Consider the following 72,089-nt stretch of genomic DNA (forward strand, 5'->3'; position numbering starts at 1 on the left):
AATCAGGTCCGAGGACTGATTTGTCACGACAGACCTCTCCAGTTACCCATCCTTCCCTTTCACAGGGAGTTCCTGAGGTTCGCTTTTGGGGGCAAAGCGTATCGGGTTCCTCCTCTCGGCCTTACACTCTCACCCCGCACTTTCACTAAGTGTGTGGATGCGGCACTAGTCCCGTTGCGACTGCAGAGCATCTGCATACTCAATTGCATCGACGATTGGTCGATCCTCGCTCAATCAGAGCGGGTGGCGATTCGGCATCGAGGTGTCGTTTTCGCCCACGTGAAAGATTTGGGGGTTAAGACTAAACGCCGAGGAAAATGTGCTTTCTCCAGCTAGAGAACCACTTACCCAGGCGTAGTGAGGGATTCGACCACGATGCAGGCTCGTTTGACCCCTGCTCGGATCGAGTCGATCCTCACGGCAGTCAAGAGAGTGCGAGAAGGCCAGCCATTCACTGTCAAGCAGTTTCAGAGACTGCTTGGGCTCATGGCAGCTGCGTCCAGCGTGACTACTTCTGGCCTGCTGTACATGACGCCCCTACAGTGGTGGCTCAAGACCAAGGGGTCTCCCCGAGGGGAGACTTGCTCCGCGCTGTCTAAGTGTCACGCCGCTGTCCGTGCCTTAGACATGTGGAGGAATCCTTGAGTCTTGTCTCAGGGCCCGGTGATGGGAGCTCCTTGTTGCCGCGTTTCGCTAGCAACGGACGCTTCCCTCACCGGCTGGGGTGCGGTCATGAGTGGCCACCCTGCCCGCGGTCTGTGGAGTGGTCGCCACCTACGTGGCATATCAACCAGCTAGAGATCCTAGCCGTGTTCTGTGTGCGCAGGCACTTCCTCCCAGACCCAAGAGATCACCACGTGCTGGTGCGAATATGGGAGCAGACGTCCTGTCGAGACAGGGGCTGAGGCCCGGGGAATGGATGCTTCACCCCGAGGGGTGAAGCAGATTTGGAAGGCTGTGGCCAGGCACAGGTGGACCTCTTCGCCGCTTGAGAGTTAGCGCAATGTCCCCTCTGGTTCTCTCTAGCCCCTCCAGCTCCTCCGGGACTGGACGCTATGGTACAGACGTGGAGACCGAGGCTCCGTCCGTACGCCTTCCCCCCCGATCGCTCTGCTCCCGGGAGTTCTGGAGAGAGTGCGCCGGGACGAGGTCAGTCTACTGCTGGTAGCACCGTTCTGGCCGGGCCGAGTATGGTTCTCGGACCTGATTTCTCTTCTCGACGGCACCCCGTGGCCGGTGCCGATCAGGAGAGATCTCCTCTCACAGGCCGGGGGCACCATGGTGCACCCCCGCCTGGAGCTATGGAAGCTGTGGGTATGGCCTCTGAGGGGGCACAACTCATAGTTTCCGGTCTGTCAACCGGGGTTGTCGAGACCCTCCTCCAATCCAGAGCTCCCTCCACGAGGAAACTGTACGCCTGGAAGTGGAAGCTTTCACTTCTTGGTGCGGAGACCACCAGCTCGACCCAGTCAACTGCCCGATTCGCGCAGTTCTGGAGTTCCTGCAGGCCCGCTTCTCCGCAGGGTTAACCCACTCCACTGTTAAGGTCTACGTGGCAGTTATCTCTTTGTACCACGCCCTTAGCGGTGGCCAGTCAGTGGGCAGACACCCCCTAGCTACACGTTTCCTCCGGTGCGCTGAGGCTGAGGCCTCCGGTACGATCATGCGTCCCGACTCGGGACCTGGCTGTGGTTCTGAGGTTCGGTGCGAGCACCTTGAGCCTATCGAGGAGATAACAGATGGACTCCTCACCATCAAGATCGTCTTCTTGCTGGCCATCACTTCTCTGAGGAGGGTGTGTGGCCTTCAGGCCCTGTCTGCGGCCCCTTCGATGTTGACTGTGCGCCCGGTTTGGCGAAAGTCTTTCTCTACCCCTGTGCGGGGTACGTTCCGAAGGTTCCAACGGTCATACCACAGCCGGTCGTACTCCAGGCCTCTGTCCTCCTCCCTTCGGGGAGCCCGGCCAGGAGAGGCACAACTATATGTGTCCAGTGTGAGCACTGGGCACGTACATCCACAGAGCTGCCCTGTGGAGGAAGTCGGACCAACTGCTCGAGGGCCTTGGTCCGCCTAAGAGGGTAGGGCTTGGTAGCCCACTCTTAGTAAGTGATGTTGGATGCTGTCAATTTTGCTTACGAGGCCTCTGGGCTTGCCCATCCGTGGGAGTCAGAGTGCACTCAACCAGAGGTATGGCGGCCTTCAAGGCCTTTTCGGACAGATGTACCGATCAGGGCATCTACGACGCTGCTGGTTGGTCCACGCCCCTGACATTCGCCAGGTTCTATGACCTCGACATTCGAGCCACTCCAGGCTCCTCTGTTCTCTCGTCCTGACATCAGGCAGGGACTTGTCAGTCTGGCGGCGTGGGCATAGCGTTCCCATAGCGTCTCCGACGCAGCTCGACGTTCCTGGAAGGGAACGAACCAGGTTACGTATGTAACCCAGGTTCCCTGAAGGGAACGAGAGCTGCGTCTCGAAGCCATACTTCCGGCATCCCTGCCAGCGCTTGCTTCATGACATGAAGCTAACGCGGGCGCCGCCGCACGTGCTTATATACTTCCTGGTCGTGACGTCACCCCGCCCGTGACGCGTCGCCCTTCTATTGGACTGATGACATAGGATGTTCAGAGCGGAATGACGCTGAGAGCGTTCCCATAGCGTCTCCGACGCAGCTCTCGTTCCCTTCAGGGAACCTGGGTTACATACGTAACCTGGTTCGTTTTTTCTCAACAAATGTTAATTGAAGGAGGTTTCTTCAGCCAATGTTGAACATTAACCTGTACATTTTGTTTTTAGAAACATTTAGTAAGCTTACAACTTCTATCAGAGACTAAAAGCCAATAAACATACAATAAATATTAAATAAATATAAAAAATTAACTGAACAAATGTATAAATTAAATAACTACATCCAGAATGTTTAAGTGGGTTGTTAATATTGCATTAATTAAGGTTCTGAGGTTAACGCTACGCTATATAATAGGTATCAAACCATTCTGATAGGTATGATGAGAAAAATACATGGAATTTGTCTTTAATGCTTTCAGAAAGTCATGTGACGCGCAAGGATGCTTGTTTTTTCTTATATTTTGAAAGTCACTGTGAATATATCATGCAAGAATTATTTGTTATTTAAGCCTCTATCTAGCCTATATCTAGCTTTATTCTGGCCACGAACATTTATTTTTAGAGACACAACAATGAAGTGTTGCTACAACTGTTAATGCTCAAGTATAAACATTGCCTTGTCTCTTTCAGATCCATCAGCCTTGAGGGCGGTACCTAACAACTCAAGTCAGTTACTCTCCCATGCAGCCCATCCATATGCAAACACACTGTTGTCAAAGTTGTCAGCACACAGTGAGCCCCGCTCCCCGTTACAGGATGTGGATTGGCTCATCAGGTGGGCGCATGCAATAAGTCAGTGCAAAGCGTGAAGCGAAATCGACGCATCTGCTGCTATTGATGGAATTCAACGGTGGAAAAGAGTTTGGTGCGCAACTCTGGTTGTGGGCGTCGTGAAACGATTGATTGACAGGGGCAGAAGAGGTCATGAGGTGTAGGCGTCCAGTTGATAAAAGCTTAAAGCGTCTCACCCTAACATTTAATAACTTTTAGTCTTTGCAGCAACACATAGTACTAAATAGCGACGCCCGATTTGCGAATGAATCCTTTTAACGTAAGTAATCCTGTTCACAAAACCGGTCTGAGCAATTCTTTCACGAATATCGGCCCAAGCGATTTTCATTCGGACATGATAAACATAACTTTTATTAACTGCCTATACGTCAATAAAAACATACGGCAATATGTTTATTTGAACTTATGTAATGTGCCGCTCCAGGATACCAATTACGCAATTGTGCCGATACCTTAAAATAATTGCTGAATGTTTTTTGTAACCCTATTGAAACGAACTGTTTGAAAGAAACGATTTGCAAAAATGAATCGGATTTTATCTCTACTGAAACTCTAGCACTAAAGCACTGCATTTTAAATCAGAATGCAAAAGTGGTTTCCCATTCTCTTATATTTTATGATTGTTAATGCTTGAATAACAATTATTGGAGTGCTCCGTTTCCCCTGAATAAATTGTCTGTTAGTTGTAACATAAGTATTTATACACGACCTAGCAAGTTTAGAAACTTGGCTTTTGATTGAGTGTTGTGGATAAGAGATGGGCTAAATTGCAAACACTAGAAGGCGCACTTGCTCTTCACACTATTTGACTTGTTTGGCTTAACTTTAATTGACTTGCACGCTCCATACATACTTATGTATGATGTATATGGCTACAATAATTATGATCACGGTATTTCCAATATATTATGGACCATTTTCTGTTTGTAAAAGTAGCATTTTAACAGACAATCTCTCTTTCTCCTTCTTTCTCGCGCGTTCTTTCACACGCGCACTCTGCATTATCTCACACACACACAAGTGAGCGTGGGTTTTTTATGATACACAAAAGACTGAAAGAAGAAAGACTTTTTTATACTTATTCAATTTCTTAATTTACCATATACCTGAAAACTGGGCTGGCTATTTACCCGAATGGACAGACTGTTGACTTTTGGTGCCTCGCTGTGACAGGCGCGTCAGGCAGTAAAGATCCGCCCCTCGGCGGTGTTCAGCTGCGCTCTGTGCATCACTCTCAAACGCTAATTCCACCGAGACAGACGCAACTTCGGTCCGTGCGCGGAGCGGAGGAGACGCACACGAAATGACACCAATGGCTGCGCTTGTGTTCACAGCGACTTTTGCGCTAATAATCTGGATACCGTCTTTCTCATTAACCACACGGGTCTACCCTCCTAATGAAGGTAAGGATTTATCAAACCAAGGGAAAATTTCTCCAAGAGTTATTTTTTTGTTGTTATTTGGGTTACGACATGGGACGGTATAGAGTGGCACAGAGTATGACTGCCATCTGTTTTTTTTTTTTTTTGGAGACTTTATCCCGCCAGCGAAAAGGAATTACAATATTTTTCTCCGAAAGTCCCTTTGGGGATCTCCAAGTGTCTGTGGTTCCCAAATCCGCAGATCTAATGGAAGACTGAGGCGGTTTTTTTTTTTTTTTTTTTAATCAAACGAAGTTTAATCTCGGACTCTATTGGGAGTAAACACTCTGGTTCAACCAATTTCTAATTTTATTGGAACCTATTTTTTCCCGCACATATTTATTTATTAATTCATATTTCATTAAATGTGCATGGGTGAAAATATAAGGAAAGGAAAAATATAAGTAGTTCACGACTTATTATTTCCTTGGAGTGTTTTCACGAGCGAAATTTATGTAATTTAGAGACGCGCACGAGACAAAAAGGCTACAGTATAATATAGATTTATAGTCTCAATCAAATTATCGTAAATGTCGCATTACACTGCATACTTTTGATTTGAATTATACTAGGGCTTTGTTGTGGTATTAAATATACCACAAACGCAAATTTGAAAGTGTGTGTATATATATTTCAAATGTATACTTTCAAATTTGCGTTTGCAAAGAATGTTTGCACATGCAAATAATGCATAAAAGGCTTGTTCACATTTTTTAAGGGTTTCAGAATTTAAAATGAGCAAAAATAAATGCAAATTTGACTATATATATATATATTAGTCAAATTTGATCATGCTCATGCTCAATCATAATCATGCTCCAATCAAAAATTATAAAATACATATTTTGGCCAAATATTCATTTGTATTATTTAACCAAATCCAATAAATAGATTTATGAGCATAAATCGGTGTACATCGAGGAAATGGAGAGTATTATAACTTTGCACAGTTGAGAACAAAAGTGTTTCAACAGAAACAAGTTGTGACTTAAGAGGTAGTTTGATCTAGTAATAAGGAGGTTGATGATCCATCTTAAGAGACTCACGGCATTTTGTCTTTCTGCAGTGACGCTGCTGGACTCGAGAACAGTGCAAGGAGAATTGAAATGGGTTGCGAGTCCGACGGAAGGAGGGGTGAGTCTACAGAGAACAGACAATGTTGCTTTTACTTTTATATTTGTGTGGATAACTCTCTGTTGGCAACTTTTGAAGGTGTTTATTGTCTTGGAAATCATATTTGCACATGACAAAGCAGACTTGAGAAATGAAATAACCTTTTTTTTGAGCACAGCAGTTTTGCTGTTCCACACTGCATAGAAGAAGGTACAGGATCTAACTAAGGCCTCATGTTGTACTAAAAGCCCACTAAAAAATGATGTAAAATGGCTTAAGAGGCATCACACTGTATGCAATCAGTATTTTCTGCATTAGTGCATAGATGAAGCACAGAAGACTAATGAAACCTATACAAACATCCATAATTATAAATCCTGACAGATGAAATGGCTTTGTTCTTATAATTTGATGTTTCATACAGACTGAGAAACGACTTGAGTTTAAGTGCTTGTGCTCAGGAAATAAATTTTATGCTTCGTAATTATAATGTTCCTTTCTGTACATCATTTATGGGTTGGAGTCTTAAAATTCCAGAATTTTCTAGTGCTTGGTGTACTGTACTTTGCATATACGAGAATGAAGCTTGTCACAGATAAGCTGTGTACAGTATTAAGGCTATGTGCTGATGTTTAAAATTTAAGTGTTAAGATATTTTTTTTTTCTTTTAAATATATAAAGACATTGTTCTTTTCCTTTGGAAAGGACAGTGCTATTTACCTCAAGTTAATTACACACACATTATGCAATTTGTATAAAAAAAGGTTTTGTTTAGCTTTTTGGCCACACTTGACACTAATATTCATACTTGATTATAATTATTATGCAGTTATAGCAATTAAATGTGTAATTAGCTTAAGCACCTTGTATTTTGTCAGTATTATTGTTGGTGTCATTGTGATTAATTATATTATGTAGTATGCGTACAGTGGATGTTCTAACCAACATTTTTTAAAAATATTTGTCAAAAATAGCAAGTAATAATAAGTAATAAAAAATAGCAATGTCAATATGTCACGTTAACAAAAATGTTATGTAGTTATTTTTTCAAATGTTTATTTTAAAATATCTAAATCAATCTGCTTGAGCATGCGTTGTTTATCATTAGTTATTTATCATTATCATTTATCATGATTGATTACGCCACAATTAGTCTTCCTTGTTGTCTCCGTACCACTTTGGTTGGTTTCAGGTTTAATGGTGAACTTGGTATTTGAGGAAACGTGGTCCCCCACCCTCTGCTGCTTTATCTCATCGACCCATTTGATTGACAGGGTCCCGACAGAGCCCCCTTCCTCATGCAAACGGGCCGAATGTACAGCTTTATCGGTGTGACAGCTGGGATTTCTACACTTACGACTTACAAAGAGTAAAAAAGCGAGAAGAAAAGACAGCGTCATAGATCGTGACAGGCCTTTTCAAAACTCTCCTTCATTGCGAACGTCTCATTTGAAACTCTCACCAGCAGGAAGCATCAAACTCTAGGCACCGTAGTTTTACAATGGCCTAATATGGGATTAATGGTGACCAGGAAGTCAGGTTGTTCTTGTAAATGTTGCTGGGAACTGCATTTGTTTGGTTTATGTGCTAGGGTGTTTGTGGTGGTGTATTATTATTGAAAACCATCTTTTGGCCTTAGTTTCAAGGTTTTTCTTAGTTTCAATCTTTCCCACACTCACAGGGATCAATCATTTTACACAACTACACAAAAACGACTGATTTTGAAACATTTAGAAATCGATCTTAATAGTGTTTTGAAGAAACGTATTATGCTGATAACAATGATAAATTAATGGCTAAGGAGTTTGTTTGCAAAATCTTGTCCAAAAGGGATTGTTCACCCAAATTTTTAATTCTGTCATAATTTACTCACCCTCATGTCCTTTCTAAACCTGTATGACTTTTCTTCTTCTGTGAAAAACAAAAAAAATCAATGCAACTGAAATATTCTTCGAAATATCTTGTTTTGTGTTCTGCAGAAGAAAGTCAGTCATAAGGGTTTGGTAAAGCATTAAGTAGAGTAAATGATGACAGACTTTTCATTTTTGGGTGAACTGTCTCTTTAACTTTTGGAGCAGCACATGCACAAAAGTGCACATAATCTGGCAGATGTGTGATTAAATTCTCATTATCATTTCGTAATCAATGAAATCATTGCATCATTGCAGCTGTTAGCCTGTGGAACATCTTCAGCACTGGGACTGGAATTGTGTGCACCTGCTGTGACAAAAGTCTCCCCAGTAGAATTTGTATAGGCCTACTTACCTCTCTGTCTTTCCCTCCGTCTCTCTCACAGTGGGAAGAAGTGAGCATCATGGATGAGAAGAATACGCCAATCAGGACGTACCAGGTATGCAATGTAATGGAACCCAACCAGAACAACTGGCTCCGAACAGACTGGATCCCCCGTGGCGGAGCTCAGCGCGTCTACATCGAGATCAAATTCACTCTGCGTGACTGCAACAGCTTGCCAGGAGTCATGGGAACCTGCAAGGAGACCTTTAACCTCTATTACTATGAGTCCAACAATGATAAAGAGCGGTACATTCGAGAGAACCAGTTCACCAAAATCGACACCATCGCAGCCGACGAGAGCTTCACGCAGGTGGACATAGGAGACCGCATCATGAAGCTGAACACGGAAGTGCGGGATGTGGGAATTTTGACACGGAAGGGCTTCTACCTGGCGTTCCAGGATGTGGGAGCCTGCATCGCTCTGGTATCCGTTCGGATCTTCTACAAGAAATGCCCCCTCACCGTACGCAACCTGGCCCAGTTTCCAGACACCACCACCGGGGCGGACACCTCATCGCTAGTGGAGGTACGCGGATCCTGTGTGGACAATTCGGAGGAACGCGAGGTCCCTAAAATGTACTGCGGAGCAGATGGAGAATGGCTGGTGCCTATTGGAAACTGTTTGTGTAACCCTGGCTATGAGGAACACGGAGGAACATGCCAAGGTAAGAGCTCAGATAACTCCCTCACTCTATTTTTTCCAACAGAGTGTTTCACCAGTCGAGATTTACGCACCTCACACATGGAAGGTAAAAAAATACTCTGATCGCCCATCAGTGATAGATTCTATAATTTAAGATGAGCTGATTATAATAGAAGCTGACTCATTATAAATGAACTTCTTCCCCCTCAGGGATGTGAGGGTTTACTCAGATGTAGACAGCTGGGTAGTTGGCGGATCACTGTGGATTAAGCTAGTGTTGCTATTCGAGAGGTCTGGTTATGATTATGAATCGCCCTGTTTGATATCAAAACACCTCCCTGTGGATTTGTGCATGAGAAACGCTGGCCCTAATTATTTTGTTGGAGTAACAGCCGTGTGGTTTATGAGCAGAATCCGCTTAATTAGATCATGGGCCAAGGCTCTCGTACCCTTTTCGCTCTCGTTCTTCTTTGCTATCTCTCAAGAGCATGTGCGATGGTTTTCAGTTCACATTAAAGGGAATAGACATGATTGGCAAAACACTGAAAAAGCAGAAGAGATAAAAAGAAGAAAAGGAGAGGATCAGATAGATTGCTTCTGTCACCAGAGGGCCGTTTCTCTTTCTCCATGCCTGCTTTGATTCCTAGTGTCCGTAGTCAGGCCATACGGCATGGAAAAAGCAGTGATATACTGTTTGGGGTAATGCTGAGGTCAGTGCAGGCAAAAAGGAAGAGCCAGAGGACATGTAGACAGTTTGAGCACGCCCTTTCTTTCTTTTCTGTCTGGTCCAGAAGAGGGTCATCGCTTGAGCAGGGTTATAAATGGCCGACTGGTCAGTCTAACGGCCTTTATTTATGAGCGCTATCTCAGCGGGCTAATTGCATGACAAATACGGGCTGTAATTTAGGACTCCTGTGGGCTCAAGAGGGGCAGTCGGCATTCACCGCAGGCGATCTCTCTCAGTGGATGGGCTTGTGTGGGTGGTTGGAGGGGGTACACTGGGAAAGGCCATTCTCAGAGATCTGGCCGTTTTTCATGGCCACTCTTTTATTAGCGGAGCTTGCTGGCAGCGGCCGGGTTCCCCACTCTCTCCTTAGCTTTCCTTCTCTCTCCCTCTGCTCTCTTTTGCCGTTCAGATATGTTGAAATGAAGGAAAGAGGCTGTAATTTATTGAGAGCAGAACAGCATTTCCACACAGACATTTGGTGGAACGTTTTACTTAAATCACTTCAGGGCTTGCAATGATGATTTCATTACTCTGAGATATTTGGAAAAGGGCGTTTTTTTAATATTTCTGTTGTTTGGCATATGCAAAAGTTCTTAGGTTTCATTTCTCATCTCACACATCAATTAAAAATAACCATTCAAGTCCCAAAAACTGGTATGTAGAGGATAATGTGTTTAATTTCTGGGTACTTGTCTGCACAGGACTGAAATATAAGGATAGCCTGCTGGCCAAGAGTTTCAGATTAGCTGAACGAATCCATCACTCATTGCTCTTTCAGGCCAATTTTACATTTATTGATCTTGCATGTCTGTTTTAATACCTTGTATATACTATTTAGAATTTAATGGAAAAATATATAGAAAATACAAAAAATGATTTGCTAAAAATACTGACTTGCAGAAAAAAAAAAACTTATTGTTGAGCTTTGGTATCAATTTGAAATCGCAATTCATAAAGTATTTCGTAGCCAAATTCCAGTTTGGCTCCTTTTTTATATATCCTTAGACTATTTTCTTTATATCTGTCTTATTGAAGCTTGAGCCTGTCATCAATAGCTGATTAAGCCATCACATGCTGTCTTCAGCAAGGCAACAGGCAGTTGTTTCCTCATTGAAGGGGGTTCAAAAGGTGGCTTTTTCTCCCAGCATGCAGATGCGAGTCACTGTCAGTTTAATAAGTCCGTGTGTGCAGCCCAGGCCAGGGGAGGGACGCAGAGGTTCACCTTCAATGTGAGGGTGTAGGAGAGGGCGAGAACTTTCTCAATGGGGCATCACGAGGACCTTGTGAAAAAAGCCCGTTGAAGATAAGGGATACAAGCCCCCATACCCCAGAAAGCCTCAATGGGAGGCTCTCCCCAATTGTTGGGATATCGTGATCGGGGATGGGGGCGAGAGGGGAGGAACACTAGACAGGGTCAGGGGTGACCCCTGGCTTTATCCTCCTCTCCTCCCCAAGAGACGGGGGTCATGGCCGAGACTTATTAAGACGTCAAAATTTTGACAGCTGTAGCCTAGACGGACAGATCCAAGAACAGAAGAGTGAGAGAAGGCCACAAAACAGTCGCCGTTTAGTTGGTGAATGGAGCAGAGACTTGGCCAGAGGATTTGGTGTCTTTTCTTCTTTATAAGAGTTTGTTGTTTTATCACTGCTCATCTGCTGTGTTGAGTAGGAGGTGAGGACTGAGAGGAAATCTCCGCTTGTTAGTGGGCGTCCGGCGAGCTGGAGACGTGTAAAAGCCCGCTGAGGTGCTAGGCTGCAATGGAGAATGACAGCCCACTCTCAGTGTTTCACTACACTGTAGACGTAGTTTAGTGAAACAGCACGACAACATGGAGAAAAATCCAACCAACTCGAGTGAGTTTTTAGCTCTTTTGACTAATACACCCTAACAAAAAAGTGCTATGGTATTACTGCAAAAATATGTCCTCATGATAGTATCTTGTAAGCATAGTAGTACCTTGGTACTACATGTCAAAATGTCCAAAAAACATGATAGCACCATATTAATGTTTGGTACTTTTGTAATATGTACATGGTATTTTACACATGTACCATAGCAGTATCATGGAAGTAACATAATAAATGAATTTATGCACCATGATATATGTCAAAGCCACCACACCACAGTAGTACCACCGCAGTAGGAAGTGGTAAAAGTGGTAAATGTCCAAAAAACATGGTAATACCATGTCTAATAAATTATGGCACTACCATGATACTTTTTGGTAAGTGATACTATGGTGTTTTTGATGTACCATGCAATACAAGTGCGATAATGTATATCAAATTACCATCTAATACATCATTCAACCACGGTGCTGCCACATTATTTTTTAATGGGTGCTAATGTAAAACAGCTCACGCATATTTAAGTAATTAGAAAGGATAAAGGGTTTGAAAACTAGAGCAAGATGGGAAGGTGTGATAATATGAAACACTGCTCTTTGAATCACAACAGACAGCGGCTTGTGTAACTGGAAGGAAAACGATGCTTGACATTATTTATGTATGTACACTGAGATAGACTCTCGAGAATCGCGTTTGTATCGACTTTACCAAGCAAAGGTACATTTTTGCTTTAATCACACATTAAGCAAATTGGTGTACTTGAGGAGATTATTGATCTGGTGCTCATGTGTTATTGTAAAGCAGGGATCCTCAAATCTGGACCATTCCTGCAGAGTTTAGCTCTTACCATAATCAAACACACCTGAGCATGCTAATCAGAGTCTTCAAGATCATTAGAAAATCACAGGTAGATGAGTTTAATCAGGGTTGGAGCTAAACTCTGAAGCAGGTTGGACCTCCAGGGTAAGATTTGAGGAACCCTGTTGTAGAGGTACAGCTTTTTTTTCCCGGTGTAAACTTTGCACCTTAGCACCTGTATGTGGTTGTTTGTGTGCCTAATTAGAAAAAGCTTGCATGTGTGTCTCATTGCTGTCATAATTATGAGCAGGTGTATGAGACTCATCATCCTCAGCTGTGAGTCGTTTTTGCTCTTTTCTTTGTTAAACAATAGTCACCGCCTGCCAAAATGCTCCTACCTATGAATATTCATCACTTCCTTTTTGCTTTTGATGGCAAGCACATATGTTGATTCCTGTCACGATCCTCCTCAGTTCTCCCCTATGAGCCCCTCCATCGTTCCCTGAATGGACTGTCAGCTGTCCCAGGAAAGAGAGCTAGAGAGAGAGATGGAGAGAGGTGCCCTTTGATATCAAACAAATGCGTTATTTGCATATTTCGTCCGTGAAATGCAAAGCCAGCAAACTTGTCTCTCAAAGACAATGGGCGGCTCCTCTTTTCAGCAAGAGCGAGCGAAGGTTGGGTCCATCCTCTTCGCTCTGTGATCATGGCAGCGTGCTGTATACGTTTGAAATCAGTTGGTTAATATGATTTGCGTGATTTAATCCAAATCTTTTGAATCAGCCGAGTCTGACGTTCGCGTTTCGCATGCAGAGTTCAGACGCTCCGGTCCATCTGCGTCACTCTCTTGCTGTCTGTATGTCTGCAATTGCTTGCTCATGTGTGTGTTGTTCTCCTTGACCTCTTCCTGTCTATCATCATCCGGTGCTCCCATACGGAAGCTCCCCTGACAGCTCACAGACCTTCAGTTGTCATGTTGTGATGGATGCACCGGGGGCGTAAAACGGCCTGAAGGACAGAACTGGTGGGAAGGGTGAGAGATAGAGGTGGCTGTCCCCCTCTAACAGACTGTTAGCATTCATGCTAATAAAGTTTAGGTCATGTATGACGTGACAAATGCCCTTTTTAATGTTCGTTCAAATGTTATTTGATATCACAGCATTCAAAGTACCATGGTATTACCTTCTGATGCAATAACTGTACCTTTGTAACATCAAAAAAAAATTCTGAATTCTTATATTTTAATCTTAATTTTGGTATTTTAACGTAACGGATAAATTCACAGCATTTCTCAGCAGAGACTGTTGAAACAGTTGTTACTGTTTTGCTAATGCAAATTAGCCAAAATGTTTGCACCCATGCTAATGCCATTTTAGGACTGAGATGAAGTGACAAATGTACAGATTATGAGGAAAAATGTGGTATTACCATGGTACCTTTTAAATTAGGGTGAACTAATGCTGTTTTCTTGGAACCTGTCCTCAGAAATATCCGCTTCTTACTATGCGTTCAAGTGGTGTTTTTAATCATTCAGAACAATAGTATACATCAAAATACCATATTATTCTGATACCATCATTGTACATTTTTGTAACATTTCTGGATATTTTCACTTAATCTTGATATTGTATTGTCACTGATAAATTCACAGACTGCTGAGACGACTCGCTAATGTGAACTAGTCAAACTGTTTGTGCCTATGCTGTTGTCTGTGTTTTCCAGGAATTTGGCTGTCCCCACTTTGTTCAAATATTAACTGTTCAATACCATGGTATATATCAAAGTACCATAGTATGGTACCATCTTTTTTCTAAGGTAACAGGTCTGAAATACCCAGATTAAGTAGAAACTATCCAGTGTCCTTGATAAATTCACATAATTTCCCAAGAAAGTCTGTTGAAACTGCACACTAAGCATATTTTTGTGAACTAGCCCCCGTTCCCTTTTGAGAGATTCTGATAGCGCTAGTCTAATCTCTCTGGTGTTTAATTATATTTTAATTATGCCGTCTGGCACACATTCATTACTCGCAGTCTGGATCCGTTAGATCAGAAGAGCTGAGCTGAGCACAGATCTCCTTTAGCATCACCGGTACAGTGGTGTGGACAGCGCTGTCTCAGCGTCCGCATGCCAGGGTAAATATCTTTTAGAGTGGATGAGCCTTATTGACTCACTGCTCGAGGGTCTGTCCTCCCATTCTCCCTGATTAACCCAGCATCCATTTAGATGCTGCTCTCCACACATGCTTCATGCCAAAGGGTTTGTGTTCATTTGACAAGATGTCCATCAACGGTGGACATGAGCGCCCAACCCAGCTACTTTATGCGATCCTCCCAGTCAGTTAGTGCCTGGCTCCTTTCTTTTCCCGCTCCATACATGAAGCCTTTAAGTTGGCTTCCACCCAGAAAGGGCCATAGGTCAGCCTGAGCCTGTGTCAGAGGCAGGAAGGCCCAAGCCATCATTTTCTTCTGAAAGAGTCGTTGAAGATGCTGACCTGTTTTATGCAAGAGGGGCACGGTTAACTTTACAGTTAGCATGGCTGCTGCGTGTCTTTGTCTTTGGGTTTGATTAGGACGCTGCCAAAATTTTCTCTGTACAAATGCACCAGATGGAGCCCATGAATGCAGTTGTTCTTTTCTACTAATGAAGTGTTTATGAAGGCCTAATATCAATGGTTTGATTCATGATGATTGATGTCACAAATTAATCTTCTTGCAAGCTACTCGAACTAAATGACAAACCTTTTCTCTGCACTGTGAATGACAAGAACTGAAGTGACTCTGTGTTTTCTCACTTAGGTAAATATGCAAACGTGAATGAAAGAAATGTTATTCATAGATGTGCACAAAAGCACTTTTTGAACTCTCCATTGCACAAACATGCATACTCTGCAGCATACTCAGGGATTCCTGACTGAAGTGCTCTTCGCAAAACTCTCTCTCGGCACTTCTAGATAGGACGTCAGTTAACAGATGTCAATTAGCTGAGAGCGTGTCTATGAGAACGGGAGCTGGAGAAAGGACAGACTTGGTAATGGGATTATTTCGGGGGTCGGCAGACCTGTTTCCACAATGCAAAGCAACACTAGTGATTAGCCCGGAGGGGTCAGAGCAGCGACGTCACAATGCATATTAATACTGGTAATTATTTGGAAGGGTTGAAGCATGGCTGAATCTAATGCTCGCCATTAGACATGAGGGTTTATTCCATTCCTGAGGTTTTCGGTAGAGTGGATTGGTCTCTCTCAGACCAGCTGCTGTGGAAAAAGCAACTCAGTTTGTTACTGAACGCAATTAGTTTTGACTTTATGTCTTTGTTAGCACTGAGAGAAAGACATGGGAAAGCAGGAGGCAAAGATGAAGAGCATTTGCTGAAGCACTTCTGTAGACGTAAATCTCACCAAGGAATTTCGAAACATGGGAATGGAAGCCTTGTATAGAAGCACTGAAATGTAACTACATGTTGTTGCTTACAAGTTTTTATCGCTAAAATGAAACTGTGAAATCACAGTAATTCGGTGTCCTTGAGGAGAAAAAGCTTAGCTACATTTTTAGCTTGACAGTAGCTCAACAGTTTTCAAAACATTGCAGCTTTTTCAGCTGCAAATTTTCATTAACTTTTTCAACAAGTATCATTTTAGCTTGACAAAATGCTGTACTGCTGTCACGTTAAATTGCAAACTGAAGCAATTCTCAAACAAACTAACAAAAAGGGTCATTAATTAATTTGAAATTTTGTAACAAAATAATGCTAATGTACAAAGGATTTTTTTTTAAATTTGTTTCTTATTATTTATTGGTTGAATAATTTCATCCTTAATGGGATTATTTTTACATAAATTAATTTTATTATTATTATCATTATTATTATACATAGATTTTATAATCAAACTATAATTAAAAAATTTTTTTTATTAAAAATATAATGTAATTTTAGTTATTAAATTATATTTCTTTCTGTAATAGCTTCCGCGTATTTAGCTACTTTTTGTTAGTGGCTTGTGTAGCAAACTTCTTTTCTCTCTCTTTTTAAGGGTAGCTTGAGTGTAATTTAACCTCTTTCAAATCATGAGTAACATGCACCTTGGCAAGATAAAGTTTCAGATGGCTTCCCCAACACTGCACAGTAATAATACCAATGTTCTGTCATGTTCAGAACAGGTGATACGATATGAAAACTGTGTATTTTTCCAACTGTTCACTAGAAAGAAGACTGCAATCTAAGAAGTTTTTTTTTCATGCAGATAAAGTGACCTTCCATTTATGCATCATGGAACATAAAACTACAGGAGAAGATTTCTTCAGAAGTTTATAAAACACAATGTTTACACCAATCAGCTAGGAAGGAACCAAACTCATGCATTTTATTAGCAAGCACGCACTCCTCTTGGCGTGTGAATGACCTTTAACAGAATTACAATGTTGTGGGCCTCCTCTAACACATGTGGCTTACTTAAATAAGTTGAGTATGTTACTCTCAACAGACTCCCAGTGCATTTATGTGTGTGTACACACACTTTCCCAATCTAACCACACATGCATTTCTCTCAGTTATATTTGAACTCCTCAACCTTCAAAAACGAACACATGTGACCAAAAACAAAGCAGTAACTTGAAAAAGAGACTGTTGCGAAGTGTAATTCACTCATCGTTGCTGTGGTGTTGACACATTTACCCTTTAATATCCTCTCCTGGACATTAATCTCAGAACCCAGAAATGTTTTCTGCTCGCTCACCACCTCGTCCGCACACACCTCTGCTCCGAGGCACGAGCTTGTGGCCGAACACTCACACTCACAGTAACCACAACCCATAACCCTTTGCATGTGCATTCAGTATGTCTGAGGAATTCTTGCGCTGTGTTGAATTTTGGCTCACTTGAGAGGGGAACAAAAAAATCTAGTCTTAATGTTGCTTATTTTCACTGTAAGTTGTTACTGCTTTCTTTGGCTCTGATTCGATGCATGTAATCAAACCGTTAGATTTTATCCATTCCGTTTGAGATTTAAAGAGTCTGCCTGTTTCTCCACTGCAATGTTCTCCATGTCATGAGCTGTTCTTGGTAGTTTTTTTAAGGCACAGATTGCTCGCTAAGCGAGAGCGGCCATTCAACGGGCAGCACAGTGCATTCTCCCTGTCTTTGTGTGGCTGCCTCCCTTTGAAGGCCCTTGGCTAAAGAGGAGGTGGGGGACTGAAGCCGACAGCGAGAACATTAGCATGTCAAAAGCTCCTAGAATCAATAAGGGCCTTTTTCTATCTCTCTTTTTCCCTCTCAGTTTCTATCTCTCTCTCTCTCCTGCTATATCTCTACCCAGAGGCCACGACCCTTTCTGGCATCAACCAGCACCGTACAGACCTTCACTTCATTTGTCCATGTTCACAAAATTTAGCGTAGGTGCTGTCTGGAAAACTGATGCTAGATCTTACCAAAATTAGATTTTTAGTAGAGAACAAAAAAACAGAAAGTGATCAGGAAGAGACAGTGGAATAGGATCAGGAGCAAAACTTAAACTTGCATTTTCCACATGAGCCCCATAGTTAAACCGTAGCTTCTATTTTAAAGCGTACATTTCTTAAGGGGTTTTTCTTGGAGAATTTATTTTTGTCTTTACCATGAGCTGTCAAAGCATGTCCCGCCACTACTGGCTGAGACCCAGTTGAGAGTAGCCCTTTGCAGTCTCTGCGGTCTGGCCGCTGAACAAAACAAGTGGACGGGACACGACCTGTTCTCTGCAGCATCAGCTCTTCAAGAGAACACCACTTAGCCAGAGTTCACGCCAAATGCACCGCCCCGACCCCTTCTGCAGAATTTAATATAGCGGTCCAGAGAGAGCCCATTGCCAAGCCTGCTTGAAGCGAGTGCTATTTGCTAATGATTGTAAGAGTAATCCTGCCTGTGAGATGTGTTGAAAGAGACAGGCAGGGCTGAAGGGGGTGGTTTATGGAGTGCCAGAAAAGCAATTCTAGGCCACAGCATTTTCAGTGAGGGGAAAAATGTTGGCTTTGCAATGAGGGGACAATGATTCTGCACCCTCCGAAGCGAGGCAATTATGACCACGAGTGCGTAGTGGAAAACTGAGAAAAAAGTGAAAGTGATGAAAAAAGAACAAGAGCCCGAGAAAGTGAGAGTGAGAGAAACCTGAATAAAGTCAAGGAGAATGTAATAAGTGAAAAGAAAATATTTTTTGGACATGGGATATAAAATTATACTAATATGGTTTTTGAGATTTTACCTTAGTAGTACCATATTTTTGGAAGTATCCTGATATGCTATGCTCTTAAAAAAAAGTACTATGCTACTGCCATAGTGCCAAATACCACATATTATAGTGTAAATTCCATATCAGTATAATATATTTTAAAGTACCATAGTATTACCATCTGATGGCATCACTGTAAAATAGTTCCACCATAGTACTTTTTTTTTTGTGAGGGTTGAAGTACAAGTGTTGTTATTGTTAACTATAAAAAAGATTTGTTGTTGTAGCTTATTGGATTAAAACTTAAAGTAAAATATTCATATTAGATGAAAAACTTAAACGTAAACGCCTTAAACAAAAATAAAATATAAATGTTGCATTGCAACTAAATTTATGTAGTATTTTTTTATTCAATTTAGTAATAAAAAAAACAATTATTGAAGCTAATTCAAAAAAAATTATGAATATTATAATAAATAATACTAAAATAACACTGCATGCAAATACCATGGTACATAAGCTCCAGTACTATGGTATTTACATTGTGCACCAAATTTACAAAATACCATGAAATGTTAAAAACAACAATTAAATAAAAGTAGTTCATACCACTAGTACATTATATTCCTAGTCTTTTGAGGATGTTTGATACAGTAGCTTTGTCTGAATAATATTCCTTAATAGCTTAATTGCTTAAATTGTGGTCTATACCTCATTTTACTACATAACGTTCATAGATATCTAACCCTACATGTTTTAGCAACATGAGGATGAGTAATGACTGAATTTGCATCTGTCAGATGAACCTTGCCTTCGCATACACACACATTGCAAGGCAGCTCCTCCTTGTTTGCTATGCAGGAATTGTTAGGAATGTGAGACGTTTGGCCCCCTGCCTCTCTCAGCTGCCCGTTCCCCTCAAAGGACAGTAGACAAGACAATGAGCTGCATTTCAGAGAGACTTCACCTCCACATCCCTACTGCTGCTCTGTTCTTATCCCCACTGCGGACTGAGCGGAGAAAAGAGTGTTTTCTTGTCACCTGCCTGAGCCAACCCTTCATAAAAAGCTTCCTGAAATGCCGTGAGTGCGTGTGTAGGTGGAGTTTCTGTCTATCAGATCCGAACCACTGGTTGGGATCTTGATATGATTCAGAAAGACCTACCCTGGAGTTGTTGTCTATGCTGCTTTGCCCCCTTCTGCCTCTTCTTCAAAGCTTTATGCAGCTCTCTATATAAAACACAACGACACACACACACACACACTTCTGTACAGCAGATGGCCATGTAATAATTTACCTCAGAGCGGAGCTCTCGCACATAAAGGTTAACACACGTCCTTTGTGTACGTTCGCCTCTAGCTGTACCTCCATACCTTACTTCGCTAAGACCTTGCCTGTCTTTAGAAAAGTTGGAGGAAACTTTTGACAGGTTTGTGGGGATCAGAGAGTGAGAGAGGGCAAGGGAAGGGTACGTCGAAGCAGAGACAGACAGAAGAGCGATAAATAAAACCTAGGCGAATATATGGAGATTAAAGCCAGTAAGCTTTGACGCAGCTTGGCCCCTTGCTGACAAACAAGCTTCTCAGGGGTTAGAGCCACATCAATCACAGCATCGTCTCACACACTCATGCTGCGGCGATGAGGAATGTTTGCATGCAGCGAGTGGATCAAGATATATCAGTCACTGCAGATGTAATTAATAAGCAGAAGAAGGCGGGAACCGATCAATGAGGGAATTGGTGTGTTCATCCTGGGGGCATAGATGATAATCGTCTTTCTTTTTTTCGTTCTGTTTTTCGCTGTACTTCTTTCTCAGCTCAATTCAATTCAAATTTATTTGTATAGCGCTTATATAAGTTTATTTAGCTCTTCCTGTCTTATAGTTGTAAAGCGCTGCAGTTTTTCTTTGGGTGCGATGAATGAAGCTGAAATACTAGACGCAGTAGAATCTACATTTGATATTGTATTTCTGATGTTATCTATTTTATCAGTAAAGAAATTCATAAAGTCATTACTATTAAACTGTGAGGGAATATTTATATCGGGCGGTATCTGTTTATTTGTTAATCTAGCCACTGTGCTAAATAAGAACCTTGGATTGTTTTGGTTATTATCTAGGAGTTTGCGGATATGCTCTGCCCTGGCAGCTTTTAGAGCCTGTCTATAGCTGGACATACTGTTTTTCCACGCAATTCTAAAAACTTCCAATTTAGTTGTTCTCCATTTGTGCTAAAGATTACGAGTTTCTTTCTTGAGAGAATGGGTATAACTGTTGTACCATGGCACAGTACTTTTTCTCTAACCTTTTTCAATTTGAGGGGGGCAACAGCTTCTAATGTATTAGAGAAGATAGTGCCCATGTTGCTAGTCATTTCGTCTAGTTCATGTGTATTTATGGGTACACAGAGCAGTTGAGATAAATCAGGCAGGTTATTTTTGAATCTGTCTTTGGTGGCTGGAACAATAGTTCTGCCCGGACGATAACGCGGAGCCATATAATTGTTATCAGTAATACGCAGCATGCACGATACAAGGAAATGATCAGTAACATCATCACTTTGAGGTACTATATCTATATCGGTAAGATCAATTCCATGCGATATAATTAAATCTAGCGTATGATTAAAACGATGAGTGGGTCCGGTGACGTTTTGCTTGACTCCAAAAGAGTTTATTAGGTCAGTAAACGCAAGTCCTAACGCATCATTTGTATTATCAACGTGAATGTTAAAATCTTCGACAATTAGCAGTTTATCAACATTAACCAATAGATCTGAAAGGAAATCTGCAAATTCTTTTAGGAATTCTGTATATGGCCCTGGCGGTCTATACACAGTAGCCAGAGCAAGAGATAAGAGAGAGCCAGGTTTCAGTCAGGCAGAGTACATCAAAATTATTATCTGTGATCATTTCATTTACAATAACTGCTTTGGGTGTGAGTGATCTAATATTTAGGAGCCCAAGCTTTAAAAATAGTTTTTGTTCATTTATTTTGCGTTTTTCTGGCTTAATCATGATCAGATTTTTTCTAGATCCTGCATTAAATTTATATTTTGACCTCGCTATTCGGGGAACAGACACAGTCTGTATAGATTGGACAACGCAAGTACTTCTATCACTTACTTCTTTAAGTGGGTAGAACAAAAGTCATCATAGCAGTTATTTGAGAGCTCATTCAGGCATAGCATCAGATAAGAGTGAAAGCAGTGTTTGAAAAGACTTGGGGAATTTTGTGGAAGTAAAGTGTATACGAACAATATATATAGATGAAGAATGAGAATATATAGATAAAAATGCATTCTGTAGAATATAAAATAGATAATATTTAAGAATTAGCAGTCTATATTCTGTTAAGAGTAAAATAATAAGCCTGTGAAGTGACAGTAAGTGTGAAGGAGAAGCAAAGAACTGCATAAAAGGCAATAAACTACATAAATGTCATGAAAAGTCCCTGATATTCTGGCATGAACTTGGTAACTCGTGAGATAATGTGAATGTGTGTGAGTATGTGTATGTGAGGTGGATTAGCCGCTGTTGAGCCTCCTGAGCAGCGGCTTCAGAGATAAGCCAGCATCATAAAAGTGTCATAAATATGTTAGCCATTAGCTCAAGCAAACCCACAGGTCTTGACTTCACTTTCACTGCCTTCGGCAAGTGAGTCTGTGTGTATGTGGGTGGATGTGTGTGTGCGAAAGAGACTTTTCTTTTTTCTTCTTCTTCAGAGAAGGAGCCAAATTGTCCAATATGCTCAAATTCTAATCAATTTCACATTTCACTAGCTGGGTTTTAACATATTTTAATGCATAAAAATGCTGGCTATAAACATGCATAAAAAGGTAATGTACATACACTGCCCTCCAAAAGTTTGGAAACGCCCTAGAAAAGTGGGGTTTTGGACAATATTGGCATGAATCCTTTTTAATTTGTTATAATTTTGCACTGATAAGGGACAACACAAACTACGAAAACATATTGTATTGCATAAACAGTTTATACATAGAAAAAACTTAAATTTTCAATTCATCAAAATATCCACCATTAGCAGCTATTACAGCTCTGCATAATCTGGGCAGCCGAGCTGTCAGTTTACTTAAACATTGACTTGATATATTACTCCAAGCCTCTGAAGGATTGCCCAAAGATGATTCACACTGGTTGGACACTTCTTACGGACATCACACTGTAAAAAGAGATACGTTTAATTAACTTAAAAAAATTGAGGAAACCCGTTGCCTTAAAATTCTTAAAGTAAATAATAATAAAAAAAAATAAGTTAAGGGAACTTGACAATTTACAATTTACATGATCATTTTAAGGCAAGGGGTTTCCTCAATTTTTTTAAGTTGAGTCAACATCACTTTTTGGAGTGATTAAGTCAACTTATAACTTTTTACAGTGCACGGTCCAATTCCTCCCATAGTAGCTCAATTGTGTTGAGGTCGGGTGATTGGGGAGGCCATTCCATGTCAGACATGATGCCAGCTGACTGTATCCTCTCCTAATAGGATTTGCACAGCTTGGAAGTGTGCTTGGGGTCATTGATAAGGATTTATGCTGATATTGTCCAAAACCACACTTTGCCAGGGGTGTTTTCCAAACTTTTGGAGGGCAGTGTAGGCGGAGCGTGTGTAAGGCTGGCCATGGGGACTTGGGGAAAAAATGCCACTAAATTGGGCAAAAATGCCCCTGTACAAACAAATTAAATGTATTATGTCTGCTTCTAACAAAGTAAAAATTAATAGACAGTGTCGATTGTGCATTAATTAAGATCTGCTCATGTTGCACTGGATTTCATTTTAGGCATTTTTAATGTGTTGCACATTTTAACCAATCACACACAATTCTGTTGAGCTTAGGAATGCAATGACCAATCAGAGGCGTTCAGTTGAGTCATTGCTGAAACTCATCAGCTTTGAATGAGCGCGTTCGCAGACTGAATTCCACAAATTCTCTCATCATTACGTACAATGTAAGTAAGAGATTCGTTTCATAGTGTATACAACGTCAGTAATTATAACAATAGTTTTTAGTTTTTTTTGAGAGTGCTTAAACTTGCAATAGATCAAAGTTAGTGATAATGTCACTTTCTATATATAATTTATTCGCTGTTTTTATAACCGTGGAAAGGAAACATTATATAATTATCAATTTCTAATGTTTTTTTAATTAAATTGTAATCACGTTTAATACAAATTCAGTCCCATTAAACATATTTGATTAGCCTACATGACACCCATGTCTGGTTCTTGCTTAAAAAGACAGGTTTATGATATTTAATACATTTGGCTGCTTTTAGCCTTACCCTGGTTTGGTTCACCCTCCACCTATGGTAATGTACCAAAATGTGTAAAAAATATTACGCTATTTAATTAAGACCTACACTTAAACTGCTATGAAATCTAAATTCTAAGTTTTTCCTTTTCTATTTCCCTCCAGTTTTCGATTGAATTTTGTGCTCTTGAACACAAGTTTGGAACTTTACTCACAAAATGATTGTACTTTTTTTGCATAAATTAAACTAATAACACCAAGGATGTGATGGAGAAAAACAAAAAGACAGAACCTAGAGAGATATAGACAGAAAGAGTCTCACTTCACTTGTGTGTGTGAGAGGAGAGAAATATAACCTGGCAGAGTTAAGTCAGTGTTGAATTTCCGAGAGGACACACACACTCTGAAGACCACCCAGTGCTGAAGCTTCATTCCCTCTCATTTTCCTGTCCCTCTCTCGTTCTTTTCTTTCCAATTCTCACATTTCTATTTATTTTTCCTGCAGTTTTACCTCTTTGTCCGCTATTTATTTATTTGCAGTCGTCTGAATAGAAACCACTGATGTTGACGCAAGTATCATCAGACCTCTTTACGTGTCTAACCAAGTGTCCTCAGATTACATGCATCTAATTGAAGTCCTTTTTTCCCGCCTGGAACATCTTTCAATGCTCATAAACCGCCACACATACCTTGTTGAATTCCATAATTCATTCACTTCCCAACACAATGCCCAGATCCGCTTATGTCCTCAACTCCACCCTGCATTTTGTCTTTCTATGCAGGACAACAGGTGACTGTTTTAAGGTCTAAAGACCACAGAAAGCATTCAGAGCTCAGTCTGAGAAGGTCTCTTCATTGATATGGACATTGTCCTCATGGTGGACAGTAGTACAAGAGCGTTGACCCTGAATATTGGGGCATGGACTGGTAATTACGACCCTATTATGTCACAGGCAGTAAGCTCATCTCTTCAATCGTCCACCAGAGTGAACAATGAGACCGTGATTGTCCTGCTATTGTCCAGCCCAGTGGTCATAGGCTTCATGGAGAGAGAGTGGAAAGGTCAGGTCTGTAGGGGGGATGAGAGCTGTGTGTGGAATTGAAACCAGGAGCTGTTAGGGTTCTCATGAGGGACCTAGGATGGAGGACTTAGGAAGGGAGGGGACAGCTGGTCGTCTTCCGTTAGGGTCTGGGACTGAGAAAATACTCAAGCAGGTGGAGGGTGTTAGATATCCTAAGTGCTAAAAGTCAACGAGTGCATTCGCTTATAAACAAGACCGAAACTCCTGCACTCGAGATCTCTTGATCTCTTGAACACACCTCCAGTTTCCTACCGTGGTTTTAAGCTTCCCAAGAATCCTCTTCAATTAGCTCTGTCGTTAAGATGATCCAAAGCTGATAAGATGAAACCTCCAGCTCTAATTCCCATCATTCTCCTCCAACGCATGGCAACAAAGCACACCGTCCATTGGAGGTCATGACCCAGGGCTGCATCTCTTCTCCCTGAGTTCTTTATATCTTTCCATCCTTCACCCCCTACTGTTGTTTTATGGAGCTTGTTTAGAAGATGACAAAACTGTGTTAATCTCCTCTCAGAAGATGTACGTTAACTCTCTCCTCTGATCAAGTGTGCTATTGCGGCTGATTGCGAGTGATTGGCCCCTGGGCAGACTGTGATGGAGGGAGAGATGAAACGGAGAAATGGAGGAAAGTGGAAGGTGGTGATTCCCGAGGGCGAGCTCTAATGCGGCCCCAGGGTTTCTGACACTTATATGAGATTAAAAGGATTGGCCAGCAAAGAGAGAAAATAAGAGAGAATGAGGCAGAAATTGATGAGGGACACTTGTTTGAAGTACTGTGTCTCTTGACCAATGTTGTGGAAAGTTACTTTTAAAAGTAATCCATTACGATATGGCGTTACGTCATTAAAATGGAACTAATTGTGTTTCTTAGTTACTTTTAATGGAGATGTTACAGATACATTACAGTTGTGTACACTGGTCCTGACCTGCATCTTGCCTGTCCTTAATATTTGTGAAATGTGGGGAACTTTTCTGTCCTCATTTGAAGTGAAAATGCTATGTGGAGCAAAAAAATTCACAAACAGTTAGAATGTATTACATGTTTAATAAGCATGTATATTTTGGATTGGACTATATTTTTTACTGTGGCTCTATGACTGGTAAGGAGAAGTATAAAAGGGCAGTCACACTAGATTTTACAAAGGAGAAAACATTTCATTTTATTTTATGGTATTTATTTATTCATTTAGTATTGATACTTTTTCTATCATCTCTAGTGCTTTCTGTCATCTCTAGTATGTTTTTTTAATAAAAAAATTTAAATAATTTAATAATACTGTTAAATGAGAATAATGTTAAATAAGAGTGTAAAGACCATCGACTCTACCGTGCGACTCCACCGGGCAGGGACACCGGCAAGGGATAGTAGTAGCTTTTTATTTAATTTTTTCATTGATATGTTTATTATTGAAATGTTGTTGTTATATGCATGTGTTAATTTGATTTAATTTCTTTATTTTCTTAAATATGTGGGTAGATAGTATTTATAGAGTTGTAACTTTTTAGTTTTAGTTACTTTTTCTTATTTGTAAGTCGCTTTGGACAAAAGCGTCTGCTAAATGACAAAAGTAAAGTAAGTAAGTAAGTAAATAGCATAGCTTAGCAGATCTCAAAATTAATATCATATTTATCTTTCATATTGTACAATGTGATGCCTAAATTCACTGTACAGTATTCTGTATAGTATTTCAAATAATTGACAAGTAAAAAAAAATTCTACAACACTGCAACCCTATGAGTGTCTTCCTTTTGATCTTCCTTTTGTTCATATTATTATGGATGCAAAACCACTAAAATGAGTTTCCCCATGTTTGATTTTCATCCAAGAGGCCAGTCTCTGATGCTTGAATCTTCTGTTGGTCTAACGTTCTTTTTTTGCTTTGCAAACTTGCAGGTCAGAGTTCACCAAACCCAAACTTTTGTAGGCAGTGAAAGACAAATATTCTTCACATTTGTTCGCATTCATATGCATGTGAATGGCACACAAAGCCCAGTGTGACCGCCCTTTAAGGGCCGTCCTCTCGACACACGAAAGCTTGTTTGTCCTATTTGTCATATAAAAGCCTTGTGTTTCTTTACCATAATGCTTTGCTAAGAGCATGTATGATTATCGCTAAGAGCATTATTATGATTTGTGATATTCCGCATGTAGCGTTTATATTGATAAGACCTTTTAGGGAAACACATCTGTAAACTATCTACAGATCAATAAACTCTTAGATAAATGTCATAAGTAGCGGCTTTATTCATGTTCAAATGCTATCTGTAATTGTGCGCGTATCGATGGCTTTGTAGGGAAAAAGTCAATAAAAGACCTCAAAGCATTCCTTTGTCTCTGTCACCATAAATAGGAAATTATGCTGTGTTTGTATGTGTGTGGCATATTAGAAGGAGCAACAGAAAAAAAAAACAAGGAAGTAGAAAGACAAACAAACAAAGGAAGAAAAGAATAAAGCTGGAGGGAGGACAAAAATGGGCGAGAAATAAAAGAAAGCGGACAAACATGAAAGAGAAAACAGAACTAGAGAACAAATGCTGAGAAAGGGCTTGGCTTGGGTGTTGGGATTAATGACAGTGAATTCCTCTAGTATCACTTCCTCTCTTCATTAGTGTGTCATAAAGTCGTGCACTGCTGTCTGTCATTCAGACATTCCACACCATTCCCATACAGAGTGTTTCACAGGCCTGATGTAAACATTCACACACTGAGTGTTGTTATGATAGCTGGAGGTGAAAGACTAAGAGTTCTATCTCAAAACGATGAGCTACTGTAGCAGTATATGCGAAATAGTTCATGATCATTAACGGCTCAATTTTCTCTCACTTTCTTTCTCTTCACAGCCTGTAAGATCGGTTACTACAGAGCGCTGGCTACAGATGACAGCTGCTCTAAGTGTCCCCTGCACAGTTACTCCATTAGGGAGGGATCCACTTCTTGTGCCTGTGACAAAGGCTTCTTCAGGTCTGAGACAGACCCTGCTTCTATGCCATGCACACGTAAGTGTTTTTAACCTTCACACACTTTATCTGGGTTCACACTGACTCCACGGATGAATATAAAGTTTGTGCTCCTTTGGTTTTGGAGCATGTGTACAACTTTGAGATCATTTGTAGTCCAAATTACACTACCATTCAGAAGTTTGGGGTTGATGCGATTTTTTTTTTTTTTTTTTTTTTTTTTGAAAGAAGGCTCTTATGCTCATCAAGGCTGTATTTATTTGATAAAAATACAGTAAAAACAGTAGTATTTTGAAATATTAGTTTTGAGTTTTCTATTTTAATGTATTTCAAAATGTAATTACTCCAGTCTTCAGTATCACACGACCTTCAGAGTCAGTGGTGTATTCGTAAACCAAATCAGTGTAATATGCTGATTTGGTGCTCATAAAATATGTATTATTATCAACATTGAAAACAGTTGTGCTGCATAATTTATTTGTGGAAAACATGATAGAACAGCATTTATTTAAAATAAAACTTTTGGTAACCTAATAAATGTCACTTAAGGCTTCCTTGTTGAATAAAAGTATTGATTTCTTTAAAAAAAAATATATATATATATACTCTAAGTGTGCCGTTCTTGGCAAGAATAAACAGTAATGTGGACCAGATTATGCTTGTAGTCGAAAGTCAGCTACGTGAGACTAAAAACACAGATGTAAACAAACCACCCTAGACATGAGTAATCATCAGACCAGGTCAGGGATTTTGAACTGAGGAAGCACATATCACTCAGGAGAACCAGCACCGCCTGGACTTGTATCAGACTGCAGCTGTTCACTTCACACACCAGTGGAGCTGATTTCCTACAGGCTACTTACCAAAGTTAAAAAACAAAAAATGTGCTTGACAGTGACAAATTATTGGATGTTTAATTGCAGCGGATGCTATTTTGTGTTTTTTATTCCTGCATTGCTTAATCAAAAACATTGGTGACTGACTGAAATGTGTGTGTGTGTGTAGCAGTGAGTTGGGAGGAGCCCTGTCATGATGAGTAAAGATAGATATGTGTGTCAGACCCTGAGGTGAGTCATAGACTTGATAACAGTGTTCTGCTTGTTAAATAGAGACCTGCATTGAAGCGGCAGCAGTCGATGCGCCACAGCTCTGAGCCAAGACGACAGGGTTAATTGTAAAAAACGAACACACACGTCAAGTCGTTCATGACATGCTCTTTCTCACATACGAATCACTCACACACACACACACACTCAAGCCGGCGTGATCAAAAAAGAATTACGTGATAAATGTATTAAAGATCTCTGGGAAAAGGGCAGAGAGGCACCCAGACCAGATATGTTCATGGTGTCAGATTTAATAGGTTTTCCAGATCTGAATGATCAGGGGCGGCAGGTGGGGGAAAGGGCTCTTATGCATCTATCGGGCGTCCGGATGTGCATTTTACGTATCGGATTGTCTTTCTCGCTTCTATCTCCTCTTTAATTGGAGCGCTCTTTCATATCGCCGTCTGTCGTTCACCCAGAAGCACCCGTCACATACTCAACAGCCAATTCACTAAAGGCGCACACAAAAAAAACGAGATAAAAAGGTGCTAGGTAGCAAGGGAGGGAAAAAAGGAAAAATGCGAGAAAATGGGGAGACAGACAGCAAAGAGGCGCGAGAGAAACGACCCCATTATGCTTGCCGAGCTGAGCCTCTCTCTCTCTCACCTTATCGTATTAAAATGCAGCGAAGCCAGTCGACTTAATCAGCTCCTGTCAATCACAGAGCGTGTGGCACCGAGCCACTGTGGGAGCGTGCTCGGTTCACCCCACTCTGCCGGGTGGGTACAGCAGCCACATACTTAATACAGGTTAAACTGAGTTTAAAGACCATTTACACTTAAAGCTCAGCCAGGAGGAATTCAATCTTAATTCAGACCTAGGTCAGATATCTGTTTGAAGTGTTTAAATGATTTGGAGGATATGGAGATATTTGAAAATGGCTTTTGCCATATGAGAGACCTCAAGGAGAGATAATGAGACCCATACTGTTTGAATGTTTGTCCTCTTCACTAACTTCTTCGAGTTTGATGTTGGACGTGTGGTAATCGAGACCACCCATAGGAATGAAAAATCTCAAATGAGATCTTTTAAAAAGTTAAATGAGTAATTTTTAACAAAGTACCAGCTAAATATGCCAACTTTGGCTCTATCAGTTGTGTGATTTGTAGACTACCTGCTAGCCCGTCCAATAGGAGATGAGGAAACCCAGTTCAGGTTTAAAATTTAATTTGTTTCTTCGATTCAAATGAGACCCATGTGGAGACTTGCATAAAAGCATTTGTAAAATTCGAATGTGCAAGGTTTCCTGTGCAAAAACAGTCTGTCATGCTTCTTGTTATTGCAAACTGATATGTTATTATTTTAATTATCATAATCAAAAACACTCTAGTTTGTAGCATAATTAGTTTTACTGTTTACTGAACTTTGTTATTCTTTTAGTTATTTACCTATTGCAGCTAATGAATTGAAAGTCTCACACAGTCACAGGAAATAACTTGCTTCCACATTGAAAAGTAAGGTGGATATCTCTTGCTCCTCAAATTTTATCATGATACTAAAGACTTTAACAACCTCACAATCTGGAGTTTGAATAGAGATCTCAACAGTGTCTCAGGCTGTCGAGATATGAAAATTCAGTCTGATTTAAACATTACTCATCCAGTTTTCACAAATGATCTGCTCTATAAAATCCAAATTCATTTTCTAGTAATATAAAAACGTCTTAGGTTACTTGTGTAACCCTAGTTCCTCGAGGGAACGAGACGCTGCGTCAACGACGCTTTGGGGAACGCCAATAGCGTAACCGGCTCTGAATACCAATCAAATCTGTCCAGAAATGGGAAGGGATGTCACGGGCGAGGTGACGTAATGACCAGCTGGTACAAAAGCACGTGCGGTGAAACCGGCATCAGCTTATAGAATGAAGCAAGCGCTGGCAGGGATGCCGGAAGTGTGGCTCCGTGACGCAGCGTCTCGTTCCCTCGAGGAACTAGGGTTACACAAGTAACCTAAGACGTTCCTCTTCAGGAACTCGAGCTGCGTCAACGACGCTTTGGGGAACGAGATACCAACGGCTCCAGACTTCCGCACCCCTGCCCTGTGTGTCCAAAAGAGGCGCACAGCTAGGGCAAGAGAACGGAAGAGACTGGAGTGGCTCACATGTCCAGGCCAAGGATCTGACTAAGGTCAGAGGCGTGGACCAACCCGCAGCGTTGCAGATGTCCTGAATAGGAACAACTGCGAGAAAGGCCTTGGAGGCCGCCACACTCCTAGTGGAATGAGCCCTGACTCCCATCGGCGAGGGGAGGTCAGAAGACTCATAAGCCATGTGAATGGCATCCACAATCCACCGACTGAGGGTCTGCTTGGAAGCAGGCAGACCCCTCTTAGAAGGACCGTAGCACACTAGCAACTGGTCCGTCCTTCTCCACATGGCAGCTCTGTGGACGTGCTCGCACCTGGTCAGGCTCCCGAAAGGGAGGAGGACTAAGCCTCAGTGCACCACGGAGGAAACATGTAACTAGGGGTTGTGCGCCCACTGTCAATCCAGCAAGAGGGGTGTGGTAAGCAGAAATTGCCGCCACATAGACCTTCAAGGTGGAGTGGGCTAACCCTGCGGAGAGTCGAGCCTGCAGGAACTCCAGCACTGTACCTACTGGGCAGTTAACTGGGTCGAGCTGGCGATCTCCGCACCATGAAGTGAAGAGTCTCCACTTCAGGGCATACAGTTTCCTCGTAGAGGGAGCTCTGGATTGGAGAATGGTCTCAACAACCTCGGTTGAGAGACCAGAGGCTATCAGCTGTGCCCCCTCAGGGGCCACACCCACAGCTTCTATAACTCCAGGCAGGGGTGCACAAGGGTGCCTCCTGCCTGTGAGAGGAGATCCCTCCTGACTGGAATCTCCCAGGGAGAGCCGTCAAGGAGGAAAATCAGGTCCGAGAACCATACTCGGCCCGGCCAGAACGGGGCTACCAATAGCTGCCGGTGTCCGTCCCGGCGCACTCTCTCCAGAACTCCGGGGAGCAGAGCAATCGGGGGAAAGGCATAAAGACGAAGCCTCGGCCACGTCTGTACCACAGCATCCAGCCCCTCGGAGCTGGATGACGTAGAGAGTACCAGAGGGGACATTGCGCTGCCCGAGTAGCGAAGAGGTCCACCTGGGCCTGGCCAAACACTCTCTAGATCTGCTTCCCCACCTCGGTGTGAAGCATTCCCGGATAACAGCCCCTGCCTCGACAGGGTGTCGGCTCCCCATGAGGTACTAACTCAGATGCTCAGAAGGGAGCGGCATGCTCAAGGTGACCCTCTAAGTTGAGGGGAGCAATGCTAGCTCTACCAAGGCAGATCTCTGGAGAGCGGAGCACTTAACTCTCTGCATGAGAGGGAGCTCAAGACACTCAGAAGGGAGCGGCATGCTCAAAGGTGACCCTCAAAGTTGAGGGGAGCAATGCCAGCTCGACCAACCAGGAGAGCTAGGCCTCATAGCCCACACAAGGATCTGGTGTGCCAGCCTGTACAGGGGGCGCGAACCGCAGACCTCCTTGGTGGTTGCTATAAGAGACCACCGATGTGTTGTCGCTTGCGAACTAACACATGGCAACCTCTTAGGTCTAGGAGAAGTACTGAAATACGGCCAGCATCTCGAGCCTGTTGATGTGCCAGGCGAGATGATGACCCCTCCACCGACCGTGGGCAGGGTGGCCACTCATGACCGCTCCCCAACCGGTGAGGGATGCGTCCGTCGCTAGCATACGCGGCGACAAGGAGCTTCCAACACCAGGCCCTGGGACAAGAACCAAGGTTGTCTCCACATGTCCAAGGCACGTAGGCACCGCCGCGTGACCTTGATCATGCGAAGCGGGTTTCCCCTCGGGGAGAACCCCTTGGTCTTGAGTCACCACTGTAGGGGTCTCATGTACAGCAGGCCAAAAGGTATCCCGTTGGACGCAGCTGCCACCAGACCCAGCAGTATCTAAACCGCTTGACAGTGAGTGACTGGCCTTCTTTCACCCTCCTGACTTTCGTGAGGATTGACTCGATCCGAGCAGGAGACATACGTGCCTGCACCGTGGTCAAATCCCCACCACCCCCAGATAAGTGGTTCTCTGTAATGGAGAACGCACACTTTCCTTGGGGTTCAGTCTTAACCCCAACACTTTTAAGTGAGCGAGAACAACACCTCAATGTTGAGCCGCCCTCCGCTCTGATAGAGCAAGAATCAACCAAAGGCCGATGTAATTGAGTATGCGGGCGCCCCGTAGCTAACGTGGCGCCCACACACTCGTAAAAGTGTGGGGTGAGAGTGCTAGGCCGAAGGGAAGTACCCGATATTGGTAAGCTTTTGCCCCCAAAAGCAAACCTCAGGAACTTCCTGTGAGTGGGAAGGACGGAGACATGGAAGTATGCGTCTTTTAGATCTACGTGTCAAACCAGTCCTCGGACTTGATCTGAGATACTTACCTGCTATCAGACCAGTCCTCGGACTTGATCTGAGTACTTACCTGAGCATCTTGAACTTCAGTCTTGCAGACTGAGCGGTTCAATTGATGCAGATCTAAAAAAGGGACGCAAACCTCCATCCTCCTTGGAACTATGAAGTACCGGCTGTAGTACCCGGACTCTCTTCGGAAGGAAGACCCACCTCGATGGTATCTTTCCTTAAGAGTATCTACCTCTTGTTCCATTACCAGAGCCTGCTCGGGGCCCACAACGTGGAATTCACCCCATTGAATTGAGGCGGACGAGAATCAAACTGGATTCTGTAGCCTCTCTCTACAGTGCGCAGGACCCATCGAGACACATTTGGCAGTAGTATCCACGCTGCAAAATAGTCTACTAAGGGAACCAGTCTCTCGAGACTGGCCTCTGGTGTAACCCGGAGCGGCTAGTTCGGTGCCCTGAAGCGGAACCCCGGCAGGGAACGGCCGAACTAGCTGCTCCAGAGACCCCCGAAGGGGTGGCGAGCATCTCAGCTCCGCTACGATACCGGGCGGAAGAGACTGAGATATGCGCTCGCTGGAGACCGCTGCGCCCTGAAGCACCATAGGTGGCAGGGTTGGCAGAACGATCTCCTGAGGGCGCTGGGGGGAGTGACGATCGCCGTGCGATCGTCGCTCTACCGCAGCGGGGGCTACCCTCATAAGCCCTGATCCCACTCACATCAGGGCTTCTTGGCCGAAGACGTCTTCGCCTGCTTGGCTGGGAGGTCTTTGACCGCGCACCCTTCTTACCGCCCCAATCCGCTCCTGCGGGGGCACGCTTGCCTATACGAGGAGCCAGCACGCGGCAGGGGCTGCTCTCGCCCAGCAGCCCCATGAGCTAGAGAGCGGCGAGGGAGAAACCGCTGGAACTCCGCCACCTGCCTCCTGAACCAAAAAAGGCCAGGCGGCAAAGTGGGGCGTCCAGAAGGAAGGCCCTGTCACGATTGCTTACCATAAATCCGACAGGGTCCACCAAAGATGCCTCTCCGCCGCCACCAGGGCTGCCATAGATCGCCTTGACGGTCTCCCTGGCGGCGCGGAGAGACAAATCAACGGTTTTGCGGAGCACACAGATGTGCTCCGCATTAATCCCCCGCCCTCATCCAACTCCTTGAGCAGGTCAGCCTGGCATGCCACCATGATGTGCAAACATAAGCCAGACCGACCTGCTGACGCGTACCCTTTGCCTTCAGAGACGACGCAGCGTCAGGGGACAGATAGCTCGCAAGCGTCTGTTCCACCCGCGGCATCGCTCTGTAACCGCGCTCACTCGTCCCCATGACACTACCGAAATAACAGAATGAGGGGACGAAGAGGCGGGCCGAAATATTTTCCCTACAACCTCGACACCTCAGTGTGGAGGTCGGGGAAAAAAAGGGCAGGCTCAGATGTGGAGGTGAGTCTGAAACCGCAGAGAACGCAGTATAACCCTCTCTGCGGTTCGACAAAACACTCCACAGGCTCCTCATATGGGACGACAGAGTGGGTGCAACATGCTCGACGCCTCCCATGTCAACCTCCTCGGAGGAAGACGCGAGAAGCGCCGATGCTGCTGCCCGAGGGGAAGAAACCGCCACGCGTGCTTCCGGACTCGGGGAGCGGTCGCGGGATCCGGCAGGTGCGGATGGAGAAAGAGCTCGCTCGTCTCCGATCCCTCTGCCAGATCCCGTTGCGAACCCCACGAACGCCGTCTCCGCTCCGCCTTAGCGGAAGCGGGTCAGTGCCGCGGGGAACGCTAGTGAAAGAGCCCTCTCCGGAGAAAAGAGCCTTTCGGGAGCGAAGCACACGCAGAGGAAAACCCTCGCAGTGCGGACAATCAGCCCCCTCGAGGGCTGCCTCCGCATGCCTCGCTCCCAAGCAAAGCACACACAGACTGTGTGTATCCTCCGTACACAAACAGCGTTTTGCACGGAGGAACACACAGCCCGTATTGCGCCTCACTCCTCTCCCCACTTCGCTTTGACATGTTTTACAAACAGACAGACAACGGTAAATAGGACTCACCAGTCACAGAGCGCTTCGCTGAATGACAAAAAGCTGATGCCGGTTTCACCGCACGTGCTTTTGTACCAGCTGGTCATTACGTCACCTCGCCCGTGACATCCCTTCCCATTTCTGGACAGATTTGATTGGTATTCAGAGCCGGTTACGCTATTGGCGTTCCCCAAAGCGTCGTTGACGCAGCTCGAGTTCCTGAAGAGGAACACTATAATATATGTTAACAGTTCTATCACTTCTTTCTATGTTTATTTCTCCTCAGGAATTTTTGGACAAACATCTATATTCAAGTTCATACTTGAATACAACATAACCGAGAACTCAATTAAGTCTCCTGAGCAATAAAAGAGCAACCTCTGAGCAATAAAATGTTCCTCCGGGCAAGCTTTGTGAGAAAGTCAACCTGGGATTGCTGATTTAGAGAACCATATTTATGATGAGAACGTCATTGCTATACCAGAAATGGCAACGAGGGCGACCAAATTAGCATTTATGAGATCCCTATCAGCAAGTTGCTCAATTATGGAGATGCAATCATTCTCTCTCTCTTTCTCTCACTCTCTCGCGGGTTGAATGTATTTCCTTTTTGCGCAGCTAGCACTGCGTCGCCTGTGGTGCTGGTTTGTCATAAATGTAATTATCTTTAAATTCAGCAGCGCCTGGTTTACGAATACACCACAGAGAAAAACAGCGCAAATGTACACAAATACACACAAGCACACAAACAGACTTGTATCCGTCATAGGCTGTAACATCATCTGCCTGCAGTGGCAATAAAAGGGTGTGTGTGTGTGTGGGTGGGTGTGTATTTGTTTGCCATTGAAGATTCCCTTGCCAAGGGTGTATTTTGAGATCAATCTCTGCAAGAGTCATAATCCTGTTTTGTTTGTTCCAAAACTTCCAGACATCACTGTGGCGGAAATGAAACATAAATCATGTGCATATTTTGTCGTAGTGTCTGTAAACTGTATTTCTTTTTCCAAAATTGTCTTTTCGTAGAGCCACCATCTGCTCCTCAGCACCTTATTTCCAATGTGAACGAGACCTCTGTGAATCTGGAGTGGACTGCTCCAGCATCCTCCGGCGGCAGGCAGGACCTTGCTTACAACGTCATATGCAAGCGGTGCAGCTCTGACGGTCAGCGTTGTCAGCCCTGCGGCAACGGCATCCATTTTTCGCCTCAGCAACTGGGCCTTCGCACCACCCGGGTGTCCATAAACGACCTGCAGGCTCACACCAACTACACCTTTGAGATCTGGGCAGTCAATGGGGTCTCCAAGCAGAGTCCCGGACCAGAACAGGCGGTGTCTGTGACAGTTACCACAAACCAAGCAGGTAAGTGAGTGGTTTATGTTCACAAATGATTGTTGAACATGTTATTCCTACTATTATGACTTCATTAAATACCAGGCTGATGTCATCATGTGATCTGGTCACAGGCTATTGTGTTGAATTTGTCACCAGAGTCTGATACAGACCATAGTCATCAAGTCGGTAATCAGCTTCCCGTCTGTGAAAGTGGTCTGTCTTATATCACCACAGAGAAATTTCTAATTACTCCTTGTCTGTGTCTGTCAGAATGGATTTTTATGACATTAAACCACATGTCGGGTCGAATTGCACATGTGCATTTGTTGGCTGCTCACATTTGTTTGCTCTGAGTGGACTATTAACTTTTACAAGGTGTTTAATTTCGGGTTCTTGAGAATGCGTGAGACAGGAAGTGCTTTTTTGTCTGGCTTTGGGGATTTTGTGTCAGTTGGGTCTTCTCCGAGTGTCTTTCTCACCATCGTTGTCTTGGTAAACTCTGATAGTAATAGCCATCACACCTGTCTGTACACTCTTCAAACAGACCTTCACTCCTGACCGTCTGTTCTTAGCTTTTATATCCCCATATATTGGGGCTCTGAGCAGACATTTCCCTATAGCACTGAATCACCTATTGATGCTTGCTAAAGGCCATATCAGTATTAATATTTTTGCTGTTTCTAGCCACCAGAATGTCCTGCCAGCTGCCCCAGTAACCACATATTGTTGCTTTTGTAGCCACTCAGAAAATCTTTGGAACTGCACAGCAGCAAGTTGTCTTGATTTTTGTCAGGGAAGGTAAAAATCAAGCTAATATAAATATGAAACACTGATCTGTTTATAATTATAATTTTCATCTGCACTGAGGAATTGAGCCAGGATCGTTTCATGGTCTGGCTTCCCCTTTGGCAACTGTAGAGTATCACTGATAAAACACTAAAGATTATAGATAAGCATGTTCTCCTTAGATGACTACATAAATGGACCTTCAGTAGTACCAAAGTGAAATTATGAGAGAAGGAAAAGAATCAGAAGCACTTGAGTGATTCTCACAATGGATCCGGAATGATGATATAATGGGCACATCACTTTGGTGATTTGACTTTTTCTTAGAGTTACGAAGCTGTAGTCACTACATTTTTCAGATGCTAACCTGTGTAGCTTCTAGCGTTTAGTTGTTTTTCAGGTTTTCTCAGTATGACAACACAAATATCTCCAATATCATACTTCCTCATTGCTTTATAGCACTAACATGTTTATTTTTCTTTGAAACAGATGGGCAGTCGGGGTTCTCCTAGAAATACTAAGCTTATTCTCTTTGTGTTTTTCTCCTCCTCCAGCTCCCTCTCCAGTTACCACCATCCAGGCCAAGGACATCACCAGGCACGCTGTGTCTTTGGCATGGCAACAGCCTGAGAGACCCAACGGAGTCATTCTTGAGTACGAGGTCAAGTACTACGAGAAGGTGAGATGATTCATGGGAAAGCAGTTTCTAAAATTTTTCCCTAATGAAATTATCCATGTGGAAAAGACCAGCATAGATGGTCACCAACATATGTTGTGTTTTGAATATGGGTGTGCAGCCCCATGAGGCTTCTTAACCGGCTTGGTCAACCTGCTTCACCAGAAGGACCACGCTGGTTGGAATCATTTGATTTTGCATGCGTTTTGTGAGGCTCTTCATCCTGACAGCATGAAATAAGGGATATATTTTGGAAAAATATAGTTCAGGATTAGGCCTAGTGACATGACTTACTTGTTTTGGAGCTACAAATGGGAGAGATGCTTCTTTGAAACCGCAGACAAAGATGTAGCAATTAAGGTGAAGCCTTCACTTAAGTCCTTAACATGAGCCGTATGATGTCAGGTACATCAAAATGAGAGAGCTGCATTTTAGTTCCTGACTAGACCAGACTCACTCACGTTCGCAGCAGGAGTGTGGTGAACCGGCGGGTCAGAACAGCATGGGGTGGATGGACAGATCTAGGGTGAAGCATACAGGCCGTTGGGATACACAGAGAGGATAACAGCATTCTCCTCTCTCTGCTCCCGCTGTGTCTTCCTCTGGCTGGCTGATTACAGATTGCAGCAGTGGTCAGATCCTTTTCCCTTACACTCTGAGGTTTTCCATTGCAAACACACACTGACACACACACAAGACCAAGACACAAAAGTGATCCAACAATTACAAGCCAAACATTAGGGGACATCGGGGGAAAAAAATACTTAAACTTACTAACGTGCCTTTGCTTGTTTTGGTTCAAACTTGACATTGTTTAAGTGGTTTGGATCTAGTGATGAAACAAGGGAATTTTGAACAAGCAAATTCAGGTTACACCCAAGGGAGCGAGTGAAAACAAAGATGGCAACCTTGTTTTTGTACAACGAGGTTGTGGTTTTCCCTACAAAAGCCTGGCTGTAGTTTCTGTGTCAGACATTAAACAAATCTCTCTTCCGTTTTGTTTTATCAGGGTTTGATTCCAAATAAAACAATCCTAATGACCAATTCCACAAGTTGGTCTAACATTTCCTGTTCCTCTCATCCAATCAGGATCAAAACGAGCGCAGCTATCGCATAATGAAGACCTCGTCCCGAAGTGCCGAGATCAAAGGCCTGAGCCCACTCACCTCTTATGTGTTTCATGTGCGTGCCCGCACTGCTGCTGGCTACGGAGACTTCAGCGCCCCCTTCGAGTTCATGACCAATTCAGGTAGGTTTGCATGTGCGTGTTACTGAACCGACAGTGGTAAGTCTTTGTTCCCACAATTAGAGACTCGTGTTGAGTTTTAGGGTGGATCAGCCATTCATCCGGAATCTATTTCTCTAAAGTAACATAATTATAGCCTTTATGTATGTTTTCCTTTTCTTTACAATAGTTTCTTTGTTTGCTCACTCCAAAGTCGCTGGTATTTTTAAAAGCACTTTAAAGTAAACTCTGTAACGAGTGGAATGTTTTGGAGCTTTGGTACTAGGTCATTTTAGCAAAAAACAGGACTTGTCCTCACTGATGAAATCAGGCTCTTCTAGAAACATTCAAAATGGCTGACAAATTTAATCTGACACTTTTAAATAGGAATTACGCATTTGAGATTAATTTAAATGTTGTGTTTCCTTTCAGTTCCCTCTCCCATCATTGGAGATGGTGCTAACTCCACCGTGCTGTTGGTGTCTGTGATCGGCAGTGTGATTCTGTTGCTCATCTTCATCGGAGTCTTCATCATCAGCCGCAGGTAAACCACCAGGCCCAACTGGGTGTCAGTCGTCTCACAGATACTGTCTGAATCTGGAAGCATTCCTCCGTCTTTCCCCTTGTCCCTGTGGGCATCTCTGTCACCTCTCCCTCACCCTGTCTGTCATCCTATATCAGTCTTTCTATCTGTTGTGTTCCTGCTGTATTCCCCTCTCTCTACCTGTCCATCAGTCTGGTTCTCACGGCTCTTCCTCCTTCTCTTTCCTGCTCTCTCTCTCTCTTTTTCCCTGTGGTGTAGCTAGTGGTATTGTGACAGGCCGTTGGCAGCTCTGCCTGATTAGTCTCCGCCATGCTGCTACGGGTCTCTGTGCCGTGTGTGTCGAAATCCGCAGGGAACGTGTACCATTCCCAAGGGAGCCGAGACGCATGGCAGGACGGCGTATGTGTGCATACGTGTACATCTGTGTACTGTACTCAATCAGAGTAGCTGTCATACTCCCATGGGCAAAACGTCATGGTTGTTTTGCCTTAATCAAACAACTTTTTCTTGCCAAACTCTCAGCCAGCTATGCGCTTACTCCACTATGGTTATCATCAGCTACATTTCCCTTTCATAAGGCCTCCTCCTATTGTGTCCGATCGCAGTTTCCCAAGACCAGGATGAGAGTGTCTATTCTTACAGTGGTTGACATTGTATCATTATCAGCTGAAATAATCATCTCTGCATCCTCAAAGTCCCCAAAGAGGAGCTTCACCCTCATTCAGGGTGAAAATAACAATCCAAGCTAATGAATGGGGCTTTTGTTTTGGCCAAGCAGCTATTAAGCACTTCCTCAGGGGAGCCCTTCAACGGGAGACAAGACTACACATCCCAAGTAGCTCTCACCTTTGGCCCACTCTTCTCTACCTTGACGGGACACCGCTCGATCGTGGAGGTGAGGAGGAGGAGGGGGGGGGAGGTTACAGCCTCTCACAAAACCTTGGGTTCCTCGCTTCGGTACTTGGATAGCACACCTGATAATCTTCTTGTTCCTAAAATAAATGTGTACCAACCATTCGGGCTGATGGCAGGGCCTCCTCCTATGAAGGCATGGCCCCCTGCAGGCAGAGCTATTTCCAGCTTCTGCGGAGCGCTCAGGCGTTAAAGCCTGGCCCTTTCCTCCTGTTCTACCTGTGGATATGCCCCTCTCCCTCCCTCTAGCCTTTTCTTCCTTCACTAGCCCCGGACCTTGGGGGCCGTTGTCAACGCCAGAAAGCACTAGAAAAACAATAACAGCAGTTGTGCATTCCCGGCCGAGCCCCCACTCTCTATATACAGGCAAGTGACCCCATCCCCAGCAGGGAATCTTGGGCTAGGGCAGCGTCCTGGGTGGGGTTGTTATCCATTCCATTGCTTCTCTTCTGCTCCCTGCGCCCATGCTGAGGGGTCAGTGGTTGGCCCTAAGGGGTCAGCAGGTGATTGGGTGAAATGGTAACTTTGAAGGTGGCGCATACTAGCTCCTTTATGTCATTGTGGACAGATGAGGTGAGATGTTTTTAGGGGAAAGGGTGGAGTGGTTTCAAATGGGATTTTGTTGCCGTTTTGGCCACTCGATGAGTGTGTGTTTACTCGTCTGTCATTCTCTTTACCTCATTCCTGTTTGTTCTTTGTCTGTCAATCTCTAAATGATTTCAGATGAAAGGCCAGTGGACTTGGTTTGTGAACAGTCCTTCTTTCTACTTTGATATGGTGTACTCTCTCTCTCTGTGCAGCTTTTTTAGCATTACAGAGTTTTACAGCCCCACTTTTAAAGAAAAGGTTAAAAGGTTATTTAAAACTTTGACCTGGTTCAATGACTTGGAACAGCATGTTCCTTCATGTATCGGCTCACACGTCTCATTCGTGCTAGATAGTCTTTTTTTATTGGTTGTTTAAAAATATTTATTCTGATTTAATTTTTACCACCTTTAAATGGCAGATTATATATATATATATATATATATATATATATATATAAACATATATATATATATATATATATATATATAAACATATAACTTTCATCACTAACCTTGAAGGTGAAAAGCCTGTGTTAGGGTGTGTTTTAATAATAAATAATTTATGCAAAATTTAATGCAAAAAAGTTACTTTACCCGTCTGACTTTGTTATCCAAGAACGATCAATTTTTTTGGCATTGTTAAATCTAAAAGAATTTCATTCTTGTTAAAAAAAGAGAGACATCAAAAAAGAGATCTTTGTGATTTCTCTTTCATGTGATTTAAAATCCCTCTCATCTCTCTGTTAACAGGAGAAGCAAATACAGCAAAGCCAAACAGGATTCTGACGAGGAGAGGCATTTACATCCAGGTAATGCTGCGACCATGTAAACACATATACACAATGACACATTCTCTAATATGTATGTATCATCTAAGTTAAAGTTGTAAATAAGAAGAGAAGTTCATATGTTCTCAATGTGGTAGAAAATAGACAGAAACCAACAAGAGAGGGAGGAGAATGGAAAACAGATGTTGTATATTCATCATTTTGTCTGTCAGTCAACTATCCTCCCCTCCTCTTCTTTCAACCTCCTAACATGTAGGCACCTCTCTCCGTCTCTCCACAGGGGTTCGGATCTATGTGGACCCCTTTACCTATGAGGACCCCAACCAAGCAGTCCGTGAATTCGCTAAAGAAATCGACGCCTCCTGCATCAAGATTGAAAAGGTCATCGGCATTGGTGAGCAAAAGACCTGCTGTTTTCCTTTCCGTCTGTCTCAGACTGAGTGTAGCTAGACCACAACTGTTTCAGTGAAATGTTAGCCCACCGTTCCAGAGATATCTCATGGGTCATTATATACCACATTTCTGTTTAAAGGAGAATTCGGGGAGGTGTGCAGCGGTCGTCTCAAAATGCCTGGAAAGCGTGAGATCTGCGTAGCCATAAAAACCCTCAAAGCTGGATACACCGACAAGCAAAGGCGGGACTTTCTGAGTGAGGCCAGCATCATGGGCCAGTTCGACCACCCCAATATCATCCGACTGGAGGGAGTCGTCACTAAATGTGAGTCTTTTGAGTTTTTTTAATGTGAACAAGTTATTCGTTTACTGTGACCACATCCTTTCAAACAGATTTGTTCTGGTTTTGCATATCATTTGCAAATTGTGACCTCGTTGATCTCACAATTCAAGCTATGTGCTTCAATGTCTACAGCCATCTTTCACGAAAAGTCTTTACAAAGAGGTGCATGCTGATTTTTGTTACATTTTGTTTAATTAAATTAAATTAACTTTTTATTGTTTATTATTTCTTTTTAAATCATGAACCTCATTAAATTGGTAGGAGATATACTTTAAAACAAGAAACAAGACTTTATTATTCATAGTAATACTTTACGAAAATAAATAACGAGTAATAAAGTTGTTTGCTTCTTACATAACTTTTAACAGCTCTTTTTTTGTATGACAAGCACCTAATATGTTTACATATTTTACTGGAAAACAAGACAAAGATACTTATTAAGAAAAGTATTGTTTGCTGTGCTGCCAGCTTATTTGGCCACCCATTGAAGCTCTGCTGTAGAGCTGATGGTTTTCATTTTAGGTTTTTGACTTTTGCTTTGACTTTTAGCCATCAAAAGCCTTTTATTAAAAATTGGACCGCTTTGCTTCTAAATTTTTTTACTGTTGATGTCTGCCTCCTGTTTGCATCTTAAATGCATTTTGGAACCATGCTGAAGAAATGACATACTCTCCATTCCTTAATTTGATGAAAATCAACCCTGTCTTTTGTAACGCACCGTTCCCATTACCAGAACGGAATCTTGGCGGGCTGGCAGACCTGACATCAAACCTTTTAATAACTTGTTATTGATTGAAAGTTGACTCTCTCATATGTGTGTTTAAGAAACCTCCAGGGTGTAGTTGTGGCCAGACCTCACCGTGCATAACAAATATGAGGGGGACCTGGTGTGTGTGTGGAGCTGTGATTTGCATTAGATGGCTTTGCATTTGACAGCTGGACTGAAGAACACCCTTAGTGTCTTCTGACGCTGATGGCTCTTGTGCTGTCTGGCAGCTCGGGAGCTCTGGAGAAACACAAAGATGAAGATGTGTGTGTTTTTTTTTTCTCGAAGTTTGTTTTGGTAGACTGCATGGGAGAGAGCTGCATTCATATGCAGGGGCTTCTGCAGACACGTAACAATCCCAAAATCCCACCGAGTCACATCTTTTCTCCAGACAGTCCTGGCAAATCCCCATCCTCTCTGATGTATTAGTGAAGACAATGCCAACAGATGGGTTACAGAGAGAGAAAGTGAACAGGAGTGAAATAGAGAGCAAAGACAGAGACATAAGGAGCAAGAGAGAGACCACTCATGGAAAAATACATGAAAAATAAAAATGGCGATCCTAGGAATCGAAATACGCCTTACATGAACCTTTTTGATAGAGTTTGTTTGTGCTATGTATGTGCATTAACTGGACCAAACTGAATTTGACTATTTTATTTAATTTGATTTGTTTATTTTTCATTTAGTTTATTTTATTTAATTATTTTTAGAATTATGAGGTAAAATTAAGAAAATGTATGAAACCATTGTGATCAGAACTTTTCCTTTAACATTACTGGTGTCTCATAGTTGGCTTAGTTTGAAGCGTTGGAGTGCTGTTTGTTATTAGCAGCCGTTCTCCCATAATCCTCAGCATGGCAGAAGTAGTGTCTTCAGGATAACTGTTATTACAAACAGACAATGGCAGCCCTCTCGTAGCCTACGCCTCCAACCGGGCCAATTAAACCTGTTAAATAAATTACTAATGATGTAGAAATTGTCCTAAATAAATAAAGACAAAATGCCCCTAAGCCTCAGAGAGCGGGAGAGAAGCAGGATGCCAGCCGTCTCCACAGAAAGCATTCACAGACGGGCTTGGTGGGCGCAGTCTTTTATGCGCTGGCATTAAATGCAAGATTGTATTTGCATAATGAAGGCACCGCTAGAACACTGAAATGATTCCTCTGATGTGAAGCGCGTATGTGCGTATGCATTTGTAAGCGGCTCTGTGTAGGTGTGTGTGTGCGCGTGCCATTGTCCTTTTTTGTGAAGCCCCTGCGCTCCTTCCTTTCGGCTCCGTGAGAGGGGCCTGCGTTGCCATAGCATTGCCTTGTCTCGGTACTGACTGGCAGGTAATGTGGGAATCCAGACCTGATAGCCTCCAGCAACGGCTGCATTCAGTAAACAAACCCACACAGAAATCCCACTCGCAGGAAGAGAGGGGGGAGTGTGAGAAAAGAGGAGGGGCCAGCAGACAGACACTTTAGGGCTTGATTGGGAAGTGTCATTCAAATGTGCTGATGTGTGCAGAGTGCCTTGAGTGTATGTGGTAAAAAAAAAAAAAACATGAACTCTCTGCATTTTTCAGTGTACTTAAAGTTTTCAGTCACTATTTGACAGTGTTTTTGCTCTTGAAGACAGATGATTGAAGCAGATAATTGGTTCAGGACCTAGATCTACAAGCTCTGATTGGTTCTAAATAGGACAAACTGCAGCCAATCAGGTGCTATTATGCAGCTACAAAGGATATACTTGCTTCGTTCTGTTCAATGGAAGTTGGATTTCCAAATGGGAAACTCAAGTAAAAATTAAGTTATGCAAATTAAATGCATTCATACTATATGTTAAAGTTCCGACATGTAATCTAGCATTTGAAATTTGTTGTTTGTTTTTTGAAAAACATCTCTTATTCACACAAGGCTGCATTTATTTGATCATATATTGATCATATATGGGGAAGTCGTGCCCTAATGGTTAGAGAGTCGGACTTGTAATCGAAAGGTTGCGAGTTCGAGCCCCCGGCCGGCAGGAATTGTAGGTGGGGGGAGGGAATGTCCAGCGCTCTCTCCACCCTCAATACCACGACTGAGGTGCCCTTGAGCAAGGCACCGAACCCCCAACTGCTCCCCGGGCGCTGCAGCATGGCTGCCCACTGCTCCGGGTGTGTGTTCACGGTGTGTGTGTGTGTGTGTGCATTTGTTCACTACTCACTGCTGTGTGTGTGCACTTGGATGGGTTAAACGCAGAGCACCAATTTCGAGTATGGGTCACCATACTTGACAATACGTCACGACTTTACTTTACTTTACTTTATATATACATATATATATATATATATATATATATATATATATATATATATATATATATATATATATATATATATATATATATTCTATTTTAATAAATTTTTGAACATAATTTATTCCTTTGATAGCAAAGCTGAATTTTCAGCAGCCATTACTCCAGTCTTTAGTGTCACATGATCCTTGCGAAATCAATCGAATATGTTGATTTGATCCTCAATATTTGAGCAACAGTTGTGCTGCTTTTTTTTTTTTGTGCAAACACTGCATTCTTTTTTCATGATTTTTAGATGTATAGAAAATTCAAAAGAACAGCATTTATAAGAAATATAATTATTTTGTAACATTATCAATGCCTCTACTGTCACTTTTCACTTACATGTTCGTTCTTTCTCTCTCTCTCTCTCTCTGCACAGGTAAGCCAGTTATGATCATCACTGAGTACATGGAGAATGGATCCCTCGATGCCTTTCTTAGGGTGAGTTTTGTTTGTGTTTTACAAGTATTTCAAGCACATCTTTCTGACTCAGCAGTCATTTAGTACTCTGGTGTACTGTATTAGCTTAAACATCATTTAACTGTAAATGTTGTTCCTTTGTAGAAGAACGATGGGCGGTTTACAGTAATTCAGCTGGTGGGCATCCTGCGTGGAATCGCTTCAGGAATGAAGTATCTATCTGACATGAGCTACGTCCACCGTGACCTGGCGGCACGCAACATCCTGGTTAACAGTAACCTTGTGTGTAAAGTGTCTGACTTTGGCATGTCTCGAGTTTTGGAGGAAGATCCAGATGCTGCTTACACTACTAGGGTAAGTTTGATGCATATTATTTGTTTGCAGCCTTGCGTTTGCAGCCCTAACACAAGCTTTAACCCATTATCTTCAGCATTTAACCCGCATGTGCTTACATGAAGTGCTAGTATCTTTTCAAGTGTAATAGAAATTAGCAAACTAACCCCGAAATTGAGTGCCGAGCGCATGTTTGTGTGTGTGCATGCGTGTGTGTGATTAACATCCATGCATGTGTTTGCTATCTCTTTTGAAAGGAAATAACAGGAACCTATCAATCACAGGGAGGCAAAATACCTATTCGCTGGACCGCTCCAGAAGCAATTACATACAGGAAGTTCACCTCCGCCTCTGATGTATGGAGTTACGGCATTGTCATGTGGGAAGTGATGTCATATGGAGAACGGCCATACTGGGACATGAGTAACCAGGATGTAAGTGTGTGGGGCGAAGTGGATTCAGAGCTTCAGTGTATACATTTTCAGCTGTTCTTTAACACCATTTGGATGTTTCTTTGTTTCAGGTTATAAAGGCAATTGACGAAGGCTATAGACTGCCTCCACCCATGGACTGTCCAGTTTCTTTGCACCAGCTGATGTTGGATTGCTGGCAGAAAGAACGTGCCGAAAGGCCAAAGTTCAGCCAAATTGTCAACATGCTGGACAAACTCATCCGCAACCCCAACAGCCTGAAAAGGAGAGGAGGAGAAATTGCCAGGTAATAAAATCCATCTCACATATGCTAAGGGGCAACTTGCATGTCTATTTTGAAGGGCAAAATCACAGTTCTGGTGCAATTTTTTTGCTTGTCTGATACCTTTCAATTCATTATTTTATACATTAATATAATACAAATTGTATATTTTTATGTAATTTTAATGAAATTTCATAAAATGTATGTGTATATATATATATATATATATATATATATATATATATATATATATACATAACCACTTAGCTTAAAATTTGCTCATTTTAAAATCCACTTGGCTTAAAATCTTAGCTCAGCCTGAATGGGCATGTCTCTTCTCGTATAAGTCATGTTCTTGGTTCCAGTCTAATTTTTTACCAGTGATAAATTGGTGTAAATGCTCTTTTAGCTGTGGCACATAAGTGCATGTTACATGCATGACTTGCAGTGTTATATAAACGTGTTCCAATGAAGTGATGCTCATGGCTATAAAATATTTTATAGTTCTTTTATACGTTGTTCAAAGTGGGCAACACAGAGCCAGCCCAAGCTCTTGGGGCTACTAACCATGTCTTTTCTCTGTTTGTAGACCCAACACCACCCTCCTGGAGCCCAGCAGCCCAGAATTCACATCTACCCTGGGATCAGTTGCTGACTGGCTGCAGGCCATCAACATGGAACGTTACAGAGACAACTTCACCGCTGCTGGCTATACCACTCCAGAGGCTGTGGTCCACATGACACAAGAGTGAGTCACGTGAACAAAAACTGTGCATTCTTAAGGTGTTAGGAAACGTGTGATGTGTGTATGTTGGCTTTGAGAGGGCTTTTGACTAACACGAGAGAACGAAACCCAGTTCTTAAATCAGCACTCAGGGATACATGGTCCTGACTTATGGGTTCAGTAGTCACATTTCCGTGCAAAACCCCTGTAGATGCCAACGAAGCATTGAGAACTTCTACTTTGGCATTCAAATGTTTAGCCAGGATCGAGTTCTTAGATTTCATGTTAAAAGCAAATGAGGAGAGAGGGATAAAAAATAAACCAAATTAGACCAAATCAAACATGTTCTCATCACTTCTGTATTTGTGTGTCCTTGGAACAGGGACATGGCGAGGATAGGGATCTCCTCTGCCGCACATCAGGATAAAATCCTCAACAGCGCGCAGGGAATGCTGTCCCAGATGCAACAAATGCAAGACAGGATGGTTCCTGTCTGAACCCATGGGACCAGAACACACAAACTCGAAACATACTTTGGACTTCCTTTTTTTATTTTGGTTCTAAGAAAATCCATTTACCTCATCCATGCACTTTAAATTAAATTTTGGGAAAAAATACAACAACAACAACAAAATAAAACAGATTTCAGAGGAACGATACAGCACTTTTCTTTCAATAACGCCATCCCCGCCGTCCAGTCAAGAGGATCGTCCCGGGCTGTACTGATGCTCTGGATATGATTGTAGGAAGCTTTTCATTTCAATGAAACAATGAAGGAGTTTCTTTGTTCTTTTATTTGATTTTTGTATGTATGTGCCTGTAAGTAAATGTATAAATAGTACTGGATTTTTTTTTTTTGTGGCCGCTCCTGCCATTACACGGTTACTTGAGTGAGCGGCACCTGGCGTTATTTTTACACTCGAAATGGAGGCGATGGAGATAAAGATTTTATGCACTCTTTAACGCTTTTGTTCCGGAGATTTTGGAGAGGCATTCATCTTCCCAACGTCCACAATGGAAGACCAGCTCTGGAAGGTCTCCAGGTCTCCTACCCTCAGAATGGAATATCTGTCTCCACTCCACAATTCTCCACACCGCTTCACTTGGCCTGTGTTGGAATAGAAAAATCGGCCCTCAGTTTACATCTTTCTCTCTCCACCTCGCTCTCCACGGCTTTCCCCCCTCCATTCGTGCCCTCTCTCTCCTCGCCTCTCTGTCTCCAGAGACTTTTGGCGGGCCGTGAAATCAACACATGTCTCCCTTGCTGGAAGTTCCATCAGAGCTGAGCTAAGGTAAGCACAAAGTAACAAGTCCGACCCAATGTTTATGGGATCTGCTCTACTTCCTCTCCGTCCCCTGCAGTTATTTATCCGCTCATTAGTTGGGATTAGAACCAGTACAGTTGAAAACAAGGGATATATATTGGTGTCGTTTGATGGGATGAGCTCAAAATGAAAACTGAGCCAAAAATGGGAAATGTGTTTTTCCCATGCTCCCCAGCAACAGAGCAATTTCAGTTTCCATACTCTGTGGATTACTTCAATTAATGCTGTGTTTGTGTGTCCTGGTCTGTTTACAGAACGCGCTTTGAATCCCTGAATCATAATCATTTTCTTTTTCTCTCTCTCTCCTTCCACAGAGTCACCTTCACACATCTGCTCTGCAGCGATATCTGCTGCGCAGACTCGCATCCATTGCAGTTTCAATAACTACTTTTACTTGACACCGGGACAAAGGACTTCGATTCCCATGATTCCCTGCAAATGCTGAACGCTTCCACGACGGCAGACTGAAAACATGACAAACAACCCGAGGAGCGGTTGAAGGCCCTTCGGTTGTCTCCTAAGAGATTCGATGAAAGATATAATGAGCATTTTCATTTGGTCTCACTCTTGACAGGAAAAGCTCTCCGTTCTCAGTGCAGCGTGTTACTGTTTTCTTTGAAGGATGACAGTTTGTTTTCAGGCGCATACACAAAGGACAAAAGCACATGATGTGTGCTAAGACTGCAAAACTTTGTGGCTACTCTCTGGAGTACGACATACTGGAGTTGTTTGCTATATTCGCTAAGCCACTGCTGTTTTTCGCTTCTTACCTACGCTGGAGGTTGTAACTAAAAAACACTACATTTATTTGGGTCGTTTGACTCCAACCGAAAAGATTTCAATGCTAATTCGAATAGTCTGAATGTGGACTGCAAGAAGAAGCACGTTATTTGTACCTAAAATAAACTTATTACAGGAATGTTTTTAAAAAGGGGGAAAAAAAAACTTTTAACATTTCAAGTGTGCTCTGTTTCATGTCAACCACATCCATCCGTCCGATCTGAGAGACTTTCTTCCCGTTTCATCTTTCAATATTCCCTCCTCACCTGTTTGGAATATGCAATGAATGTGAGAGGAGAGAAATTCAATAGAATGTACCGTGCCAAGTCTCCTAATGTAGTTTATTCTGGAGGAACACTAACAAATCGCATTTTTCCCAACAGATCTAGACATTTTAAGTTTAATGTTGTGCATAATTGTGTCATCGTTTTCCTTCTATTTCATTTTTTTATTTTATGAAATTAGGTACGTGAAACATGTCATTTATTTATGGTCTTTTTTTATCTAGTTTGTAAATTGTAAAATAGAGCTTTGAGAGAAATAAATGATTGCCAAGTGCATTGTAATTAATGTCTAAAGTGATTTATGTGGCTAATTCCGCTAATTCTCCGAAACGGATTGCTGGATAGGTATTTGGATGGGCCGTCTGATGAGGTATTCTTGCATGGAGAGAAACATCCCGTGTTTATATCCACATAAAGTGGCAGCCGAGGGTGAGAGCGGACAGTTGGCTCCAATGCTGGTCACATATTTCTATTACATTCTGGCCCCAGTTGAAACGAAACGCTCGAATGTGGTGGTATAAACAGGTTTGTTGGCCTTGCCAGTAGCATTCAGATTATTTTGAGTGTCTCTTCTCTTTTTCACCCATCATTCGTCTCCTCGTCTCTTTAGCTTGAGCTTGAAGTGAGTGTTTGTGTAAACGCTGATTGTGAGTAAAAGCAGCTTGGCAGGGATAACCAATACATTAAAAGCATATCAAAAATTGAAGAAAAAAATGAGAAAATTCTCCACCGAAGAACAATTTCAACAATCAAACCGTATTATGGTTGAAGCGGCGGCAGAAGAGGGGGCTGCCCGTGAGCCTGCGTTTCGTCAGCCTTTCTTTTTTTTTTCTCTCCTTCCTTTTTTTTTCTTTAAAGTTTTTTTTTTCCTTTCTGCACTTTGAATGGGCTGTAATACAGCCGCTTTGGCACGGTACGCCTGCTTAATCAGTAAACATCTGTTTCCCACAGCCGTCCCAGTCACGATGAGGGCTGATTGTGGAAAGCCTTTGATAAATAAAGGAGGGAGGGAAAAAACGAGGAGAAAACGTAATTTTAGAATCCCATAAAACCCTGCCGTGAGCCAAGCAATGTTTTTCCTCTGACAATCATTCTAATGAGAGATGCATTCATTATGCATGTATTTAGACGCCCGTCACCCTATAAAAAGGAAGGATGGCGCAAAGAGAAAAAAAGTTTAAACTTTGCTCAGGAAAGACTAACCAGCCTGAATCTGGTTGATATGTAATGAGGAACAGAAACAGCATTCCAGCAGGATGAGAGCAGAAACAGAGAGAGAGAACAGTAACTAAAGTGTTTTGATAGCTCTCGATGAGGTTTAACAGGAACTGTGTGGACCAGGATTTAGACTCTAAGAGGGTGGTGAAGGACAGAATGTGTCTGAGGACCCAGAAACAGCTTACAACTGCAGTCTGAGAGAGTCATGCTACAAAACTAACCCTGAATCCATGTTTTAATCCTTAAACCCTGGAACAGCACAATCTGGACCATCAGGACATAAGCCAGGTCTTACATTTTATATGAATCTGTTCTAGTGTCCTATATCTGTCCTCTGTGAGATCTGTGTATTGTAGCACTGGCGTCTTTCATCAGCTAGATATCAGTCTTTTTCAATAGCCACTATATCAGTTCTTTTCTTTTCTCAGTTCTTAAAAAGAAAGAAAGAAGAAAACAGTTTAACAAGGAAAAGATTAACAGTCGAAATTCGAAGCAGCAGCAAATTAACTCATTCCCTCTCTTTCATCTTGTCCTATCCCAGACAAGCACTGAAAATGTCTTGAGTTGCTGTTAGTAAAGAAAGAAAGAAAGAAAGAAAGAAAGAAAGAAAGAAAGAAAGAAAGAGGGAACACACTCAAGTATCTGTCTTGTTTTCCAGGTTAAAAAAAAAACCTTACTGTGGCTCTAGCAGATATTTTCTCACTAAACAAAACACAAAAATGTGCATTATATTTGTTGAATGATTGATTGGTATTTTTATTACTTGTGCCAACCCAGACTGATGGGGTTAAATAATCTGGGGTTAAATAATACCGACTGAATGATAAATAAGTGATCAAAACAGATCCTTTCAGCTCTTGACAAATGGTTGGTGGGAACTTTTGCATTTTGCATTTCCATAATCAGGCCTGAGTTGTAGGAGACCTCTGGTACAATAATCCCTAAATAAATAGCCGTCTTGTGTGTGTGTGAAGACCGTTGTCTTGACCTCCCTCTGAACTGAAGGAATCTCTGGCTTTAGATCAAAATGTTATTTCAGGACACGTTTCAGGGATAAATTGCAGATTAATAATTCAGATCACAACAAAAATGTATCTATTTTTGTTCAGATTCATTTTCATTTTCTTAATCTAGTATTTTGTTATTGTTGTCTAGTTAACATGCTATTAAAACAAACTGAATGAGATGCATAATTGGTTAAGATATAGAGATGACTTTATTTTTTTAATAAAAGTATATTTCTCTTAGGTTTGCTGAAAACAATGAGGAAAAACATTTACCAATGGGCTAAGATGGGCAAGTCGACGCACTACAACTGAAAATTGGGAAAACATCTTGACCAGTCTGACAACACATACTGCAAATACTCAAAAATACTCACAACGGAAGCGAAATACGCTGCAAATAGCACAGACCACGACGGAAATGTTTCAAGGGAACCCAACAAGTGACGAACCTGGCTGTGACATGCTTTGTTGAGTGTCTATTCGTTGGTGTTGTCGATGACCTGAAAGGTGAGGTTTTTTTTTGTTTGTTTAACTTAACATGTTTGTATGATTCCTTATCCTTTTTTGTTAGCCCAAATAATCTGATCAAATACAGAATTAACTATAAAAACGTTATGTACACATTACCGTTGTGGTTTGTGCTAATTGCAGTGCATTTCTGCATTTGGTGGCATTGTGAGTATTTGCAATTCGTTTCTAGGCTATTTGGTTGCGTTGAGTATTTACTCTGAATATCTTGAGTATTTGCCGTGTGTAGGGTGCGCTGTGGGTATTTGCAGCATGTTGTTTAACTGATTACTATTTTTTCTTAATTTGCTAGTGTTTTATTTCTATTTGTATGTGTTTTCTTCAGTTGCAGTGCGTTAAGTTCTCTTGGTCACCTTATATTAGGCTATTTGATATTTTTACCAGAAAACTATTTTGCAGTACAGACATTTCAGATGTGACCTTTGCTCATCCTCCTTCTAAATATATTTTAACTTATCACTTTATGCTGGATTGCGTTCAATACATTATTGACAGTTCATGTCTAATAATATGTGAGGTGTATAAGAGTGAGTGATTGACTTTGGCTGTGTGCACATGCTGCGGTGAGCTTCATACAGCCCTGCATGATTAATGAGAAAGAGATGACAAAGGTAATGAGGTTTGCTTAACAGTGTCATACTCACCCACAGGAACCACACATCTAATGGAGAGAGAAATAGAGAGAGCATAGGGGGTTCAATGCAATTAAAATCTTCAATTTATTTTCCTTTCCCACTGCCATTGCGTTGTATGTTCATTGCTCATTCTTCTGCACTTTTACTGTTCATTTGCCACTCTCTTGAGGATTTTTGATTGATTTTACCAAGCTTTCTCTAGATTTAACAAACATACAAGCTCTGTTTCAAAACCTAGTAAGCTGCCTAGCAGCGTGTCTTCTACATAGCATACTAACTGAAATGGAACCTCTGATTTAGAATACTTACATAGCAACTCTGCACATCACAAATATATCGTTAAAACATGAGAGAGACTAATGGACATTTTTCACTTTTCTGGGTTTGTAATGTAAAAGTAAACTTTAACATACTTGGGCGACCACTTTTTGCATTCCCATTTTCTCCAACAGCAAATTATTATTATTTTTTTTAATTTTAAATTAATGTTTGACTTTTCCAAAAATAAATTAATATAGAGAGATACATTTTGGCAGCCAAAAGAGAGAAAGTTGTCAAATTTAAAGTCACTTTCTTTTTTTTTGGGGGGGGGGGGGGGGGGGGTGTAATTTACCAGGGTATAGTGTTACAAACGTATATTAATCAAAAATTAAACCCTTTGCTAGATTTACATTAATTTTATTTTGAGAAAGTTTCATCACAATCTGTGAAAAGTGCCTGTATGGTTACCATTAGCATGTTGCTAAGCTAATAACACAATACTCTAAACACACAAATACTTAGTATATAAATATTGGTCAGTAGTCTATTTTAAATCAGTTAATCTCTTTGGCCCGGTTTCATAGACAGTGCTTAGCCTAAACCAGGATTAGGCCATAGTTTAATTAGGACATTTAAGTAATTTTTATAAACATGCCTTAGAAAAATGCTTTACTGGTGTGCATCTTAAAACAAAACAAAGGCACTGACATGTTTTAAGACCAGTCAGTGCAAGTTTCTTTCAGTTGAAACAGCTCAGATTTACATTTTAGCCTAGGACTAGGCGTCAGCCTTGTCTGTGAAACTGGGGGTTTGTTTATTAATACCTTATTAGTTTAATCAGCATTTTCCCCCAAATTGTCCACCATTTGATTAGCTAATTTGCTGAATACATAATGTTCCCCTTCGAACAGAAAGTGCCTTCGAAAGGTAGAATAGTCATGCTGCCTATTGTTTGGACCAGCCTTTATGTTGATTGCGTACTTAGAATTTCTAAAATGCCATCTAGATAGGTAGCTCACTAGATTTTGGAACAGGGCTGTTGACTTTCTCTCTAGGAACAGGTGTTGAGTTACTACACTAAACGCAAGCATCAGATTTAAAAGTATTTGAGATGCACTTGCCCTAAAAATGCTGTTAGTCCAACATGAGATTCAGATACGCACCCATTTTCTACATTGTTGGCAACACAGCATCCTCAACCACATGCCAAACGGAGTTTAGTTTTCTATCAGGCTAAAATGCTGCAGACACCACTGCAGCCAAAAAGCAGTCTGCTTAATTTCTTCTCTGTCCGGTGAGAAGTATTTATGAGATTGTGTAAGAAAAACCCAGCAGTATAAATCAGACGTGAGCGGGGGTTTGGCCTGTGCCAGCAATCTTGAAATCCTCAACTTAGGAAAAGTTCAACAGATCCATCTCTATAAAGCAACAAAGCCCTGGAACCTTTTCAACCACAAAGTGTGATATAGAGAACACTTGTGTGATTCATCAGAAACGAGAGATAGAGATAGTGATGGAGCGAGGGATAAATACTAAGAGCCAAAGAGAGTGAGCGAAATGTTTGGACAAGGCCATGAGCTTAGTGCCTCGGTTTGCATGTGCACCACAGGACAATTCATACAGACCGCCATGCCAATAGTCCCCTGCGCCGACTGCAAATACATTTCTTTTCCGAGGCTTTCAGGTTTGCCGTGGTCCAAGACCAATACTGAGGCGAGCTTCAGTATTTCTACAAAACTCTACGTCTTTGTCAACTTCTGGAGCTTATGAAACGGGCTTTATAGCCGTACCCTATACAAAAGGACACTTATGTATGAATTACGCACAACATGGATGTAATCCACAGACTGTCCTCATTATCTCTAGCATGTGAAACATTGCTTGATCAACACACACACACTGCAATCAAATGGTATTTCCATCCCGTGTTTTTGTTGAAATCTGTCTTCCAAAGTGAGCGAGAGAGGACGCTGCGCTGGTCTGCAGTGGTCTGGCCGGTGTCCATTTCTGACTGCGGGGACAGGGGGCAAATGGAGCGAGAGCGAGAGAGAGGCGAAGAGCACGAGGGAGAGTGGGACGGAGAGGGATGCTGTGAGCTGTTCTGTTGAAACGTTCAGTGGTGGAGGGAAGCCATCTGCTGCATTACAACAACCTGCAGGAGAGAGAGAGGTGAAGGAGGTAGCGTAGCGCCTCAGGTAATGATCTCACCCTGGTTGGACTGAAACAAATGCACACGGTATTCTGCTACAGTGACTTCAATCTGCTACTAGACATTTATGAGCAGGTGACAAAACGGCAGCCAAAACTGTACACGCACACATTGAGTGAAAGATGACCGCATCCCAGAGGAACATTTCATTGCTGAAAGGTTGCTCTTTCAAAGCTCAGGAGACGAGTTGTTTCTTTGTATTATCAATGTTTCTTAGATTTATTGCTTAAAAGGAAAAATAAATGAGACTATCGTTGACATACATTGAGATTAAAAACAAATAACAATTTGAACTTGGGAGACCTTTTTGATATTTCTATGCAGTTTGACACCTTGTTGAGATCTGCTCTCAAACCTCCCCGCTGAAAGACCAGCATGTTATTTTTTGGATCTCTGTGTGACTAGTTTTAACCAGCAAGAATTTTTTGGTCAACCAGCAAAATTAGAAAAGTTTTGCTTGTGAGCAGCTTGGCTATGCTGGTCGGCAAACTAGAATAGTATTTCAATTGAGCTCTAACTAGCATTAACCATCTTAGAAACTGATGCTTTGCACAATGAAAATTACTAAAAGGAATAGTCTCCATTCACTAATTTTGTTGCTGCTCAGAAGAAATGATTTTAAAAAGATTTTAAAAAAGATTTTAGATCTCAGTTATAATTTGTGTCTAGTAGAAATAAATAATAGTAAAGATACTATAAGTAGAAATTAAATAATACTGAAGAGATCTCATTTGTCCGGAAAAACCTCAGTTTACTATCAATTTTTTAATCTCATTGATGTCTTGGAGAAACAGTTGAGGTATTATAGACATCTTATTTGTCAGGGTGTCTCAATTTGCCCTCTATCTCATTAGTAATTTTCTTAAGGAATAACAATTAACACATCAAATTTTAAAATCCAATTTATTTTATCCATTTGACTGCTAATTACCTTCCCACTGTTTTTACTTATTTATACAGATAAAACACTTCACATTAAGAACATTTGTCATTTGTTTCAGGTGAAATAACTGCCTATATCACAGTTCTGTCACAGTGTCAGCTGTATCAAAACGACATGGCCCCGACTGCACAATCGACCATGAAAACGCAGAGATAAGGCCATTGTTTACAAGGAGGACGCTTTATTTGGAGTACATCATTGACATTCCCATTCGGTGCAGGTAACAGAAATAATATGAAGCCAACTGCCTCGCTCCAAAACCGGCATAAATATTCACCAGCCCTGTCTGCACAAAACAAATTGATTCCACATTCAAGGTTACTGATAAGATAACATCTGTGAATGAATACCAATCTACCTCCCATTGACTGAGCTAGGCTGAATTTGGTCGGGTGGGGGAAATCTGCACGCGTTGTGTTGTTGAATGATGAATGGACCAATTGAGTCCGCAGAGTTCTATTACTTTCCATCATCAAACGAAAGTTGCTGAGGAGGACTGCTCTCCATTTTAGAGCAGGAACAGATTATGCATACAAAATGAGGACAGAATTAACCCTCGCCAACTACAACTGAAGCCTGAAGGCAGCTTCTTTGTGTTCGTGCTTTTCTTGCTCCATTATTTTCCCTGACCATTATCTAATAATGTTATCTCCCTCTAAAATTTACTATCTTACAATATATGGTCATACCCCTCCCCCGCATTCATCTTTCCCGTTTTCCTCCAGACTTCTGCTCTTCAGTCAGTGTCCCCCGGGCTCCGACTAACTCCAATATGTGATATAAATATCCTCAGCATTTAATCTCTATGCTCTTTGAGTCTTCTTCATGGCCGGAGGTTTCTCTATGCTCTCCTAGTTCTCCCATGTTCTTCCCCTCTAACTACCGAACAAGTTTGAGCCACTAACTGACTGCAGGAAAGAATTTAAGAAATATTTTTAGCCTGCTCACGTTTCTACTGCATGTTTTGCTCATATGTATATTTTCCAAGTAGAAAATGTAATAGATTAGATGAAGAAAATACTGAATGATTTTCATGCTAATGGTTCCTACACGCGCATTCTTCCTCCGATGCAGACTGAACTCCATATTAAAACACTGTGAAGCTATTCTACACATTTTTCAGTTCTACCAGACTCCCGAACTATCACTGTTATATGCCAGCTCTTTTTAGTAATCCACTAACAAACTGTAGAGCGCAACCAGTGAAGTCTGATTCTCATGCGAATAACCTTTGTAAGCCAGTTGTATTTATTGAATCTCAAACATAGGCTGCATCCGAAATTTCATAGTCTCTGGGTATGCTTCTTTTGAATAATTAATTGCTTCGTACCACATAAACATGTTTTATATAGTAAGAACAGTCGAATGTAATCTGGTAATGCATTCGCCATATTGTCATGTGACGGTACAGTTCATAGAAATTTTGTGACACCCCCCATCCCCCATCTGCAGGTTTCAATTTCAGTATCCAAGTTTTAATTTGTTTTACATTTAATACTGTCTAGCAGATACAATTGAGATCTAATTTGTGATTTTCTTTCCTTTCAATAGTTTTTGCTGTTTCTGTTGTTCATCCTCCACCCACCAGTTTCTCACACTTTCCCTCTCTCTCCCTTTCTGCATTCATCTTTACTTCTCTCTCTGTTTCTCTCTGTGTGTGTGTGCTGATAGATCGGTTGTTGTGGGTTTGCTGACAGCATCAGCATGCAGACAGCCCGGTTTATTTATCTCCTCTTCTGTCCCTGATCCATCTCCGCTGTCACACACGGTCCTGCTCGCCCTAATCACCACCATCTGTGAGCACGCAGAAGAGAAACAGGAAGCTGCTCTCGGACATGTGACCTTCTGCTGCCACTCGCCACGGCTAATCATCGCCCGTGTTATCAGCTGTTGGAGAGTGGGAGTGTGAAGGGAGACAGAGTGAAAAAATGATTTCATGATGAGTGATGTTGCTTTGATAGATGCAATTCAAATTTCATAACCTCAAATCTCTTAAAGTGGCCACATGGCCGAAAAGGTCAACCATCATAATAGAGACAAGGGGCTGCATAATTTCACTGCTTGAAAATATAATTTAATTTGGATTCTCATCACACTACAACGGCTTGTTATACGCTGATTCAGAGTCCAGTAGTGCTGGACTAGGTGTGCTTAAGGTCGATGTGAAACTGTGTTTGCAGCCCATTTCAATTCCATAATGTGTCATATTTTTGAGTAGAAGGACATTCAAAGAAATGGAGGTTAAGATTTGATTTTGCCTATAGAAAATCGATTGGAATTGGACTGTGAAAAGGTGTTCCAAAACAGAATTGAGTAAGACCTAAATTTGAATACGGAGACATGATGGTTGAAATTTGAGCGACCTTGGCAAAATGAACCAAAATAATGAATTTATTTACTATTAATTAATTTGTACAGCAGTTACATAGTTACATTTTTTTTAATCCCCAGTGGTTGGGTTAAATGTTTCCAGCCTTCTGGGTAGTTTAACTCAACTGTTGATTAAACATTGTTATTTCTTGCTTAAAATGAACCCAAAATAGGTTGGAAATGAACATTTATTAATATGTTACTAAATGATACTAATAATGATAATGATACTAAATCACAATATTTATGAGACATTATTCAGATTTTAATATATCAGAAACTCTACAAGTTAATTCAAATTAAATTAATCAAAAAACAAAACAAAAAAAAACAGTCCACATTACAATTTGAGTACAGATTTGAGTCAAGCAAATCAGTCCCAAGAATGTGCAGTTTATCACAACCACATAAGTAAATTCTTATTATTCATATTTCAACCTAATTCTTGAATATAATATAAAGATAATTCTTGAATGCTTCACAAGAAACATTTTTCGCTCATTACAAAAGAGAATTATTTAAAATAATAATGAAAAAATGCAGAGAAAATACTTTTGTTTTTGTTTGGAATGAGACGCATCAAATAGCAAATGCATATTAAAAAGTAAAAAGGATCTGTTTCGTTTCTATGAAAAGATTTGGGGTAGTGTAAAAAATTCTTTGGGTTTTAATATTCTTTGCTTTGTGTATTTTCATAAGCTAGTCAGCAGGCAGAGCTCTCTTCTCTCATGCTAAACAAACACTGAGCTGATCTGTGCAGGCGGAAGTCGAGGGAATTTAAGAGGAGCTGGTTGGTGTGCGTGTGTGTCAGGACTGCAGTGTACTATGTGTGTGTGAATCAGAAAGGGTTTGTTAGCCTGCGGGCGGTCCGGTCTGGGGACAGCAGGAAGTATCTGCACTATGCATCTCTCCAGCTCACCAAGCCCTGTGAGTATTCATAAAATTCTGATCCAAGGAAAACAGATTACAGATCTTGTTCTCTTTCTCTGTCTCTGCCTGCCACAATTATCCCCCCTGTGCTATCAGAGGTAAAATCATCCCTTTTGACACACACTTTGCCCTCGATGGAAACTCAAAATAACATAGCGCGATGCAAACCAGACCAACGTGCTGGAAAAAATGGAAGGGGTGTGAAAAAGAACAGACAGAGGGATGTAGAAAGAGAAGGGCACGGGAATGAACGATGAACTGGAGAAAGTGAAAGAGACAGGGGAATGGAAGAACAAAGGTGAGGCTGAAATTAATGGTTCTATTACACAGAGAATGGTGACAAAGACAATGGCAATGAAAAAGAGGACGTAGCTAAATGGTTGAAGATAACAGGCAGCTTTGTGCAGGCTGATCTCAGAATGTGTGTGTGCCTGTGTGGACCTTTGGCCAACCACTGATAAAACTCCTGCTGAGGGCTGCAGGGGTCTGATTTCATTCATCCAAGGCTGGTAGCTGAGAGTTGATGTGTTCGGCTCACAGGTCGGCAAGGATAGTCTTTCTGTGTCGAGATTCACTCTCTTATTCTTGGCCTGAAACAGCATCTCATTGGCCCCGTACAGCAGGTCATCTGTAGCAGTGAGTCACTGTCCATCAGATTATCACTCCAAAACTCACCTCTCCATGAAGACTTAGATGTGGTTTTGCTTTTTTTTTTGCTGCAGTATAGAGAGGTCAAGGAATTACAGTGAGGACCCACATTGCCTGCATGAGTCCTAAGGCTTAAGGTGTCAGCCTTTGCCAGCTCTAGAGAGGGGGGCTATCTCTGTTGGTTCTCGAAGAAATTGAGATTTTCCCTGGTAATCACACAATTGTTTTCTCTAGATTTTCAAAAAAGTTATCAACAATGTTTCAAAGTTCAGATTTAAGTCTACAATCAAAATTCTGATATTTCTATATGAAATAAAACACCTTAATGTAATTCTTTCCAATTTCCCAAAACACCCTGGAAATCATACAATTGTTTTATAGATTTAAAAAAAAAAAAAGATAGCAATGTTTCCATGCTCAGATTTGTCAAGATATCAAAGCCTACAATACAAAATCTGAGATTTTAAGAATGTAAATACTTTTCATGAAATTATTTCCCATTTCTAAACACCCTGGTAATCACAAAATAGTCTCCTCTGCAAAGCTCAGATTTGTCAATATACCAAATTCTACAATCAAATAGATATTTCTATATGAACTCAAACACTTATCATTAAATTCTTTCCAATTTCCCCAAAATGCTCTGGCAATCACATAATTGTCTTGTCTAGATTTTCAAAAGACATCTCAACAATGTTTCAAATCTCCGATTAATCAAGATACAATTGAAAGTAATATATATGAGCTCTAAACACTTTGCATGACATTCTTTCCAATTTCTATGCATATTAAGGTTACAGCTCTGTACTTGTGCTATATAGGAGATAAAAAAATCTCCTAAAGGGAAACATCTAAGTTGATCCATAAATAAAACATAGCTATAATTCACCTGAGTTCTAAAAGTACAACCTTTGCAAAGTAAAAATTCCTCTAGGCTAACCACTTGGTCATGTCTCCAACCATAGTGTTGCTTCCTTGAGAAAATCTGAATAATTTTACCACTGCTGAAATTTTCCCCAGTTGTGCTGCTGTATATCTATGCTGTTTATTTGTTGTTTAGATCAACTTTAGCAGAAACCTTATTTGTATTCACTGTGCATACATTCATTAACGTACTGCGCCCAGCTTCAATCAGTCTTGTGCGGCCTGGTGTCTGTGTATGTGGTGTGCATGTGTGGACGTAAGCATTGACTAATGGAAAAGAGAGTCGTGACAATAACGATTAGAGCCGACCCTGTCCCTAATGTATCTCCCACACAGAATGAATACAGAATTAGGAACCGTCTTGAAACGCTGCAGACAATGTCCAGTGTTTCAAAGAGCACGTCTCATCTAGCTATCACTTACCATTCATGATTTAGGCTGGTAAAACCATTTATTTGATACATTTTGCATATTTGAGTATGCGTATGTCCAGTTAGTGTATGAGACTGTCTTTTATCCTTTTCAATATCCAACTTGTTGTTGTTGGTGTGTATACTGTATTTTGATACTGAGAATGACTGGAGGTGATTCATTTCCTAGCCGAGGAGAAAAGCAGTGGCTCAAACTGTTTCAAACAACATTATTGAGCTGGCATGTCCTAACAGCTGCTGTCAGGAGACATCTCCTGCCACCAGTGTAGCTAACGACTCCCATATCTCAGTCTTTTCAGCCCCTGTATCACTCAGTCCAAAGTCCCACTCCATTCTCCTCGCCTACAGGAATGCAATTTAGTAGCCTGCAACAAAAAGTGGATTAGGTTTTGGAAGGAAACCCTATGTCTGTACTGGCACCGCCTCTCTTTAAGCTTGATTTTCTGCCTGATTGCAGCTCTCTGAATGAACCAGTGAATGAATGAATGTTTCAGAGACAGATCGGAAGGAAAGAAAGAGAGCAACTTTTACGTTTCACGTTCTAAATGCAAGAACTGCAGGCATAAGCGTTTTAAAAAATGATGCTGATAAAACAGTAGTGAAATCAGGAGCAGATTTTTGGACGCTCATCCCAACCATATGGTTTAAGATTTTCAGTCAACTGCAGAATGTTTAATAAATATATTTTTTATCCATTGCTCCTGCATAAGGAGGAATCTCAGATTTATGCTTTTGTAAGGTTGTAGCAATTACCCAAAACACCTCACTCGTGTCTGTCACAAACATTCAAATTGCCTTCATTTTCAAATGATTTACATAAAGTGGGATCAATATCCCTGAACACATGGAGATGACAAGCAAATCACCCTCTGCGTTCCTCGCTGCCATGCCCAACCTCATGCTCTTCCCATAATGCAGCACAGCTTTTGCATACCATCCCAGCCCCAGGCTGTGTGCAAACAAACAGACATAAATACACTCGGAGACGTTCCAAAACAGCTGCACCATGAGAGTCTGGACCGGACCGCTGTGAGGCTGAAAGGCAGCCCTTTGGGTGCGGGGTGCATCAGAGAGATACGAAAGGGGCGGCTGCTTTGAAGAGCTGATCTCTTTAACCACGTTAGACACAGCGGCCTTTCATTCTGCCCATTTTATTATGACATCCTGGCACCATCATCCGCTCTCTCATGTCACTCTCTCCCATCTCGGTATGCGATTCGAGCACACTCCGCCTCTGTGCTGGATTCTCGTCTGTGTGTTGATCCTGATGGATCGTGACACGCAAGAACGACACACAATCATCCGGGGAAGAGCAGTCTAGATTGCATTATGAGCATATTTTGGGGTGGGCAAACGGAATCAAATCACTTGAGCTGCTGAGGGACAGTTTTAAAAGAAACAGCCTTTCTCCCCTCTACTTTTCACTCGCATTGTCCCCTTTATATCACCAGATTAGTTTCTGTAAAAGGATCTCCTAATCTTCTAAGCCTGAACATCGCCGGTGTGCTGGTGGGGTGTCTTTGTTGCGCGGCCAGCCGTGCCCAAATGTGTGCTGACGAGCTGAAGGAGAGCAGGGAGATGCCTTTAAAGAGCTGCCTGCGTTGCCCATTTCCATTTAAATGCCCGCTGGTTTGAGCAGGGCCTGGCTTTAGGGGTTCCCACAGCAACCCTGATTCTGAGCTTTTTTTGGTGGAGATTTTGGAATACTGACCCTGAGTGAAGGAAAGACAGATATTTCTGCAGTTGTTCTTTTCTTCCCAGCTGGGGTTGTTTGAGATTTTGACAACTCAATGAGCTCATGGCGGGGTCTGTCCATTGGGGAGATTGGCTACAGATGAGGCTGAAAAGTGGAGGCTTTCAGTGTGGATTCGTGAGTGGCCTGTCTGCTCCCACTGACATGCGACATTACTTCCACTGCAGCTGCCAACGTGACGAGAGGGATGTTTGCACGTCCATTAGCACAAACATATACCTGCTGTATTTATGTGAACACATACAAACATGTCATTGTAAGCTCATACACAATAAATCAATCAACCAACCAATATTTCATATTTTACATATTACTTTTTGGAAGAATCATGTGTGTTTTTACACATGATTTACACCATGATACCAAGTTACCTTTTCAAGGGATGGCTCGCATTATTTACTCACCTTCACATCATTCCAAACTGTATTACTTTATTTTTCCAAAAGTTAAATTTTTGAAGAATTTCCTGTTCCTTTGAGTCAAATCAGTTGAATGAATGGTATATTCATGAATAGAACTGATTTGATTCAATAGTCAATAAATCAAGTCATAATTTTAAATTGACTTGAAAGACTGATTTGTTTGCAAGCTTATTTCTACCACATTAGATTACAAATTATAATTATGACATTTAAAAATATGATTTTTAATTTTAAAATGTATACTTTTTTAATTAGTGAAAGTCGAAAGTATGTTATAATTCTGAATTTATTATGTCATAATTTATAATACTTTGTCATTATTATGACTTTGTATCTTATAATTATGTAATAATTATGACTTACCAAACTATTATTTTTATTTCCCCAGGCAGAAATGGACTTCCATAGATTTGTTAACAAAATGATTGGTGCTATTTTCCTCATGAACTCAAGACTCATGAAGAAAGATTTTCAGTCAATCATTTCTCCAAAATAACCTATATTCTTTAATTTATTTAATCATAATGCAACTGGAAACCTCCCCATCCCTTCACTATAATGTTCACGTACACCACCTCAACACATGTGACAGTGTGGCTACACTGCAAGTAAGCTGTGCGACGTGACTAGATTGCTCCCATTATATTCAACATCACTGTCTATACTGCAAGCAGTGCAATGCCTATACAGGGTAGCTGTTGAATGCAAATATATGCCTTTGTGACAGCACAATATACCACTCTAAATCAACTAAAATCCACCTGCAAGCCAAGCACAGTGCTACTGCTATAGATGGCAGATAACTTCAGCCAAGTAATGACAAAATAATACTGCAGTTTATAAGAGAAAAGGGCAGTAATTAATTAGGTCTAACCCAATAATGCAATGCATTATTTTTTTAAAGTAACATTACCCAACACTTCATATGGATTCACATAATCATTCACACACTGCAAAGATCATCAAACACACATCACTTGCAAGCAGTAAAATCATTGTAAGTGCTGACAACTGAAAGCTTTGCCCTTCTGTGATGCTCCTAAAGGAAGCTGTAAATTCGGGTCTACGACGGGCCAAAAACCCAGTGCTGCTCTTTTATCCGGACTGATTTTGCATCTCTCACCATTTTCTCTCACACACAAACAGACAGAAGATGCTGAGCCTTGATGACGGTACCAAATAAAGCCATCAGCACACTAGCTTATTCAGGCCTTGTGGATTAAGGGCTCACTGGCACTGGATGGGCGAATAGCGCTCAGGGTGGCTCACAGGGAGAAACTTTGTAATTCCCGAGGATTTTTTTCCCTATTCCTGGTTCAGAACAATATGGCACTTCAGTTGTGTTTCAATGCACAATGGAATGGCCCAACATTAGGAAACCCAGTCATGTGGAACATCCCCTTGCCCCTTTAGTGTGTGTGTGTATCATTGAGACTGTACCCACAGGCCTGAATTGTATGGATGAATTGCTCTACCTGAGTAGTAATTGACAGATTGATGGCACTTAAGTGATGCTGACAGTGTCTGTAGATGTGTGTGTGCTTGTGAGAAAAGTCACGGGTCACTGGGACAATATACCAGCTAACCAGATAAAGTGCAGTGTGTCCACATAGATCCTCCCACAATGCCACAGCCTGACCTATCCACCTTCTTTTTCCAGGACAAAAATCCAACAAAGGCAAATCACAGAGGTACCAGTCTTAATGAACATTGTCTTCAGGACAGAATGGCCTGCTTTGTGCCAAGTACACAGCAATAATTCAATGCAGCATGACCTCCGACCTCACCCCTAATGGTAGTGTAATGAGAGAAGAGGATTCATTGATGAGTCCATGCAGAAGATTTGGGGTTCTACATGACCATCATCCTGCCCATCTGTCAGGACCAAACTTTTCTTTTGTTTATCTCACACATGGCTCTATTTACATTTAACAATTGTATCTCATGCACCACAACTTAACATTTTTCAACACAGCAGCTACATTTGTACATTGTTCATCACCTGTACTACATACAGTATACTTTTTATACAGTACAAACACTTTATCTATCTATCTATCTATCTATCTATCTATCTATCTATCTATCTATCTATCTATCTATCTATCTATCTGTGTAGGTATGTGTAATTTATATATACTGTATATATGTATATAATATTATAATTTAAAATAACTGTTGTATTTTCAAATGTACTATATTTCTGTGATGGCAAAGTTAGTCTTTAGTGTCACAAAGTCAGACAGCGTATTATTCATTTTAATGTTGAAAGCGGTTGTGGAAACCACAATACATAATTTTTCAGGATTCTTTGATGAATATAAAGTTTAAAATAACAGCATTTGTGTGAAATATTTTTTTGTAACATTATATTTAATATATCTTTTAATCAATATCATCAATGATGAATAAAATAATTATTTCAAACAAGAATAATCTTACTGACTCCAGACTTTTGAATGGAATAGTATACAAAGTTCATATATGTAATATTATCATTAATATGACCATTAATTGACTGTGTCAGCCCACCATAGAATAATCTTTCTTGCCTAATGAACCAGAATCTTTTTTGGTAACTTTCACTTCTCGTAATAACAAAAAACATCTTTAACATCACTAACATATATAGTCAATTTTTTTTTTTTTTTTTTTTCGTTTCTGTCTGTTTTTTTTTTGTTTTTTTTTATGTATATTTTGATTCTTTCCAAGATCTCCATAGCCTTTTTCTGGGGTCATTATAAATAGTGCTCAAATTTGAACTGCACACTTTATCCTACATAGTAAATAGAGCTTCCACCTCTTCGTCCAGAGCTGATCTATTATCTTGTTTTCCCTCCTGGGTCTGATTGCTTGGAACTAAAGTGATAGCATGTCCTGAGGAGAATTTTCACCCCTGTTTTTATGTCTGTGAAAGGCTGATTACTATTGTGACAGATGCCTCACACAGCTGCAGAAATACTTGCACTCCTCTGAGCAGACAGCTGAAAATGAACAGTCATTATTTACATTATGTATTTTAGACTCATTCTTGCTGTTCGTGTGCCTTCGCTTCACAATGCTTTCTTTACGTCTCCATCCCTCTCTTTCTGTCTGTCTTCCCAAGTCGTTCACTGTTCCTTCATCAAGCTATGAGTGCGGAGACTGATAACTAATTCTAGCAAAGTACAATAAGTGAAGCTCCCGCCTCCCAGAGGGACAGAAAGTAATTACTGACCTCCCACTAGTGGCATGCATGTATGTGTCCGTCTCCCTGCCTCGCTGTCATCAGCTGTTTTTCTATCTTCTTTTGACTGATTATGCTTAACCCTCAGATGCATGCAGCTCAAATCTAAAAAATAACATTTTAAAGACCCTTTATAATCTAAAATGTATGGAAGCCCATTTCTCCAATGGAATAAAATAAAAGGTAATTGCAACTTCAGACTTTTTTTCAGATTTTTTCTTCTCACAATTCTAAAAAAAGAAAAAAAGTCAGAATATCAAAATTGAAACAAAAATTCTGAATTGTGAAAATCGAAAAGAGCAAAACATAAACTGTGTTAACTTGCCATTGCAAAAAATTCGGAGGAGTCGTAATTCTGAGAAATAAACTCGCAAATGCAAGAAAAAAGTCTTAACTGTAAGATAAAAAGTCACAATTACCCTTTTTTCCTTTATTTCTTAACAGAAACGAATTGTGTGATGTAAACTCGGAATTGCAAGGGGAAAAAAATAGAATTCATAGTTTATATCTTGCAATTCTGAGAAAAAATGAATTATGAGATATAAACTAAGAATTGTGAGAGAAAAAAAAAAATCACATTAATATCAGGTTTTTCCATAAAAATGCATCAAAGGGTTAATAAGCTGGCAGTGTAGTTATCTACAGGTATATGCTTATGTACTCGTTATATTAACTTTCAGCAGATAAACACATTTAAAATGTAAACTAAAGTACTTAAGCATATCCCAAAAAGTGTGAAAAAAACTTGAATTAGCTTGAATAGTAAACTTTCAGTTTTTAAAGTTTTTATTTATGAGCTGATTTTTCTGTATCAAAGGTCTGAATCTCTTGTCACTGTCTGCGTGTGTGTCTCCTGAGCCCGTCCCAGTAAACACGCCTCCCAACCCGCAATGATGTGTCACTTCAGTCATCTGAGCCATCTGTTTACTGCCGTCCTCAATTACCTCTGGATTTGTGTGTGTATTTGCATGTGTGTGTATGAGAAAAAGAGTGAGAAAGAATGGATCGAGTCAAACAGGTTAAGAGTGCTTGAAGTATCATCGTATAGCAGGCGTTCGAATATTTATACCGACCTGGGTGGTAACTGTACACAGCTGTGGATCTTTCTTTTGTAATGAGGTGATCGGCTTACACTGTTGCAGCATCCTCTGCTGAAATTGAGGGAGTAGTTTGTCATGTGTTATTGTTCAGCAAGGACGTTCATTGTATACGGTCCCTGGAGTGTGAACACGGCACAGAGGATGGCATTTCACACCAGTAGTGATCGCCGCTTTGCTTCGGTTGAATTCGGTGGATTTCTGAAAGACAGAAAGAAAGAAAGAAAGGAGAGTAGTCATAAATGCACAATTGTAGCAGTCAATACAAGTGCCAGTGAAATTTCTTGTGTAGAAATACTATTTTTACTATTTTAGGATCAAATTGGCATAGACACTTTACTAATAGAGAGACAAACGGAATAAGAGGGAGAGAAAGAATAATGGAGACAAGTTCATCTGGAATTGTTTCAGTGCTTTCATTATGGGTAATAACCTTCCCTGCACTGTTGATCAGAAAAATTTGTCTGCGGGGCTTTTCTGACGCCACTGTACACGTCACTCTTTCCTAGCCTTACTCCTCATGCAGCGAAGCATTAAAAAGCCATTAAACTGTACTCATCTCACTCAATGAATAGACAAAGAGAGACAGAGAATGAAAGAGGGAGAGACAGAGAAATGCACTTCAAAAGTCAATTCAAATGATTTATAAGCTCCGTTTTGAACACTTGCTTCTTCCACCCTCTGGTTCTCAAGGACATGGCCACACTCTGATAGAAAAACAACTCAATAACGAAATAAAAAGTGTGGAAAGATAGATAGTCATTGAGGGAGAGATGCATTAGGCTGAAGGTACACAGTCCACTTAGTCCTCAACTTTTTAAAACAGTCCCAAAACAAGCATACAGTGGACAAGAATGACAAAATGGAAGATTACTGTAATGGGCTTAAAGGTTTTTGTAGCCGCCACCGTCTTCAAATACGTTCTTAGTTGCCACTGAAACCCATTAGGCCTCTTGGAGTAACATTACTTTTTGTCATGGCTGCCGTCCCTTTAAAACACACCACAGAATCACATTTCTCCCTAATCTAATCCCCTGACAATGCTAGACTAAAATCAGGCCAGCAGGACTATAAGAGGATGAGAACAACAAGGTATTTGATTGGTAAAACGAGGGAATGAATGCAATGTTATGAATGTGATAGCATCTCAATGGAGCGCTTCATCCTGACAGCAGGCTTAGCATCGGTCTGTGATGATAGTCAAATCCCCGTGTCGGCATGTCTAGAGAGGGAAGGCTGCACTACAGGTGTTGGGTAGAGACATGGGAAGAGTGAAAGGGTGTGTGTTTGTGTGTAAGAGTGATAGCAGGTATTAGCACAGAGGCTGCTCGCTAAGCCCCTGTGGCGACGACTGGACGGAACGCTTTATCACAGGTGTGTCTGAACTTTGATGGCACCGCAGGTGAACCAAACACACACACACACACACACACACACAAGCAGTGCACTTACACTTACGGGGACCCCCCTTCACGGGCTTTGCTAGAAAATTTTTACTGGGGCATGAGCCCCAGTGAAATATTGCTGTGCCCCAGTAATATGTTACTGGTAAATCAATGGTAAATCCATAAGAGTATCCAAAAAAGTATTACAATTTTGAGAAACTTTTTTGATGGAGGCCTATGCCCCAGCACTGATGAAGCGTGATGTCAGTCGACGGATATCAGTCTGTGGAGGTGAATACTTACTCTCTTCATGAGTGAGTGAATAAATTAATCATTCATTAAATTGATTTGTTCAAAAACACTGACTCATTCAAAACAAGAACAAGTGGCGTTTTTATGAGTGATTCATTGATTTATTCATTGAATTGATTTATTTAAAAACACTGATTCATTCAGAAACTGAATAAGTGACTAGATATGGAAAAAGTACTCAATGTACTTTTTTTTGGAGTTTTTCCAAATAATCAGCATAAACAATCTTGAGTAAATGCAGTATTAACAATGTACAAAGTTTAAGAGAGAGAGAAAAGTGAGATAAGAAAAAAAATAACAGCAATGTGGTCTACTTCAGAACAATATTACAGTACATGTAGGCAGTTAAAGATACATAGTACACTTATAATCAATGCCAAGACAGTTGAAAGGAATTACTCACAACTTCTGAAATTATTTAGATTTACCTTTTAACATAGGTGTATATCCAATCTTTTCCAGAAGCAATCTTCAAATATGTTCATTAGGCTTGTAACACATCAAATAAATGACTTGCTTCATCTGAAATCACACACAACCTGGTAGGTACTTCTTTTGAAGAATTATTTTACGCCTTCTAAAAAACTTTTATATAGTATAAATGTGTGTAGTATGAATATAATCCGGATGCAGTACATTTGTTATGACGTCATTGTCATGTGACTAACTTTTACAGCCATTCACACATCTTCTCTCGTCTACTGTTTTATGAATACTGTGAATTCGGACATACTACTTTTTTTCTCTTTTACTGTTTTTTGCCTACTGTATATAGTCAGGAAGTTTGCATATTTGGATGCAACCACTGTCATTAGCAACGCGTCACAGAATCATTTACTCAAGTGATTCATTACAAAATAGTGATTCTTTCAGGAATACTCATCTGCTTATATTTAGAACAGTGCTCATGTGATATTTCCATCATTTATGAGACAACGCTTCCCCGCCATTGACAGAATTTTCCAGCTTTCCATTTTTTCACTGGTGTATGGTATGAGGCACTATTACGCATCTACTGAAAAAGTATTAAGTCACTAGATCAAAACAGAAACAAGCGATCATGTACGTAAGCAGATGCATATATAAAATATGATAATCAAACATTAATCATTATAGAAATCAAAACTCTGTAATGTTACCGAAGGAACTGGTGATCCAGGTCATACATGGCAAAAACGCTCGGAAATGTTTGCATGGCATGACAAGACTTAGCAATGAGGTGACTGGGAGAACAGCCTAAATAGACCAGAGTCAATATGAAACACCTGTGAAGGTAA

General features: G+C 41.4%; 1 protein-coding gene across 1 annotated transcript; it reads left to right on the forward strand.

Moving 5' to 3' along the window:
• Window positions 1-4,656: 4,656 nt before the first annotated feature.
• Window positions 4,657-50,793, forward strand: epha4a (eph receptor A4a). The gene is made up of 18 exons (XM_079379091.1): window positions 4,657-4,823; window positions 5,908-5,975; window positions 8,251-8,914; window positions 27,659-27,814; window positions 36,301-36,636; window positions 37,950-38,074; window positions 39,161-39,320; window positions 39,729-39,840; window positions 42,090-42,148; window positions 42,408-42,521; window positions 42,660-42,845; window positions 46,334-46,395; window positions 46,519-46,728; window positions 46,992-47,141; window positions 47,231-47,424; window positions 47,990-48,148; window positions 48,507-49,416; window positions 49,764-50,793. The coding sequence occupies exons 1-17, from the start codon at window positions 4,724-4,726 to the stop codon at window positions 48,619-48,621; spliced, it is 2,970 nt and encodes a 989-aa protein (XP_079235217.1). The 5' UTR covers window positions 4,657-4,723; the 3' UTR covers window positions 48,622-49,416; window positions 49,764-50,793.
• The last annotated feature ends 21,296 nt before the right edge of the window (window positions 50,794-72,089 follow it).

The sequence above is a fragment of the Barbus barbus genome (genome assembly GCF_936440315.1).
Source record: "Barbus barbus genome assembly, chromosome: 26".
In the NCBI taxonomy this organism is placed as follows: domain Eukaryota; kingdom Metazoa; phylum Chordata; class Actinopteri; order Cypriniformes; family Cyprinidae; genus Barbus; species Barbus barbus.

Coding starts and splice junctions, on each gene's coding strand:
- epha4a (XM_079379091.1), top strand. CDS start 4,724: ATGACACCAATGGCTGCGCTTGTGTTCACAGCGACTTTTGCGCTAATA. Junction 39,321..39,728: donor CGAGTTCATGACCAATTCAG/GTAGGTTTGCAT, acceptor GTTTCCTTTCAG/TTCCCTCTCCCATCATTGGA. Junction 47,142..47,230: donor GGGACATGAGTAACCAGGAT/GTAAGTGTGTGG, acceptor TCTTTGTTTCAG/GTTATAAAGGCAATTGACGA.